Source organism: Eublepharis macularius, chromosome 15, assembly GCF_028583425.1.
Source record: "Eublepharis macularius isolate TG4126 chromosome 15, MPM_Emac_v1.0, whole genome shotgun sequence".
NCBI classification, from domain to species: Eukaryota; Metazoa; Chordata; class Lepidosauria; order Squamata; family Eublepharidae; genus Eublepharis; species Eublepharis macularius.
In genome coordinates this window covers 23,931,842-23,992,789 of record NC_072804.1, presented here as the reverse complement: position 1 = coordinate 23,992,789, position 60,948 = coordinate 23,931,842, and the positions used below count along the sequence as shown (strand labels likewise).

At 46.3% G+C, this 60,948-nt stretch overlaps 1 protein-coding gene across 1 annotated transcript; it reads right to left on the bottom strand.

The window, feature by feature from the left end:
• Nucleotides 1–1,259: 1,259 nt before the first annotated feature.
• On the bottom strand, nt 1,260–49,825 carry FOXJ2 (forkhead box J2). The gene is made up of 11 exons (XM_054999279.1): nt 48,662–49,825; nt 19,918–20,266; nt 18,340–18,414; nt 17,595–17,663; nt 15,919–16,059; nt 13,987–14,182; nt 11,876–12,184; nt 10,619–10,720; nt 9,793–9,993; nt 8,193–8,291; nt 1,260–3,546 (listed from the first exon to the last, which is right to left on the bottom strand). The coding sequence occupies exons 2-11, from the start codon at nt 20,248–20,250 to the stop codon at nt 3,467–3,469; spliced, it is 1,605 nt and encodes a 534-aa protein (XP_054855254.1). The 5' UTR covers nt 20,251–20,266; nt 48,662–49,825; the 3' UTR covers nt 1,260–3,466.
• Nucleotides 49,826–60,948: the final 11,123 nt, after the last annotated feature.

Here is a 60,948-nt window from a genome sequence, read left to right as displayed (position 1 = left end):
GCTGTGTAAAAATAAGGCTTGCTGCTTCCTACTTAAGATGGAGTTTTGGAACATGATCTTTGCCTTAGAATCCCCCAGCTGAGGCCCATGGATCACAACCAGGGAATCACCCGTGACTAAAGGTTTGATTAGCATCGAACGTGGAAGATGCATGAGCAGAGAGAAGTATACCACAGAGGTTCCTGGTTTGAGTCTTGGATTCCTGAACTATGCTGGCTGCAACAATGAGACTTCTTCTACAACTCCTTTCCCCTCCACCAATTCTTCTCTTCATACTTAATGTGGTGGGTGTATAGTGTTGGAGGACCTGGAGACCTGGGCTCAAGTCTCCTACCAATCACACAGCTCAGGACACAAAGCTGACAAAAGTGGGCTGTGGTCCACAAAGCCTTCTTCTGGAATAAAATGCTGTTATGTCTTTAAAGATACCTTGTTGATTTCCACCTCACAAAGCTGCCATGAAAATGGGATAACCCTACCTGCCTATGGTTTCCCATTCTACATGCATGTCTCTGAGTGCACAAGAAGGGCAATGCACCACTGAGGAAAGAGGGATGGCCTAAGAATGATATGGATGCTTCTGAAAACACACGGAGGAGGAGAAACTTCTTCAGAGATGCTGCACATAGGCAAGTCCGTGGAGAGGCAAAATTTGGTATTCTAGAGAGGTGAATTCTGAAATGTACATATATTATGTACACTGCATAAAGGTTTGTTTTGCTCAGTTTGCACACTTTATTCCACAGCTTTTGTACTATTCTTCATAGTTTTATTCTGGTTTTTGCTAGTCATGAGAAAGTCAAGCCCTACTTACGAGAAACTCATCTTCAGTCTCTAGCAATAATTGCCTTTCCAGACACCTTTATCGGAACTGATATTTCAGCTGGCGTTTTAACTCATACTTCCCTTTGTATTTGTAAGCTCGGGGGGGGGGGAAAGAGATTCTCAAAAAGCTGAAGTGTGCACCCAACACCACCTCATTCTGCATTCCTGCAGAATCACGGTACGAACTCTGCCCTGTGCACATCCTTAGTTCAAAGCTACCATAATAATAAAATGCTCTGGGACTGTGGGACTGCAGCCCCGCATAAGCAGCTGGCCCCTCTCTTGCTGGAAATGCAGAAGTCTGAATGAATGCATTTCAAACTGCAGGCTTTGTTTCAGTAAGAACAGAAAACGTTTTCCAAGAGTCCAAGCCCAATCGTTTAAGTTTCACTCCACAGGCTACCACGAACAAACTAAACAGTGGTACTAAAAGATTAAACATTCACTTTTTTTTATTAAGAAAGCATGCACAAAAATAAATTTGTGAGGCCACATCTCTCTCCTATTTCCTGGACATAAAGCATTGTGGGTGGCACTGCAAGAGGTGGGCAGGCAAGGGATTCGTCTCATGGAGACAGGCCGGCACTGTGCGCTCATGCTTTGCGTTGGACAGGCTTTGCCGGCTGCTCACAGTGCTAAGTCCATGTCTATGTATGCAATCCAATGTTAACCTATGCCAGAACAATACAGTTCGTTCAGAGGCAAAGAGAGGGTCTGGCTAATTTGCACACTGACCTGCATATATGTACATATACAAACAAGGCGCAACTGACTATGCAAATGAGGAGCCTCTGAATACATAAAGGAGTGATCTTTTATTACACCACCACCCCCGGGGCATTCTCTGAAAGGCAAGCAATCCTTCTACGAGGTTTGTTCGTAAGTATCTTGTACAAAGCACTGATTGGTATCCAGAGAATTTCTCTCTGTCCGTTACATTTAACAAACCCTTACCAACAAGAACCTCCTCGACACACCATCTTCTTGACGGGGTAGTGCAGTCCACGATTAAAACTCCTCCACAGATTTGGCTCAGGAATTCTCTCAGAGCACACAACGATGACCCTTTCCCTCCCAAGACCAAAAATGCCCCTCCCCTTCAAAATCCAATGAGACAGCAAGTTAAAAGCAATGCTAAAGAACTTCCCCACCCCTGGCACAGCATTGTTCCCACAACGTTTTTGTTTCCAGCTTGGTTTCCCCCTCACACAAAACAGGCTTGCAGTTGGAAGATTATGAAGAGCATGAAGAAAAGTCTGGCAGGATGAAGGGAGGCATGCTCGAAACTGAACACAAAGTGGTGAGGTGGGACCACCGTGGCAGGACCAGCTCAAAAAAACCCAATGCTATCTTGACCTGGTTGCTACACAGGTGAACTTCTACCAGCCTCCAATCTCCCCTCCTTTAACTGTCCCTAGTGAGGTGCCACTTCTTCGTGGATGTTCCTTCAGACATCCCCCTGCCGTGTTACTTAGCATTACATTCCACTTTTCATCTCCGTAGGACATCACAAAAACAGGAAGTGAGAATTGTTTACCTATACAAAGGCAGGAAAGACTCCCTCGGTTTCCACCCTCACGTCAAAAACCACAACACTTTCCAGAGAATTGAGGGGACGCAAAATTCAGAACTTTAATTTAAAAAAAAAAAAAGCTTGCAGGTAAAAGGGGCACTTCTTGATTTGCATTTCTTATCTGCATATTCAAATAAGGAGCCTTGCTGCATTATTAGAGAAGGCAACAAAGAAAAAAGGCAAGCCCTGAGGAGTCTTGTTCCATCAAGGTGTCCCACCTGCATGACACGGATACAAGTGACACGAACAGCACTTTCCTCATCTGCCCAGGGCAGTGATTGAAAAGGGGCAGTGACTGGAAAAGGGCAGTGCACAAAACAGGGCAAGCTCCCCCTCCCCTTCTCAGGCGCTTAGCCTCTGTTGATGGCACGCTCCCCACCATAACATTGCAGCTAGAAAAGTCCTTGGTTGCCCCTCCTCCTGGCAAGCCTCCATTCCAGCGACTTCCTGCTCTCATGCCCCAGGTGTTCCCCTTCTGTTGCTACCTCTGCTGGTGTGAGAAAGTTCACAGGCTTTAGATCACCTTTCAGTACCCCTCCCTCCCCCTCCCCTCTCACTGTTACAACATTTAAGAAAGAACATAATTATTACAGACTTTCAAGATCCACAAGGCTCTCTCACTCTTGCAGCCAATACAACAGAGTTACTGACTGAACACCTGGGAAGGGAAAGAGGGATCGCTCAACACAAATGACGGAGGAAGAGAAAGATGCCCTCCAGGATTTCTGTCACGGCACCACAAAACAAGTCTTCTAGCCCTCCCTCACAAGATGCCAGGCAACGTGTCAAATCCGAGGCTAGTAGATGGAGCGGAGGGGCTGTGCACAATTATGGATAATGATAAGAATAAGAACAACAAACTAAAGAAGAAAAGAGGGCAAAACAGGGCGTTAGGAAGGATTATCTTCGGCAGCATCTTGCAGCAGCTTCTCTGGCGGAAGTAGAGAATATATACCTATATACAGGCAAGGCAAAGAGGCTGAGGGTACTGGCCCTGCGGCCAAGCCCTCCCCCAGGCTCCCCTTCCCGCACCCTATGCAAGGGACATGGGATCAAGTCTGTAACTTGCTAGGTGATCAAATCCCAGTTGAAATCATCAGGGATTTCCTCATTGGCGCCTGGAGGTGGCCGCGGAACCAGATGGTGACCTGAATACATTGAAAAAAGGAAGAAAACGGGAATTAAACTGTTGAAAACTTGTTAATAATTTAAACTGCTGTGTACCATACCTCTGCTCAGAGTGTGGGAGGACAGCACTCTACGACCCCCTCCAACCCCAAACTGTGTACCAAGAGAACAACAATCCTTCTCCGAAAATTGTATAAAGACTTCATTGCTTTCCATAATTTTCTATAGCTGTGCACATTTTGAAAATTCCTGGGCACTTTAAAAAACAGCTAAGTGAAGAGAATGTCTAAGTAATGGGAGAAGAGACGCCTGTGGCCCTCAGATGGCAGCGAGATGTCATACTTAGGGGCCCAAAGGGCAAAAGCAAAGCCAGCACCAGTCTACAGGGTGAGCTATCAGTACAGCTCTCGACTGTACATCCACCGCCCTGGGTGTGGTTCATCTCCCCGCTCCCGGCTTGACCCACAGTGTAGTTGCTCACGGGGGGGAAATGATCTGCATCGCTCCTGTTGTGATCTGGAGGCAAGGGGACTCGAAGAAAAAAATACATAGATATGCGAAAACAGCTATTAAACCCCTTTTATAGTGATCAGGTAGGAAACCTATACTTTTATTATGACAAATGAAAAGCAGGGACATCTGGACTCAATTTTAAGAAGGAGAAGACTGTAAGTTTTTCATATTTCTATCTGCAAGTACTAAAGAGCAGTGGGGCCAGGCATTTTTAGAAAGACAGCCCCAAAGCTGGGATTGGTTCCTTAAAGGAACACTCAGCTGGGAGGGGAAGAGCTAAAACTGCCTGCCTGATTTGAAAAAGTTTGAAGTGAGACCCAGGGAGGCATAGAGAGCATCCTCTGTCATATCTTCTGTCATTCTCCTGGGGCGGGCGGGGGAATGCTAAGACCTAGTTAACACTATGTCCAGTGTAGGGTGGCTAATATTTCGCCTTCTGGTTTCCTGGAAACTGTATTTTTGCAAGCTGTTATTTCCTACCTCATTTGTGTTGGTATTTTGCATAGAATGCACAGTAATTAAGACCCCTTTGTCTTTAAGGGGGTGTGTGGGACTGCACTGAATCTTACCCAATAGTTGAAAACTACTAAGAGTCTCAATGACTCAAGGCGCTAATGGGTTATCGAGTAGATTTATTGGAGTACCTTGAGACATGGCAGTTTTTACCTGAACCCACAAAGCCTGAACAAGGGGGGTGGGGGGGGGGAGAGAAAGGTGAATCCTAAATGGATTTGGGATTCTTTTGAACATACATCCGCAGGACAACCCAGCTTTCTTGGCTGCCTGCAAGTGACAGAGGTGGAGGGAGAGTGAGAAACTCCGGTGCAACTGTGACAGTTCCTAACTCCTGGCCTGAGTATCCCCGTCAGGCCCCCCTCATCTCTCTCCTTCCCTTCTCCTCTGATGGCCTGGCTTCCTCTCCTCCTCTGTCTGATGTCTGCTTGCCTTGTCAGCCTCCAACTCCTACCAGCTCTCTCCCCCCTCACCTCTTCTGCCAGGTTCTGCCCCTTGTCTTTCTTGATTTCCTTCCTCTCCTCGTCACACCCCCGATGAAGCCACATGGGAGTGGAGTCCTGGAGTGCCACTACTCTCAGACCCAGCCCTGCCCAGCGCTCATCCCCAAATCCAAACCGACTGGACAGATTCCCACTTCTTGTGGCAGTGGCCCCATCTCCAGGCCTGGTGTTGATCCTGCTGCTGTCACGCAGACTGCCGTGCTGCAGGGCCACCCCACCGGCAGGGAAGCTAGTCCAGCCTCCTGCTTTAGGCTGTCTGCTCGGGTGCTGGTCTCAGCGCTGTTTTACTGCTCTACTGGCTGAGGGCTCATGCTGCTCCCTCCAGGCAAGACAGGCTGCATCTGACACCTCTCTCTAAGACATTTGGCTGGATTCACTGTCAGTTTGGAATCTTGCAAGGCTCACAAAAAAGCTGCCAAATGTTGCAGGGGCTCAGCACTACAATATCATTGATGCAGGCTGCAGCAAAAGCCTTCAGACATGGTCCATCGGTGCTGGAATGTTCCAGCTGCCCCATGCAGCCCAAATAGCACGTGTACAAAGTGGTTCATACCTTGGAGAGCTGGAAAAGCCATCTTTCCCCTATCCTTTGGGTATTTGCCAGTATCCTTCAGTTAAATTAAAGGTGCACAAGACTTGTGCTCAGCCTAGGAATTCCAATAATGCGTCTACCCAAAGCACTGAGTATGCGTCATTTTTAAAGACAATATTAGAATCATAGAATCACTGAGCTGGAAAGGACCCCGAGGGTCATTCAGTCCAAACCCTGCACAACGCACAAGTCATAGAGACCCTACCACTCCCCCCAGTGACCCCCTGCTCAATGCCCAAAGGAAGGCAATAAACCCCCAGGATCTCTGGCCAACCTGACCTGCAGGAAATTTTCTTTCTGACCCAACTTGGCAATTGACATTACCGCAGGTACATAAGAAATGGCCACAAGAGCTGAGCACTGGCTCATCTCTTCCTGCCCTACCCCAACACGTTCTTTCTAAATTCATGAGTCAAGAATCAGCACTGCTGACAGATAGCCATCTAGTCTCTGCTTAAAAACCTCCAAAGAAGGAGAGCCCACCACCTCCCGAGGAAGCCTATACCACTGCGCAACTGCTCTAACCATCAGGAAGTTCTACCTAATGTTTAGCAGGAAACTCTTTTGGTCTAATTTTAACCTGTTGGTTCTGACATGACCTTTGGAGCGACAGAAAACAACTCCATCCCATCATTTATGTGACAGTCCTTCAAATATTTGGAGATGGCTATCATCCTCCTGAAATCGAGGCATATCCGTGCTGCCCCATCTGGCTGGGGGACTAAGACAAGGTGACTTGGCCACTGGCTCCAGGATTCTTCTGTTATGCCCAGCTGCTTCACTTCCCCAACTTCTTCCCTCAAGACATTTTCCACCTATTTAGAACATGGTCAAGAACCTCCCCAAACCACCACCCCACTCAGTGTATAGATATGGTGGGTTTACCATTCTGTCCAATAGAATGACAACACATCTATATATACTGTACTAGCTCCCTCACCTACTGTATCTGGGCCTCAGCCAAGGCTTCTTCTAGATGTAGCTGAGTGGCCACTGCTCCCAACCAAGCCTTTGGGCTAAGGCTGACCTCTTCTATTTCCTCCACATGAGCTGCCTCCCGTTCCCTCCATTCCTTTAATAGACTGAAGTCGAACATCAGCAGTGGTTGCTTCTGATCCAGGCATCAAACCTCATTATCTATGGGTCCTGCCAAATGGACCACCTCATAAGGCTCTTGCCATCAGGCAAACACCTTGGCCATCACCAAAGGCAACAATATCCAGAATCTTTTACCCCACCTGGAATTCATGGGGCCAGGCTCACCTATTAAAGAGATGCTTTGAGTAGCTCGGGCCCTTTCCAAATATTCCATAACCCAGGTGGTGCTGGCTAACCTATTTCACACATGCTGGAACGTGGTGCGAGGCAGTCCTGCTTGCCCTTCCTAGTGATCCTGCATCAAATCAAGGCTGCCTCAGGTGTGGCACCTGTATAACCATTTGCAAGAGGAAAACCCCCAGTGATGCCTGGGGAAGCTTTTGCACTGCAAATATTAAAGGAGCTAAATAGAGGGGCCATTGCTGGGGTTCTGTTGACACAAAGCAGTAGAACAAAGTTTGGTTGAAGCATTCTACAAGTCTGTTTGCCTGGTGGTGGTACATGGAGACCCACAACAGGTGGACCTTCAGGTCTTTTCACAATTGCTTTGTTTCCCCATAAAGTGAAGATCTCTGGTCAGTCAAGATGGTCTTGGGGAAGCCTGTGTGTAAAGTGCCATCAAGTAACAGCCAACTTATGGCAACCCATCCCCCTCAGGAGGTTTTCAAAGCAAGAGACAAACAGAGGTGACCTGTCTGTCTTTCCATAGCAACTCTAGGCTTCTGTCAGAAAAAAATGGGGGAAAGTTCTTGGGAAAATTGTTTTTTTCTGGATTCTTTCCCATCACCTCCCCATCCCCCCACCCCCCGGCCTTCACATCTCTAGGTTCCCTTCTGGCCATGTGACGTGTACAGATGCACCACACGATTGTTAAAGTAATGCTGCACATAGATATAAGGATAATTTGAGTTAAGATTTTATGGGAAGCATCGATTTTACAAGAGGAGCCATGGGATAGACCCATTATGACACTGAAGCATAGAACGAATTTTGCTAGGATTCTACCTCAAGAAAATCCACTCAGAATCGAGCAAATCCATTCAATGTTTGCCAGTCTGCCTCTCATATGCAACATCTTGGCGTCTCTTGCCCCTACTCCAACAAAGCCAAAAGAGCAGAGAGCAGACCACTGCAGAGGAATGAGGTAGTGCTCTGTTCTCCAGGCTCACCCCAAGATAGGTGAGCAGCTTGTGGGATGAGATGAAGAAAACTGTGTAAGGGTTCATCAATGTCACTGCAACTAGACATGGGGGGAACCTCCCTAAGCCCTCTCAGCCTTACTAGCAGCAATTTGACAAGTTCAAAAATATTAATCTTTGTGATTTTGAAATGACTCCCAAGTTTTCGTGAAATGAAGCCCAGAGTATGACAGCAGCTGTGACACAAGACAAGGAAGAAGTTTTTCAACATTAGCATTCAGAAAGCTCTTCAACGCCTGCCTCCTTACCTGGACGATTATACCCTGGAGAATCCTGGGTAGGAATCTGGTACATTGGAGATGGTCCAGAATAGAGATGCGGAGGCTGTGGCTGTCCATAGGAGCTCACTAGTAGGAAAAAAGGGGGAAACGATCGTCAACAGCCCCAGGGATTTGCTTGCAGCTAGGAAACAAGGGAACTTCTCAAGAGGGTTCAGTGGCTTCTATGTGCTCCCCAAGGCCTAGCTATAGTTTATACTATCATCTTCTTCAATTCATGGAACTGGGAATCACTTCATTTGGGTTAAAGAAATCTTTGGGCAGTTGCTCCTTCCCTAGGTACAGAGAAACCCACAACAGCAACTTTTTCTGATCAAGAAGAAAAAACCAGTAATATACTCAATACAGCTTAACTTTCTCATCACTAAATACTGGTCTCTTTGGGGCTGTATTAGATTTTTCTTTGGGGGTGAAGTCATTTCACTCGCTTGTCTATCGCTTTTCAAATTATGGTCACAAAATTGATATACATTATCAACTGTAGACCTTAACATACTCATTCTGCTTCTCTTACTGGCCTTTCAAAAGAGTACTAGTCCAACCTTGCATAGAAATCTGGAGAAACTATTAGCTTATAAACTTCTCAGTCCAATCACAAAGTCATTTTTGCCTAAGTTTATAATATATGCCCACGCCTGGTTACCTGGAAGCACTTGTTCACCACACAGGAACAAATTATTATTTGTATTAGTCAGATAATGCTTTCCCTACCTTAGACTAAGGCAAGTGGGATTTAGTTTGAAAGTTAAACTATCCAGATGTTTTTTGCAGTGCATTCTCATAGGACCAGCTGCCACACTATAGTCCCATATCCTGTATCTGACATGACTAACAATAAAAGACATTTCGAAAATGTTATAGTTATCCATCCCATGCAGTTCAGCCCCTTACAATAAAATATGAAGTTTTCTGATCCCTCGCATCATAAAAGTCAAAATAGCTCTGATGTCTCCCTGAGTTTCTTGGATGAATCATAAAGATGCTCTTTGCAGAGCAGAGTCTTTTGGCTATTTAAATCTGCTCCTTAGTGAAAAATGGTCACCAGCTCTGCCTGTCTCCTGATTTTTTCATACTGGACAGCATATTAGATAGTGTATGACAATCAATGTGTGCCTCGAACTCTGACCCTTGCAAAACAGACAGATTTTGAAATGTGGCTCAGTATGTGTACTAACCTTCTACAGACACCTAACTGTTGGACATGCTTCGCAACTCATCCTGCACAAACCTGAGCATATCCAAACAGCATTAATTGTCATCACGGCAGCACTTGCCACCACACTGTTCATGTAAGTGTGATCAACCTGGCCATGAAGCATGGTCAGCAATTGTGAAGATAGCAAAGCCCTTGGAAGCACTGACTACTCTCATCTGTTCACTGCCTCCTCTCCCCCAACTCACTCAAGGACCAGGAGCAGGCAAGAGGAACCAAGGTTATGTGACATCTCAGAGCCTGCCTGGAACTGAAAGGGATGAACGCAAAAGATTTGCCCCCTGAGCCATGACCTCCCAGGTCTCTCTCCAGTTCCAACTCCTCCCTTGTCCCCTCGCACAACACCCTTCTCGGTACCTTGGTTCATGGGCGGCTCTTGCTTGCCACTGTTCATGGCACAGGACTCAGAGATCCGGGGAGGCTGCTGTGGGCCTCCCAGGTGAGGGAGCTGGCCGGTCTGGGTCAGGAAGTGATTGAGGGAGTCACAGAGGTTGGCAATGTGATGCTGATCGAGGGTCCAGTTCTTGCGCTCAGCTTGGCGGAGACTCTCCATCAACTCTGCAGTGGGCCAGAGAAAGAGACAGTTCTCAACCCGTGCCCAAAAGCTCCTTTCCCTATACTTCTGTCTCCACCTCTGAATCTAGGGAGCACCTCCATTTCCCTCCTCTACTAAGGTGCAGAGCTTGAAAGGTGCAAGGAAGTCAGGGCTCATTTTGAGGGGGAACGCACAGGAACGCAGTTCTGGCAGTTCCCCAAAGAGGTCACGTGTCAAGTGGTCCTGCCCACCTGACTCGCAGCCATTTTGGGCCCGTTTTGGCCTGGATTGGGAATGAAATGGCCCAGATCGGGCCTCTGACAGGTGGCGGATCATTCTCCCACTCAGCAGCGGCCCAATCCTGACAATTTGGGGCCCCTTTTCGGCCATTTTCAGTCCCTTTTTTGCCATTTTGGGCCCGATTTTGGCCCTGAATGACCAGGATTGGGTCCTAAAGAGCCAGGGGAGGTGATGTAAGAGTGTGTGGCATATGCAAATCAGCTATGCCAATGACACAACGCTGGTGATGGCAAGGGGCGTGGCATATGCTAATAAGTTATACTAATGAGGTATGCTAATGAGTTCCTCTCGCTCTTTTTCTACGAAATGACCCCTGAAGAAAGTAATGTAACACAATCAGTCACATACCTGAGAATTGAGAGTGTTCAATGCTAGACCAGTTCAGCTGGTTCACCATCTTGAAACTTTCTTTCAAGGAATCAATGTTGGAGCACCAATCAGGGGGAAATGCTGAAGAACAGGGTGCATAAGTGAGTTAAAATGGCACCATACCTGTCTTCCCCTACTCTGGCACCAAAGGATATGAAATATATGGCACGCCGCTCACATTCTCAGCAAAATCGTGAATTCCCTCTGCAGAGCTTCCTTGCTCACTGTACCTAAACACTGCTTCTCTCTCTAGTTTAACTGACATCTACATGGGATCCCCAGATCTGATAGGGACAAAGATCTCTTTGCCCAGAAAGGAGAGCAGAAACCACACCATTTTCCCAAATTTTGCTTCCCCTGAAACAAAATCTTGGCTTTAAATTTCCAAGAACACAGAAGTTCAGTCCCACTGGGAGACTCTCATTGTCCTAGTCCTTCACCATCTTACTACTTTTACTGCACCTTAAGAGAGAACATTGTACAGAAAACAAGGGCAGGCTCCGAGCACAGCTGTCAATGCAGGTTCTCTAATGAGTGCATTCTATGATGCGGCCCATTTTTAAACACAGAAGTCTGTTGCATTCATACTTTACATCAGGGGTCTGCATTGTGGTGCCTGTGGGAGCTATGGTGCCCGCTGACACTTTTCTTGGCGCCCACCAAGGGTTTTTAGAAAGTGGGTGCTGCTGGGTGGGGGCTTTAGCCCACTGGGTCTTTGGATCAACCACTATGCAGTTTTTTTAAAAGTTTCTTTAGCAGCAGCTGCCACCACAGCATAACGATTTGTGTGACTGAAGATGTATGCAAGAGAATATTTTTTTAACAGTATGTTTATTTTAGAAGGCGTTCTGTTCAACAGAGCTTCCGACTGCAATGACGACAAGTTACTCTTCAAATTATGCATTACACCTATTACGGTTTTGTGGGCTCCAACCCCCTGTGGCAATCATTTTGTGGTTGGCTCTGCCTCTTGAGGCAGCCATTTTGTGGTTGCACCCACCATTGTGTCAGAATTCCAAAGGTACCCGCAGGATTAAATAATGTGGGGGGCCCTAGCTTTACTTTGGTGCACAACAAGAAATGAAATGTGTGGCGTCCTCATTTTATTTTGTCCAAGTCAAACAGAGGGATTCCTCTGACAGACAGGCAATTTAAAAAAACCAGGACTCTAAATCCCCGGGCACTCTGTAGCCCAATCCATTCATTCTTGCTTCTGTTTTCCGCTTAGTAACTCACCAAAGCTAGCACTATTGATGGAAGCCTGCGACTGCTGCTGCTGCTGCTGCTGCTGCTGCTGCGAGTGGGAGTGTGGATGATGGTGCTGCTGATGCTGGTGATATCCTCCATGCTGCATGGGAGAGGGGTGAAGGGACATCACAGGTGGGGGGCCATAGTTGTCACTTGTTTGCTGCTTGCCATCCTGGCAGCCTTCTGGGGTTGGTGTGTGGAGGGAAGGGGCAGCCCCCACCGAAGAGGGCATCTGCTGCTGGTACATATAGTAACCGTGATTCGAGGGTTGCATGTCACCCAGAAGAGAAGAGAAATCTGAAGGGCAGAGTTAAGAGGAAAACATTAAGGGAGGCCATTAACTGGAGCTCCCTAGCTACTCTTTGTGAAGCCGCCAGCATCCTCTGCAGCCCCAACCATCAGAAAGCCAGACGCACAAGCACCGTGGAAAACTTACTGCAATGTATAACAGTAATGAAACCGTGTATCAAATGTCTTAAATAAATATGCCAAATCAACAGGCGTGTAGTACAATCATTTACAAATCATATCAAAGTCTTGTGGCTGCGCAAAAACTCTGAGGCAATCTCTACAGGTACATCGTACAGGTCACATGACATTTAGAACCTTCTCGTGAATGAATAATACAAGTCAACATAGAGTTAAAAGTGACCAGTGCATTCAATATAAAGTGCCAAAGTCTCGAGTTGCAGGACACCCGTTTCAGTGAGGAAATGTCCAATTCATTCAAAGGATGAAACGTTCCACGGCAGAGGTGTAACTGCAACGGGGGGTACCAGTATTGCCTTCCCGTTTCCGTAGTCCTTCTTCCGGTAGTTATCACAAAAACCACTACTCAATTCCAAAAGAGAACATTTCCCAAACTTCTCCTGTGTCGATCACAGCAGCCGCTCCTGCTGTAGTAAGTGAAAAACTTACTACAATGTGTAACAGCGTATGTTATACATTGTAGTAAGTTTTTCATGGTGCTTGTGCCTCTTTCTGCCAACCATCAGAAAGCAAGACGCGTAACTTCTGCTAATCAAAGCAATTATCACATTTCTAGTAATAGTGCCATCATTTCCCTTCTTCAGTCTCAAGAAAAGTTTGTGTCCATAATTTCTTCCAGCCCTTTTCCACATTAAAATTAGGCAGCCCTCCACAAAAAGATGAAAACCAACCCTTGCCTGAGATGCTGTCCTCCAGCATTTCACAGAAACGAAAGGCCTCTGGATTTGGGGAAGAAGAGTGCTTGCAATCTTTGCCCTATCTAGTAATGGGCTTTCATTTTCCCTACTGGGTTGGTCTGGCTGTAATCCAGGGCAGGGGGGGGGAGGGCTCCTTTTCTTTTGTGAGCACATACAATCTTTGGTACATACAAACTTTATTTCACATTTCCTTACTAGCTCTGATAATCAGGAATAAAGAATTAAAAAACGATACAATCTATAAGAACAAGTTCAGTTTTCAGGAGGGCAGCAGCATACGCAAGGGAATTTGGCCTGTGGATGAGGTACAATTCCCTCATCCACAGGCCAGCTTCTTTAGGCTGCAGGTCTAAGCCTCACACTGATGAATGAGAGGTCAGTACCTTAAGCTGAAATATCTGGCAGAGTTACTCCACAAAGCCCATGACTAATCACAGAAGTCTCGTTCCCCAACCAGAAGGGTTCCTGCTGAGTAAGCCATAGCATGCAATCCACTATCAAGAGGATCCTTTAGCTTAGGCAGCACATATCAAACCATCCCACTTTATCTTCACAACAACCCTGGAAGGTAGGTCAGGCTGAAAGCAAGGGACTGGCCCAAGGTCACCCAGGGGACTTTGTGGAAGCTTGAACCCAGGTCTCCCAGTCCAAGTTTGACATTTTAACCAATACTCCATGCTGGCTGTCTTCGCCCAGCCCATTTCAAAGCAAAACAAAAAACAGAGGAACCTCACACTTCTATTGTGGTGCAGGGACGGGGCCCCATGCAGCCTAGCCCTAGGAAGTAACAGGTGAAGTAGTGGACTTCGGAAAAAAACAAAAGAGGAGGCAAGTAAAAAACAAGAAGTGACGCAAAGGCCTCCCTGACCCTCTTTCTCCGCCCCTCCCCTCCCCCACCCCCAGCACTCTTACCATGTTGGGAGGAAGAAGATTTTGCAAGCATTGATCTATACAGATTCCGAAAGGACCAACTCAGGTCCTGGAAGTTGATTTCAGAATAGGAGAATTTCAAGTCGTGGCTGGTACTGTAGTGAGGTGGTGGCACATCAGATCCTTCACGGCCCTGCCCTCCTGCCACGGTGGCGGCCACATCCACAGGCCCTGTGCTCTGCGGAGGACAAAGCGGGAGGGATGATCAAATATAGGGCTTCATATGCAGATCTTGTTCTCACAGCTATCGGCTCCAGCTAACTCAATACCCTTCTTTGTTCCAGTGCACTCAGAGGTGTACCAAGGCTGCCAGAGCTGAAGTGGCACCAAAAGGTACTCACAGCATGCCATGATGTTAAGCATCTGTAGGTCAGGCCTCCCACGGAGCTGGATCGGCTACAGCCAAGTGGCAGCCTTTGGCAGCACCACATGGCCCAAATGGGGAAAAGCAAGAAAATGGCTGGGTGAGTGGGGGAAGTTTCAAGGATCTTCTTCAGCGCAGCTAGGCAGTCCTTCCATCCCCGGACTCTATTCCCTTTCATCCCTCTTCTTTCCCCTGCGTGTGTGCATACTCATATGCTTGAAACCACAGCCACTCTGTAACTGTTTTTAGATGAAGCATGTTTTTCTTAACTTGTCATGGTCTATGACTAATGACAATAAATCTTCTACTACAACACAGCCACTTAACTGGTGCAGAAGAGGCAAAGAAAAATCACCTTGGGTGGCTGTGATTTTATACCTGTATGCACAGACACTTGTCAGATTCTCCAGACTTCTGCAGCTGGCATCTGTGTGCGCCAGTCTGTGGTGGCTGGAGATGGATTCTGCAACTGGCCGCTGCTTCCTCTGCCTGCCATGATGAGGCAGGGAAACTCTAGCGAAGAACTCACCCACGGGCTCCAGCACTGACCCCTTTATCTCTTTCACTGTCACTGACCCACTTGTTGTAGAAAGAGATAACACCTCTCCAAACCTCAGGTGGGAAAGGGTTGACCCATCTCTTGGGTGGTCCTAGCTGCTCTACAGCCAACTACTTGCAAGGGGGGGGAAAGTTTTTTCCCTTTGCAAGACAATCTCACAGCCTCTCTTTTTTAAAAAGAGGCAATTCCAGTCTGCATACTGTGTAAGCAGAGGCTGATCATCACCTTTGAAAGCTACCCGTCTGCCAGGACCCACATAAGGCAGCTTCTTTAGAAGTTTACATTTTACTTCTTGTTACTGTTAGATCCCATGGGAAGGAGGCTGGTGTACATGTGTAGCATGGATATCAATGTCTTCTCAACATATACATTATTTTTATTTTAAAAATTATATCCCACCTTCCCTTATGCTGGAACAATTTTTGTTAGTCTTTAATGTGCCCCTGGACTTTTATGCTTTATAGTGATAGTGATGGGGACTAATTAAGCGGGTAAAGCTTTTTTAGGCAGGGAAAAGCTTTTCCTGGGTAATTTTTTTCAAGACAGGCTGATGTTAACAGCATCAGAGCAGGGCCATTCAGGGGAAAGGGTTAGACAGCACCCAATCCAGCAACCTTCCTCAAGCTAAGCAGATATGGTCTGCCTTTATTTGTTTGTTGTAAAATGTATGACCCCCACCGCTTCCTCCAAGGACCTCAGGATTGCATATATAATTCTTTCCCTCGATTTTATCTTAACAATTCTGTGAGGCCGGTTATTCTGAGACAGAGTAGCTCTCCCATTCTAGACTTCTCACTTTCCGCTCTATTGAATGTGGGGGTGGCAAAGTCACAGTACACCTAGGATGCAAAAAACTCTTGGACTGGCCCTGAATGCCCTTTTAATTGCTCTTCACCTTCCATGGCCTTGTTAATTCTTCTCTCTTGCACCCCACTCCCTTCTAATTTTCTCCCCCTTCACAGCTCCTTTTATCCTTCTACCCACCACTCACCTGACTGTAGTTGCCAATAGGCGAGGTACTTTGCAATGCAAGCTGGGGGGTGGACTCGGGGGACAACGATGTGTCTGAGCTGACAGGGACAGCTCCTCGAGGGCTCTTGCTTGCCTCTTGTTCTGGGGAGTCCTGGGATAACTGCGGACAGATTTTTAAAAATGGATCAGCACCTTGTGTGTGTGCATGCACATACAAGACAAACACTCAGAGGGGCAGAAGAAGACAAGCATCGAGAACAAAATGTGCTGTGGCAAGGAAAAATCTGAATTGTAAGTAGGAAGGTCACGCATCACACTCACTTCCTTAAACACATGTAAATATTCCATCAAGGGCCACAGCCATGTGGGCTATGCTAAAAAAAATCATGCCAACTGATATACATTAGACACTGGAAAGCCTGATCACTTCCGTTAAATGGACAGCTAACTCTAGACGGTGCTTGACCAAACAAAGGTTCATAAACCCAACAGCTGGTTTAGGATCCTTAGTCAAAACATTACTACTCTGAGAACTCTGCAGCCCTGCCTAACAACGTCACATGAATGAACTCTGAATAGGGGATCGGTAGCATTTTAGTACCGTGACATGTCATTGAAACCTCTCCAGATTACGTTAATATTGCACCTTTTTTCGGAACAATTTATGCTGGTGTCCATGGGGATTTCCTAGTGTTCACTGATCCAGGTAGGGGCCAAAGCCAACACTGCAGTTTTGCAAACTGTCAGACAGTGCCCTGGGATACTGGCCTCTAAGACCACTTGCGGCAGACTGACTTAAATTGGATTGTGCTAATAATCCTATAACTTTTGTTGTAAAAAAAAAAATAAAAAAATGGAGGACCAGTGAAGAGAAAAAGCAAACGAGCCAGTTCCATAGTAGCTTTTAAGAATCATGGCTTCTTCTAAGAAATCCTGGGAACTGGAGTTTGGTGTGGATAGTGAGAATTTGCCACCATCTCCATCCCAAAAAAAATCTCCAAGGTTTCTTAGGAAGTATGACTGATTGTTAAAATCAGTACCCCTGCATCAGAGATGCTCAAGATAAAAAATGAAAAAACTTGAAAGGGAAACACATGTAAAATATTAAAACATGGATGTCATCTTGGAAATTGGGATTTTAAGTGGGCCCCAACTCTGAAAAGGTTTAAAACTACCATTTTAATAGATACTTTTCTGTTCTTCTAGGAGTTCTTGCTATTCTAAGCGCAAGAAAAGTTCTTCTCCATTATGTAAACAAATAAGGAAGTGTTTCTGGGAGTCTATAGGGTGAAGTTTAAGCAACGAAAAGGAAATTTTAAAAATCTTGCAAAGTAAGCACATCTACATTATTCACTGGGCATTTTTAAAACCACTTTCCCCAATTACTTGTGGTTTTGCTAATCACGAGGAAGGACAGAGGTAGCCTTGGAATCTTGCCTTTCCTGACTGTTGCACTATTCAGCTTCTCCTCTGTGTTGTAAAGTTTCAGCAACCAATGCCTTTGCACATTTTGCAGGTAGAAACTTTTCCTTATTTCAGAGATTCTCAGAAAGCCGCATGCTGCTCACAGTGCCACGTGCTATATTTTTCTCTGTGCCTGTGTGGAGCTGTGCCATAATCACAGTCCTAGCAATGCCTTTAGGGGGAAAGTCGGCCCATTCCTCCTGCCCTAACTGAGAGGGACGCCACACTCACATCATCATCTGGTGGGTGCCGCCTCTTCCGGGAGATGTCAGGACAGGTATCTATTGTCCAATAAGAACCCTAGAAAGAAGACAGTCCGTTGGTGAGAAGAAAATGAAACCAACTATTCACTTCAGTGTTAGCAATTACAGAAAAGAACATCCCAAGATGCTTGACAGAACAGTACTTGACAGAACGGAGACAGCCAAAGCTATCTTGAATATGTTGCATGCAAACAAGCTCCTCCCTCTTCATCACTTCAATGCATTCTTGCAAGGGCCTCTCTGACTGCAGAACAGGCTGGACAAGAACAGCAGTAATGATGTAAAAATGTGAAATGGAATGCCCCCCTGCAGAAACTCAACATAGTCTCAAAAAAGATGATTCATTCTCTATGGTTGAAGGACACCTTTGGGGCAACAAGCACATGATACAGCCTGGATCACCATGTCCCACTGCTTTCCCTATAGCTTTCCCAAATGATCACAAATACAAATGCAGAGGAGCAAAGCCACAGTGCTTTCTTTCCCCCTACCTGAGCAGTAAAGACCACCTTTTCCCTTTCTAGAAACCTGCATGCATTTGAAAAATGTGTTCCAATACAGGGCAGAAGGAGCATAGCAGCTTGCATTTATTTTACTGATCTGTCCGTTCATTCATTTTTGCTACATTTTGCCAAAAGTAGGACTGAGGGTTTGATGCACAATGCAACACTGGCCTCCTGTATAGATTGGTCCGCCCTAGCTAAATCTCTCACCTTTCCAGGGTCATCCCGCGGGCGAGGCACTTTCCGAAAGCATTTATTCAGAGACAGATTATGACGAATGGAGTTCTAAGGAGAAAGGAGAAAACATTATACCTATATCTATCTACATATAAATAACCAACAGGAGGTTTACATGTAAAGCAAGGGTCACCAACCATTGCTTTAATGAGAACTTCTTTGGAGTAAATATCCCAAATTTCTTCTCCCCCCTCCACCAGCATCTTACCACGTTTTGCTATGTCCTTGAAACAAAACACGGGCCAGGGAGAGCAAGTGGTATGATGCTATCAAACAAGCACCACAGGGGGAAATCCTATGTTTAAAAAAAGCCTAGAGCAGATCTTGTGATCTTTTTTGGTGGTCTTTTAGGGGATACATGAATACTGCAGCTGGTGTGCTACCAGAAACTCATGAACTACCCATTGGAGACTCCCAATGTAAGTATTGCAATGGCAAAAAGTCTAGGAACCTAGTAGTATTAATTTAAAAACCTATTTCCCAACAGCAGTGACATCATCAGTTTGTGTGAAGTATGTCTCTGGAGGGCTCAGCTACTGTTCCTCAAATCAAAGGGTCAGGGTGGGGGGAAGGAGTCAACTTCCATTTGCTGACTTTCCTTAGCCAGAGTTCTCATGTGTTTTTACCATGTCAAGTGTCTGTTACTCAATCTGAGTCTTTTAGATGAGTGGGCTATTAAATAATAATCATATCAATGCAGAGGGAGAAGCAAGTACACACTGGGGAAAAAATGCCCAGTTGTAAGTCAGTCTGGGAAAAAACAATCCTACACTTTTATCCTGAGGACAACTTGAGAAGGCTTTGGCTAAAACTTGAAGGTCCAGTGGCTCCTGACCTTTACCCTGTAGGAAGCACCAAAGCTGCAGTTAACACTAGTGGGTAATTGTAGTAGTGTTTATGGCACTGCTGGACAGCAGTTACAAAGCCACATATTGAAGTTCTTTCTGCCTTTCACATGGCGTGGCACACAGTGCAATCCTAAGAAGAGTTGCTCAGGTCTAAGGCTCATTCAAACCAATAAGCTTAGACTGGAGTAACTCTTCTTAGGATTTTACTGATAATCCTGGCCTATGGCAGACTTGCACAGAAGCATTTGGACCTGTAACTGGGCATACAAGTTTGTAGCTCATTTCAATACAGAAGGTATTCCAAGCATATAAAGCCTGAGCACCTCTGAAGGTTTAAATTTGGGCACTGTCAAAAATTAAATTCTTTGGCACAGGAGGTAGTGTGTTTCTTGGTAAAGCATCACGGAGATGGGGTGGCATCATCATCATGCTGAACAAGTAAATTCCTCTGCCTAATGTTATACTTGAAGAGGTTCTTGGAGAGCAGAATGCAACTGTCCAGACATGAACAAGGTTCAAGTCTAGTAGCACTTTAAAGACCAACAATGAGTTTCCAGGATATAAGCTTTCTTGAATCTCAAAAGTTTATTCCCTGGAAATTCTTTGTTGGCTTTTAAGTTGCTACTGGACTTGGACATTGCTCCGCTACTGCAGACCAATATGGCCACCCACCTGAAACTGTCCAGACATGGGGCATTCTCACCTTCCAGCCAATTCCAGCATTCTTGTAGTAGGGAAAGTTGTCACAAATCCAGCGGTAGATCTCACTGAGGGTCATCTTCTTGGCAGGCGATGAATTGATAGCATAAGTGATCAGAGTGGCGTAGCTGTAGCGTGGTTTCCCATCCTGATGGATTGCAGCATCATCCTTGCTCAAGGTGGCATTTGGGTCAGTGGGTGAGCCGGGAGGGCATTTCCGGGCAGCCCCAGGGGGGCCCGATTGCGAAGCACCCCCTAATTTCTCAATCGTGGCTCGAAGGGTAAGCTGTGGGAGCCAATCGATAGACGTGAGGCTGCTTTCCAAGTCAGAGGCCATGATCCTGGAGGCGATGCTGGAGAAAAAGAAACAGACACAGGCAATGAAAATATGAGCAGACCATGTGGTTCATTTCTTTCACATAATAGCCCTAGAGGTCTATAACGCAGAAGCCCCCATTTCAGGAACTCTTTTCAAAGCCAAGTGTATTGCAGGGCTTGCTTGGCTACGTCTGAGCCAGTCCTAGATGTCAGCATAGGCTTGGAAACAACCACTCATCTGACTACCTCTAAAGAGTTAAGAATTCCCTCTAGCCAATATGAAAGGGAACTTTTCAAAATGTTTGCTCCCTTTTCTGTCCTTTTAGGTTGTGAATATATTTATGGAATATCTGTCAACCCATCTTCTCCAAGGGCATGACTACAGAATAATAATATTAACAACAACAACTTTCGATTTATATACCATTCTTCAGGACAACTTAATGCCCACTCAGAGTGGTTTACAAAGTATCTTATTATTATCCTCACAACAATCACCCTGTGAAGTGGGCGGGCCTGAGAGAGCTGTGACTGACCCAAAGTCACCCAGCTGGCTTCAAGCATAAGAGAGAGGAATCAAACCCCGTTCTCCAGATTAGAGTCCCACTGCTCTTAACCACTACACCAAATGATAAGGAGGCTGAGAGAAGGTTTTGTAGGCAACCTTGGTGTACTTGTTTAATGAGGTCAAGTTCACATTTCAGGCACAAGGGTAGAGTTTCCAGGCAGAAGGCCACCCTTGTCAGGTGGAGCTCCTGCAGTCTTCAAGTTACCTATGAAGAATTAGAAAGACTGTCCTTCTGTGGGATTTAAAACAAAACTAAGCTCACTGGCTGCATTTAAGCCAAGGGCACAGATTCTTAAGGGGGAGAAGGTCAACAAACTCTAGCAGCTTTCAGAAGTTGGGAGAAGGGCGACTGAAGAGCATCTGGGATTTCAGGCAGCTTGTAATGCCTTCTGACAGCCAACCAGAAGAGAGCTGTTTTATACTGATTATCCCACTGTGAGGTTCCTCACTCTCCCACAGCCCTTAATAAAGTGGCAAACAACAAAGAGGAATCAAAACTGACATTAAGGAAATTGCATCTGAGATCTACATATATCATGGTATGCATATATCATAAATATGCCTATATAAAGAAAATATGCCTATATAAAGAAAGCTCCCTTGTCTGGAGTGCTGACTTTATGTCCTCATTTTAATGTTTACTTATTAAGCCCCCAGCTGCCTCCTCAGATCCTGCCAGGGTCCCCCATAGGTGACCCCTCCCTCCCTAATAATTTTATTTACGTATTTAGAAAATGTATATGCCATCTCTTCAGATAATTACTTGACGCGGTTTACAGCTATGATAATAATACAAAACCATTAAAACACCTCCATTAAAAATAAAGCCATTAACCCTTTCCAATAAGGTTGCCCGCTATCCCCATTGTTGTTTATTTTGGTTCTTGAAATTTTGATGATGCAGATTCGAGAAGACAATGCAATCCGTGGTATAAAGATAAAAGGCTTTTCCTATAAGGTCAGAGCGTTTGCAGATGATATAATGTTAATTGTGGAAGATCCAATTGAAAACATGCCTAAGGTAATAGAAAAAATTAAAGAGTTTGGAGACTTGGCAGGTTTCTATGTAAACAAAAAGAAATCGAAGATTTTATGTAAGAATATGACCAAACAAAAACAACAGTTATTAACGGAAATAACAGATTGTGAGGTAACAAGTAAGGTGAAGTACTTGGGAATTGAATTGACTGCAAAAAATATAGATCTATTCAAGAATAATTATGAGAAATTATGGACTCAAATAGAGCATGATTTGATTAAATGGAATAGACTGAACTTGTCATGGCTGGGAAGAATTGCAGTAATTAAGATGAACGTGTTACCAAGAGTTATGTTTCTGTTACAGACGATACCAATCATTAGGGACTCCAAGCAATTTGATAAATGGCAGAGGAAAATATCAGAGTTTGTGTGGGCAGGCAGGAAGCCTCGAGTGAAAATGAAAGTGTTACAGGATGCAAAAGAAAGAGGGGGAATGCAACTGCCCAACTTGAGACTTTATTATGATGCAATCTGTCTGGTATGGTTGAAGGATTGGACCATGTTGAAAAATCGCAAACTGCTGGCCTTAGAGGGATACAAAAAATTATTTGGATGGCATGCATACCTATGGTATGACAAAGTAAAAGCAGATTCTATGTTTCTGCATCACTACATTCGGAGAAGCCTCTTTACAATTTGGAAGAAGTATAAAGAATACCTACAAGAAGGAATTCCCTCCTGGGTGGTTCCATATGAAGTAATAGATCCAAGAACGGTCGACAATGAACAACAGTGTTTAACGTACAAGGAGATAACTCAAATAGAATCCTTTAAAATAAGAATAAGAACACAACAAGAGATGTCTCCAAACTACGACTGGTTTCAATATAGACAAGTTAGAGATCTTTATTACTCAGACTGTGCGAAGGGAGGGATAAGGATGGAGGACTCAGAATTAGAGAAAGTAATTTTACAAGAAGACCAAAAGGAAATTTCCAAGGTTTACAAAGTGTTGTTAAAATGGCATACTGAAGATGAGATAGTCAAAGTGCAAATGGTGAAGTGGGCTATAAACTTTAACAAAGAAATAACAATGGAGGCGTGGGAATACTTGTGGAAACATACATTGAAAATCACGACATTTACCAATATTAAAGAGAATATTTACAAAATGATCTACCGTTGGTATCTGACGCCAAAGAAGATTGCGCTAGGGAACTCGAATATGTCTAATAAATGCTGGAAATGTAAAAAACATGAGGGATCAATGTATCACATGTGGTGGACTTGCGAGGTAGCTAGGCAGTACTGGGGGGAAATAATAAGAGTAATGAGTGAGATTTTACAATTTCAAGTTAATAAGAACCCAGAACTCCTGCTACTGAACTTGGGAATGTAAGACATTCCAGCACAACATAGGACATTGATATTTTATAAGACGGCAGCAGCCAGACTTTTGTATGCGCAGAAGTGGAAAGTACAAGAAGTGCCAACTATTGAGGACTGGATTTACAAATTGCTGTACATGGCGGAGATGGACAAAATGACAAGAAAACTGAGAGACCTTGATCCAGGGCAGTTTAACACAGACTGGGGAAAGCTGAAACAATATCTGGTGAAAAAATGGGAGGTGGGAGGAGAACTGTGGCAGTTTGAAAACTATTGAGGTACATAGGAGGAGAGAAGTGACTATACCGAGGGGGTGGAGAGTTAATGGAAAAATTCTACGCAACTTTATATGATTTTTAAGTATTATATTAAGTAGTGTTGATACTATGAGAATTATTGGGATAGAAATTAACTAATCTATATTTTTTGGAAAGATAACCGTATAACATAGAGTGAATATATACATACATACGTAAATTTAAAGATAGGTCTAATTGTTAGACTTATGGTATATGTATAGATAAAGAACAATATATAGAATAGAAGCCTAAGCAAATGACAATAAGTGTGTATAATAAGTATGTGTATAGCAGTATTGGAATTGATGTATAAAGGGGGGCAAATTGTTTGTCCCATATCGAAGAGAATAGAAGGAGTAAGATAAAACACAGGTTATCAAAATGAATATTATTAGTAGTTTTAATGAAGAAGATAGATTAAGAGGTTTTTATTTATATGACAACTTATATGACAATCTATATGTGAAAGGAAGTGGAAATAGTGCTTAGAAGAATCTGAAAGTATATTATAATAAATAAATAAAATAGGTATGAAGGGATTAGAGGGAAAGTGGATAGGGGGTTGGAAAACTGTTGGAAGTCAACAAATAGGGGGGGGAAAGGGAGGGGGTTAGAATTAGAAGAAATTAAAGAATGTGATTATAATTGTTATTATATGTTTCTAATCCAATAAAAATTAAAAAAAAAAAAATAAAGCCATTAACACACAATTATAAGAAATGGACCAAAACCATTCAAACATAACCATTAAATAACAAGCCAACTCCATTAAAAGAAGCCAGCGCATGATAAATAATGATAAATACATTAATAACCATGAATGCGAATGTGCTTGACAGGTCAATAGGCTTCCTATTTGACCTTGTAAGCCACTGCCCTAAAGGCAGGGCTTTTTTCTGGGGAAAGAGGTGGTGGAACTCAGTGGGTTGCCCTCAGAGAAAATGGTCACATGGCTGGTGGCCCCGCCCCCTGATCTCCAGACAGAGGGGAGTTTAGATTGCCCTCCACGCCACGGTGCAGAGGGCAATCTAAACTCCCCTCTGACTGGAGATCAGGGGGCGGGGCCACCAGCCATGTGACCATTTTCAAGAGGTTCCGGAACTCCGTTCTACTGTGTTCCAGCTGAAAAAAAAGCCATGCCTAAAGGTCAGAGGTGAACGGTCAGACAGGTGCTATCTTGTTTGTCCATGTACCTTAGGTAATATGAACTGATATGCTGGAAGCCCCTAGCCATATGGGACAATATCCAATACCATTCCTGCTTCCCAGACATGATTCCTGATGCTGAGATTACTATTCCTGATGCTGAGATGACCACTCCCAATACTATCAGAATCAGGAATCCTGTAAGGAAGGGGAAGACAGAGTTCCACCTGGCAGGTCATCGGCACAACTGTCCTTTATAATCTCAAAGGGGAGGCCAAGCCTAACCTCAACAAAACTTTACCCTTTAAAGGGCAGAGGACAGGTCTACCAAAGATTATTTCCACCAGGAGGGCCAGAAAGGTGGGCTTTTACCCAACAGATAAGTCCGGGACCAATTCTAGACATTTTCCAGTGGGTGGGAGACTGAAGTCTGCAGGTCTACTGGCCATTTTTTCCAGCATAACAACTGATCGGTGACAGACTAGGCCTTTACGTTTTAAAGAGACGTTCTATTGCATGGGGTATGTCTGCTCTCCAGAGTTCAGGATCCTGATCTTCCCTATAAGAACTAGCCAATGTGCTGCTAATCAGCTGGGGCCGTTCCTTATTCTACCCCCACCTCATTTAATTCCATACAGGAGAGTTAGGAATTATCAGTTTTAACACAGTATCAGGCAATGTTCCCTCTAAGCTTTGCAATGTTGTGAGCTAAAAATCTACTTTGTGAGCCGAAACAACAACTTTCATTAAAGTTTTGAGTGCACCTCCTTTAAAAAAAAATTACAATCAAATTGTTTTGATTACAATCAAAACAATTTAACAATAAAAGCCATTAGGTGAAAGGGCCACAAAAATCAGAGTATACTTCTGTATAAAAATGGATATGTCCATGCTGATTACAAAGGGGTAGTTGTATTAGTCTGTTGCTACAAAATAAAGCAGACATGCAATGGCACCTTAAAGACTAGCACATTTATTTCAAGATGAGCTTTTGTAACTCAGTGCTTACTTCTTCAGCCAACTTCTGCACCAAGGCCAAGTTAAATGATGCCTTCACCATGGTGGCCGCTGAGGCACTACCTCCTCTCCTCTGCTCTCTGGGGCTGAAAGGATCCTAGCGATTTCAGGCTGCAAGGGTCAGACCAGACCCGATCACTCTGCTCTGTTCCCCAGCTAGAGAGCCAGCAGTGGCTGGAGACGCTCTCTGGCAACACCCTGGGGGCCAAAACAGCCACAGCCAGGAAGGGAGGAGAGAAGTGGGATGAGGCTCCATCCCTGCTCCATCCCTATAGGGCCCACCTGCAGATGCTGGCTGACTTGGAGGGCGGGGCCGCCTGAGGGTTAGTATCTGTGAGCTACATCTGAGAAGCTGTGAGCAGAGGAGTCAGAATCTGTGAGCGATTGCTCATGTGCTCACATTAGCGGGAACACTGGTATCAGGAGTGATCTGACATTCCCAGAATGACTTTCCAGAACGGTAACAATACTCTCAGTATTTCATTGAAAGGGTGCTCATGCCCTTCCTGATTTTCCAGTACGGAAGTAAAACAATATTTTTTTCACATGCACACCCCCTAGTTGCAATTCACATGTAAGAGGTTCAAGCAACCCACAGGAGGTCCAAGACTGAGACTACCATCCAAAGCAGAGTTAGCCCACAAAAGTGTAATTTTCATGTTTTTAGCTTCCAATGAGATAAAAGACTATAACTTACTACTAAGATTCTCACACTAATGCTCCACAAGAGGGGTCAAAGTGGACCTTGAAAAATATGCAAGCATCCCTCTTTGTATTTGTTTCCTTTACTTATTCCCTGCATTTCTCCCTAACGAGGAGGACCAGAAGCGGCTTATTATGCATTCTCATCTCCTCCTTTTTATTTTATATGTGCAGTGGCAGTATTGTAGCCAGTGAAGTTAATCTGTGTTTTCAAGGTACTATTTTAGTTGTAAGCCACCTCAAGCAGATCTCTGGAGCAGCAGCATAGACATTTAGTAAACAAACATATCTAAGGTATACCAAGTACTGTTGAAATGGTATACTGAGGATGAGATAGTTAAAACACAAATGGTGAAATGGGCTATAAATTTCAATAAAGAAATAACAATGGAGGCATGGGAATACCTGTGGAAGACTACAATGAAGACAACGACATGTACTAGCATTAAAGAGAACATTTACAAAATGATCTATCGTTGGTACATGACACCAAAGAAGATTGCGCTAGGGAATTTGAACACTTCTAATAAATGCTGGAAATGCAGGAAGCATGAGGGCTCCCTCTATCATATGTGGTGGTCGTGTGAGGTAGCTAGGCAGTACTGGGGGGAAATAATAAGAGAAATGAGTGAAATTTTGCAATTTCAAGTAAATAAGAACCCAGAACTCCTGCTACTAAACTTGGGAATGGAGGGAATTCCAGCCCATCATAGGACGTTGATATTTTACATGACGGCAGCAGCTAGAATTTTGTATGCGCAAAAATGGAAAGTACAAGAAGTGCCAACTATTGAAGATTGGATCTACAAATTGCTGTATATGGCAGAAATGGACAAGATGACAAGAAAACTGAGAAATCTGGACTCAGGGCAGTTTAACACAGACTGGGAGAAGCTGAAACAATATTTGGAGAAGAAATGGGAGGTGGGAGGAGAACTGTGGCAGTTTAAGAACTATTGAAGTACAATAAAATGTAGAGGGGGGTGACTTTACCGGGGGGGAGAAGAGGTAAACGTGAATCTCTAAGCAGTTAGGTTAATAGATTGATATATATAGAATAACAAATAGAATATTGATAGAAAATAACTAACCATAAGGGCTAACTATAAGGACTGATTAACTAATAATATTTTCTTTCTGGTAAGATTTGTATAATGTACCAAACTGAATATGTTTATTTGAAGATATATATGAGTCAAATTGATTGATTATATGATGATAGTTATATAGATTTACTATTGAAGGGGAATAGAAATATTAATGTAATTAAATATAACTAAAATAGAAAGAAGAAGATAGAATGAGTAACATATAGAGTATAAGTCAAATTGTTTGATTTATATGAATGTATGATTTATATGGTTTATGATCTATAGAAATATTTGAAATTAGAATTATGAAAAATGGGATAAATTGTCTATCCAATATGGAAATAAGGACTCATAGTTTGGGTACAGAGTATTAAAAATAGTTAAAGAAGTATTGCTTAGAATAAAGGGAGAATATACATTTGTTAGATAGAGGAATTTAAAAGGAGTAAGGGAAAAGGGACGAAGGGTTGGAAAACTGTTGGAAGTCAACAAAAAGGGGGGGAAAGGGAGGGGGTTAGAAATTGGAAAATGGGAGAATTGATTGTAATGTGAAAATAATTGATCCTAACCCAATAAAAATTTTTCAAAAAAAAAAAAATACAGAAGCCATAACGAATGAAGAGGACTAATCAATCCAAAAAGACCATGCAATATACTTCACCACATAAATTCTTATTATCAATCAATGTACAATCAAAGAATCTAGTACATCAAACAGTGACTACGGCACCTATGGTCACAGTGTTTTCCCATTACTTTTCAGTATTTGCAGGCACAAAACCTTCATAGCCACGAGACCATTCATATGCGGCAATGCTGTTTTAAACACCGTGTCGCCCCCAGAGGAGCTCCCGGCGGGAGAATGGCAACGGGTATGCCGGCTTCAATGGTTCCCCGTTTTGCCGTACCCTGCTTCTTCATCAGCCTCTATAATGTGCAGTATTATGGTCCATTTCACAATTCTGTAGTAAAGATGTCTTGCTTAGCTTATTTCGCTGTTTCAACAGGGAACCATCGAAGCCGGCACACTCATTGCCATTCTCCCGCCGGGAGCTCCTTCAGGGGCGACACGGCGTTTAAAACAGCATTGCCGTGTATGAATGGTCTCATGGCTATGGAGGTTTTGTGCCTGCAAATATTGAAAAGTAATCGGAAAACACTGTGACCGTAGGTGCCGTAGTCACTGTTTGACGTACTAGATTCTTTGATTGTACATTGATTGATAATAAGAATTTATGTGATGAAGTATACTGCATAGTCTTTTTGGATTGATTGATCCTCTTTTTCCATGATCGTCTCATGAAGACCATTCCCTCATTGTATTGCTGAATACAGAAGTCATGCCATCTCAAGGGAGGGGCCAGGATGCCCAGGGCTCCTCCACTGCAAAGATCACTGCACAGAAAGTACAGGCTTGTCCCCAAGCTATCACTATTGAGGCAGAGAGGCAGCAGTCAGATGACAGGGGGCTATGTCACATGGGCTCTCTTGTAGCTGGCAAGCAGGGAGATATGTATCCATGGCTTGGGGAGCTAAGGAACCACCATATATAGTTTTGAGGATGAGCAAAATGTCTGCCCAATTTTAATTAAAAAAAACTGTTCAGTGTTTGGGAAACAAATTCGATTATAATATAATGTTGATGATCAATACCGAGAATGCCATCATAAAACTAATTAGTAGTCCATGCAGATCAACTATCAAAAATTGCTACCCAATCCACAGCAATCTCTCTCTCTCTTTCAGGATCAAAGGGGGGAAGCCTGCTCACAATTTTTCATGGGGTTACACTTACGTAAATCTATTTTACTGGCATATGCCCGTAACCACCAGCCACCTAACAAACTAAGCAAATACCGCTACTCCAACAATGGATGCAGAAGGACCAACACGTTTCCCATTCCAGTTCACTGCTCACACAAGCAGGCCAGCTGAAGAAAGAGGGTAACAACAACATATCCTTTCTCAAAACAAGACGTTTCAGTCTAGCAGGGCACACTGCCCCCAAAGCAGTCCCACCACTATCTCATAAACCTCTTGGCACCCTTTCCTGCTTTCATAATACAAAACCATTCAATGTATATTTTGTATATTTTGTGTTTGGTTCACACGAGTCCAGTCCTAGCGAGTATGTTCATTCTCAAACAGACATCTTATATACTTATCATTGTAACCACCTTCACACAAACTAGCTTAAGCAGACACCAGCCATACCACTGTAATATATCACATATACATAGCACTCATCATATATTCAGTATCCTTACACCTCTATAATGTAGTCCGGTAGCCCCCGTTGCACTCACAGGTGTGTTTCCCAGCTCCCACCTGCATCTATTCTCCAAAGTCAACAGCCAGTCCTGGTTTTCCTCCATTGGAGCAAGAGGTGCTTCAGAAGAAACCAGGAAAATTTTGTGTCTACAGGGAGCACCCATTTGGAAACAGCTGTCTCCGCTGTAGGATGCTTGGCTTGTAAACTCCCAACATTTTGTGACTGACCTCAGAATCCCTGGCAGCTATTTTGTGTTGGAGCCCATTCCCTGTTCTCAAAATTCCAAAGTATGCCCAGTCTCAACAAGATTGGGGATCCATGATATAGGTCAGCAGCACCCCTCTAAAGCATATGCAGTAAAAATGCTGATCAGTAGTCAGCTACATAACATAGTAGAGCATGGAATATTGTTGTATTTATGAAGCTCTGCTGTGTTATAATGCTTATGGTGTCAAGTTCAAAAGTGAGGCTAGGGACTCAGCCCCTGATCCTCCCCAAGAAACCTATATATAGGCTATATGAGGTTCATGATAATTTAGCTGGTAAGAATTACAGAGGTGCTAAGCTTTAAAATGTTCCTGGGGGACAACTCCCATCTCCTCACGCAGGCCAGTTACCCCTGTCTACGAGCTGTAGGCAAGAAAGGGAGGATAATAAATGAATCATATAAATGTACTGAGTTTGGCAAAGCAACCTACTGGTAACAGAAATGTTCATTTTTCTTCTTAGACAGGTAAGGGGAGTTATTCTTGGAGGATAAGAAGATAAAAATAAGAGAATCTGATTCTCTGTCCTTTGCAGCCAAAGGGTGTACTAGATTGCCTACTGTAACATTAGAGCAGGCAAGCTGGGTCCCACAAATGAATTTCATGCTGAACCAGTTAAAGATGTATGTAAAGGAAGAATTAGGGAAGTGCTCTACCTTTCTCTGCCAAAGCTAAAGAAAATGAAACCATTGAGAACTGAAAAGCTTTCCCAAGGCTACAAACTTTCCACCAATGTGTCAGCTTCAAAATTTTTATTACTAACAACAGTTTCAATGCTGAGTGTGTGTGTTTGTTATGTGCCGTCAAGTTGCTTTCAACTTATAGCAATTCTATGAATTAACAACCTCCAAACTGTCCTATCATTAATTGTGTTTCTCAGACCTTGCAAATTGGAGGCTGTAGCTTCCTTTATTGAGTCATGCCATGTCATTTTGGGTCTTCCTCTTTTCTTATTGCTTTCCACCCTTCCTAGCATTATTGTCTTTTCCAGCGAGTCTTGTCTTCTCGTGATGTGACCAACGATAGCCTCAGTTTCATCATTTCAGCTTTTAGAGAGAATTCAAGCTTGACTTGTGCTAGAACCCATTTATTTGTCTTTTTGGCCATTCATGGTATCCATAAAACTCTCCTCCAGCACCACATCTCAAATGAATCAACTCTTCCTCCTGTCGGCTTTCTTCACTGTCCAACTTTCACATCCAAACATAGTAACGAGGAATACCACAGTATGAATGATCTTGGTCTCCAGTGAAAACATCCTTGTCTTTAAGGATCTTTTTTAGTTCCTTCATGGCTGGCTTTCTGAGGTGCACAAGTTCCCAAGTTCAGAGAGAATGAGCATTTCATACTGTCTCCCAATTCAAACATTTCAGTCCAAGAAATATTTCCTAATGTAACTCAGTCGGGACAGCATAAATGGAGTGAGCGAGAGATCCTCACTGTTGCTATTTCTGAGGCCGAGGCCAAGAAACACCTGAGCCTGGCCCATTTGTGGGAAGCGGCTTCTCAAGTAAGCACATCCAACAAAGTGCTATAAAAACAAAACTGCCATGAGAATTACTGTACAAAAAAGATTAACATCCCGTGTGGAAAATTACCGAAAATATATAAACAGTGTAAATAATACTTCTGTATGAAAAATAACAGTATTTTTAAAAACGGGTAGGTTAGATGTTTAAAAGTAAGGCAATTTTACTTCTTTGAAGAAAGTAAAGTTCTAGAGGATGAAGGCTTCTAAGTAGCCTGCCAAGCAATACAGCTTCTACCAAGTGCAGGCTGACAAGGATTTTCTCTCCCACCACCATCCCTTGGACAGAAACTCTCTCAGAGTATCACAATAGGTAGAATTGCCAACATCTCTGGATAGTAAGCTCAGCTCTGAAAATACTGAACTCTTTGATAATGCTGTGGTAGTGGAAAGTGACATCCAGTCAGAGCTGACTTAGGGTGACCCCTGTTGCTAGGCAAGAGACTAACAGAAGTAGTTTGCCATTGCCTGCCTCTGCATAGCAATCCTGGTCTTCCATGGAGGTCTCCTATCCAATTACTAACCAAGACCAACCCTGCTTAGCTTCTGAGAGCAGGACTATTATCTACATTATCAAATACATTATCATTAAACACATTGTAGCATATTAATTGTTGCCTAAAATTACATTTGAATGAAAAAAACTTTGAAAATGTTATATACATGTATAGTAGAAGAGGTTCCCCCCACCCCCCAGTGTTCCCCAAACTTGAAATTGCACAGACATTTTCATGATGTATTCTAATGTTTTGCTATATAAATAGTTTGTGTTTTGTTTCTGCTGGTTAACGTGCAGTTAAGAACATAAGAACATAAGAGAAGCCATGTTGGACCAGGCCAATAGCCCATCTAGTCCAACACTCTGTGTCACACAGTGGCCAAAAACCAGGTGTCCTCAGGTCTGCCAGTGGGGAAGGGGCACTAGAAGCCCTCCCACTGATTGCCCCCCCACCCACAAACACGAAGAATACAGAGCATCACTGTCCTAGACAGAGAGTTCCATCTAGACCTTGTGGCTAATAGCCACTGATGGTCCTCTGCTCCATATGTTTATCCAATCCCCCCCTTGAAGCTGTCTATGCTTGAAGCTGCCACCACCTCCTGAGGCAGTGAATTCCAATCACCCTTTGGGTGAATAAGTATTTCCTTTTATCCGTTCTAACCCGACTGCTCAGCAATTTCATTGAGTGCCCACAAGTTCTTGTATTGTGAGAAAAGGAGAAAAATACTGTTTGAATTTATGTTTACTGGGGTTAGAAGTGCATGCCTCTGATGGGGGGGGCTGGATGGGTGAGTGAGGCATGCTGTGATTAGACAGAAGCTGTACCGTAGGGGCGGAATAAGCTGAGAGTTTTAGTCTGATTTTGAGGGAAAGTATTCATTCTGCCCACGTCAGGCAACATGTGTAGAAGTTTGGGTTAGTTTTCGTGTATCTCAGGGAGATACACAGGGAGGTATTCTGTTGAATTCAGTGATTCTGTCTAGGTCAGGCAATCTGTGTGGAGCCTATGAGTCTGTGACTGTGTGGATGAGAGAATTATATTGTGAGTGAAGATCTGTGTGGAAAATTTGTCTTTGTGACTAAGTTCTATGAATACACATTTAAGAATATGTAACTATTTTTGAAAACCACCAAGCCTTATGAACCTATTCTGAAACCAATACACTTATCAATACTTTGCAACCATCATGCTTATGTACTTATAAATAAATTCTACTTCTGATTAAGCAAAACACCTGTTTCATCTGGAATATACAGTCCATTTTTTCCTCACAGCCATCTGGTGGCAGCGAAAACTATACAGGCTATTTTAGTGCCATGATAGGAGCTATAATATACAGGACACAAAAAGGAGGCAAAATGCCACGTGTATATTTGCAATGAATTAAATACTTTGTAAGACAAGGTTTTTCTCACTCAAAAATTATTTTATAGGTTATCTTCATTGGTCCCCCAAATTTTCCAGCTTTTTAGCTAGAAAAATTGGGAGGGGGCATCCTCAGAGGGGAAAATAGAAAATAACCATTTTGTTTTTGAATTTTTGGGGACCTTCACATCTCTACCTTCAACACATTAGAGAGGCGAAGAAATTAACTTCGGCCCATATCCATGAGGATTAATTCTTTAATCTCTCATTTTCAAGAAGAGTTTACAGTTCTTAGAAAAACATTTGTGCATAAAATAGCAGGGGAGACTTACATTATGCACCATGATAAACAGTAAACATATTCCAGTGCCTCACATTTTGAGCTTACATACATTGTTTTTTTTAATTTTCAAAATCGTATTTACTTTAAATTGACATTACCACTTTAGAACAATATAAAACAAATCAACAACAAACATAATAAATGTATCTCATAAGCATTAGAACAATATCTTAACATTAGCTTAGGGCAACCCAAAAAAGGATAAATGTTTAGGAGGATGTATATCATTGACAATTAAAAATTCAAAAAATGGAAACCATTTAGTTACAAAGTTAGTTTCTTTTGAACAAAGTTGTGATTGACTAATGAGTTCCGCGATTTTTTCTTGGATATAGAAATCCCATAGCTTAACTAACCAATTTTCAATAGAGGAGATTTTAGATGAATTCCAGTTGGACGCTAATACTGACTTAGCGGCCATCAAAAAGTTGCAGATTAATTCTTTCCTTATCTCAGGAACATCTACAGACTCCCATTGGTTTAAAAAGATTAGTTTTGGATCAAAGGGGATAAAATATCCAGTGATATCTTGTATATTTGTTAAAATTTCTTTCCAATATTTCTCAATGTATGGGCAAGCCCACTAGCAATGTGCAAACGTACCTACTCCACCACACCCTTTCCAGCAAAGTGGAGAACGCTTTGGATAAATCAGAGAGAGTTTTTGGGGGGTTAGGTAGCATCAATGTAGAATTTTGTAAGATTGGACTTTAGCAGAAATATTAGATTGTAGTAGATTGGAAGTCCAAATCGCTTTCCATTGTGCTACAGAGATAACTGAGTTACAATCGAGCTGCCAATTTTGTTGGCACTTTAGAGGTTTGGATTTGAGCGTGCTTAAGAGCAAATTATAAAATTTAGATATTAGTCCCTTTTGAGTCATGATCTTTTGATTTAAAATAATCTCCGAGTCTGTCAGAGGGGTGTTAATGATTCGTGCTATCTTGATGTGGTTCATCATGTGGGCTAATTGGAAATATGTAAACCACTGTAATTTGTGTTGTAGTTTTTCCTCTATTTCTAACTTGTTTAATATGCCTTTGGATGAGGAGATATCGATTAGCCAGGTTAAGTTGTTTTGTTGCCAAGTTTTTGCAAAGACTATAGAGTGACCAGGGAGAAACCAGTTTTGGCCCAAAAAAGATGAGTATCTTGATATGGTAGGTAAAATCTTTTTCCTGTGTTGGTTCCGATTTGTCAGCATATCCTTAAAGAATGGGTTATTAATCCTTCCTGTCAATTGATTTTCTTTACCATTCCAAATTAAGCTTTGAAGAGCTTACATACATCTTGACCTCTTTGCACTCACTAACTGGAATGCACCGTCCTATACAGAGTTGCTTCAAATTAACTTCAATGGACTTAGGAGGTTGTAACTCCGCTGATCAGGCTAGCCTGATCTCATCAGACCTCAAAAACTAAGCAGGGTCAGTCCTGCTTGGATAGGAGACCACCAAGGAAGTCCAGGGTTGCTACACGGACACAGGCGATGGCAAACTAAACAGGGTTAACATACCTGTAACTTATGTTCATCGAGTTCTTCTGTGCTGACACACATGGGACTGCGCAGGCGCAGGCCAGCCGCCGGAGAATTTTCTAGAGCTTCCATGGCTCCGAAGGGGCCGTTTGTCGCGCGCCTCAGCGACCGTTTTCCCGCCCAAACGGTCACGTGATCCTCCAGCGACCAACGGCCCCTTCCCTCAGTTCTCCCTTGCCGCCGCTTGACCAACACACTTCAGCCGTAACACCTTAAAAACACCAATATCCGTTACAGCCATCACAGTATTGTGCATTGGAGTTCACAGCGGGGTAGGAGGGAGGGTTGTGTGTCAGCACAGAAGAACTCGATGAACATAAGTTACAGGTATGTTAACCCTGTTTTCATCTTCGTTCTTCTGTGCCTCCACACATGGGAGTGTACCAAGCTTCACACAATAAGGAAGGCGGGGGTGAAGTCCAACACAATTTTATTAAGCAAACAAGATCAACAATAAATAGATATGCATATATACATCTATGTAAAAACACTGTGTAAGGACACATAAATATTCAATATTTACATATATACACACCCCCAGGTACATATATACACACTTTCACTCAAGGGTACCCAACAGGTACGCCAAGAAAGCCATTCCAAAACTCCCTCAGGAAAAAAGGGAGTGTAAGACAGCCTTGGCCACAGATACATCCTGCTCCGCATTGACATCAACGGCGTAATGCCTGACAAAGGTGTCTGCAGAGGACCATGTGGCTGCTTTACAAATGTTAACCAGGGGCACCCCCCTGAGGAGTGCCGAAGAGGATGCTTGGGACCGCGTGGAGTGGGCTCTGACATGAAGCGGGCAAGCCACCCCTGCCAGGGAATAGGCCTTGCTAATGGCCGACACAATCCACCTAGACAGGGTCTGCGAGGAAGCCCTGTTACCCCTGTCCTTGGCCCCAAAACATACAAACAGGTGAGGACTGGAGCGGAATCCCTTCGTCCTATCCAGGTAATAGGCTAGGGCCCTCTTCAAGTCTAGGGTATGGAGGGCCTTTTCCCCCTTAGAGGAGGGTTGAGGAAAGAAAGCAGGCAGTGAGATATCCTGCGAGAGGTGGAAGGCGGACACCACCTTGGGCAGGAACTCAAGGCAGGGACGCAGGACCACCTTGTTGGGATGAAACACAAGAAAGGGAGGGTCAGACCGCAGTGCAGACAGTTCACTGACCCTTCTGGCCGATGTGACGGCCACCAAGAATGCTACCTTGTAGGATAGCATATCCAAGGGGCATGTAGCCATCGGTTCAAATGGAGGCAACATGAGACGTGAGAGCACCAAGGACAGCGACCACTGAGGCACTGGCGCTGACACAGGTGGGTAAAGATTGTACATGCCCTTAAGGAATTGGCGGGATTGTGGGTGAGAAAACACTGTAGCACCCTCAACTCGGGTGTGAGCAGCTGATATCGCTGCCAGGTGGACCTTGAGGGAGGAAGCCTTCAAGCCCAGGCCACGCAAGTGGCACAAATACTCGAACACAACCCCCAAGGGACTGTTGTCAGGCACCACCCCTCTGGCAAGTGCCCAGAGCTCAAACCTGCGCCACTTGGCCGCATAAGCGCGCCTAGTGGATGGCCGACGAGCATTCAGGAGGACCCTCTGCACCTCGTCAGTAAAGCCTATCGGGGAGGAACGATCCGCCAAGCCGTTAGATGCAGCTTCCTGGGATCGTGGTGGACTAGGCTCCCGTTCAGGAGAAGGTCTTGCCGAGGGGGCAGACTCACATACGTCCGTTGGGACATCCGCAGGAGCTTCGGGAACCAAACCTGCCGTGGCCAGAAGGGGGCCACTAGGATGCAGTCCGTCCCGTCCTCCTCTATCTTGCACAGGACCCTGGGAATCAAGGGGAACGGAGGAAACATGTAGTGCAAGCCCTGCGTCCACGTAAACTGGAAGGCATCCCCAATAGAGAGGGGGTCGCTCCCTGCCCTGGAACAGAACGTGTGGGCCTTGGTGGTCGCCGCAGTGGCGAACACATCTATCACTGGATGACCCCACATCTGGAAGATCGGCCCAACGCACTCTACGTTCAGTTCCCACTCGTGTTCCAGTAAAGGGACCCTGCTGAGGGCATCTGCCCGGGCATTGTCCGACCCAGCCACGTGTATAGCACGGAGCGACACGCCGTTCTTGATAGCCCACTGCCAAATGAGTGTGGCTTCCCGGCACAGGGCCATGGACACTGTGCCCCCCTGCTGATTCACGTAGTACATGGCAGTCGTGTTGTCCGTCTGCACCAAGACCCGACGATTTCTCAGCAGTGCTGTAAGAGACACAAGTGCGAAACGAATGGCCCTTAGTTCAAGCACATTGATATGGAGGGTCTTTTCCCTGTCAGACCAGACATCTTGCACCGACACATCACCACAGTAAGCCCCCCATCCCAACAGAGAGGCATCAGTGGTAACCGTGATGTCATGGTGTTGATACCCGAAAGGGGTCCCTCTAAACAAGTTGTCGTCAGACAGCCACCAGTCCAAGGAGGAGAGGATGACCCTCGGGATAGAGAATTTGAGGGACGGAGGGTGCAGTAGAGCATCATACCTCCGCACAAACCAGTTCTGTAGAGGGCGCATACGCAGCCTAGCGAAAGGCACCACAGAGGTGGCCGCTGCCATATGCCCTAGTAAGCACTGGATAGTGCGCACAGACTGGAACCGGTTCCTTTTAAACACGCCCACTAGACCCTTTAGGGACCGAGCCCTCTCCAAGGGGAGCAGGGCCCTACCCTCCACAGAGTCTAACAGTGCACCAATGTAGGACACCTTGCAGTTGGGCACCAGTTTGGATTTCTCCAAGTTCACCAGGAGCCCCAGGCGTTGGCAAGTGCTAAGTACCAAGCCAATGTCCTGCACCAGCCTAGACTCTGATTCAGCCACGATGAGCCAGTCATCGAGGTACGGAAAGATGGTACAGCCTTCTTCCCGTAGGAAGGAAACCACAGGGGCTACACATTTAGTGAACACTCGTGGGGCAGTGGACAGGCCAAAGGGGAGCACCTTATACCGGAAAACCCTTTGCCGGTAAACAAAGCTCAGGTACTTCCTGTGCTCCTTCCGTATGCCCACGTGAAAGTATGCGTCTTTTAAGTCAAGAACCGCAAACCAATCCCCCTGTTTCAGCAAGGCGATCACAGCCGCCAACGTTACCATTTTGAATTTGGTCACCTTGAGGAAGGCATTAAGGCCCCTCAGATCCAAGATGGGACGTAAGCCCCCATCCTTCTTAGGGACCAGGAAGAACCTAGAGAAGAATCCCTTTACAGAGTCCTCATAGGGCAATTCTTCCACAGCACCTTTGGCCAAGAGCGACACGATCTCCGCATCCAGCTCGGCCATAGTGTTATTGACAGCTGTCAGGGGTGAACTGCATCTAGGCAGCTCAACGAACTCCAGCCCGTATCCCAGTTCAACAATAGTTAAGACCCATGAGTCAGATGTTATTGACTCCCACTCAGAGAGGAGTGGACTAAGTCTGTCCGAAAAGTTCGGGGATACGGCTGGCGTGACCCGTCAGTACTGCCTCCCGGTGCCCTGCTGATCCTTCTGCTGGGCCGGTTGTTGTGCCGGACGAGGCTTGAAGGGCCGACGCCTCCTCTGCTGTTGTGCGGGAGGGTAGGGCCGCTGTTGGTAGGCAGGATACTGCTGGTAGCCTGGCCGCTGTTGATGGTATCTGCCCTGGTAATGGTAAGGACCAGATCGGGGAGCGTACCGTGACCTGGAGGAGGGCTTATCCGCTGGAGCCAGGCCCAAAGACCGCGCCGTCTGCCGGTCCTCTTTCTTTTTCTTCAGGGTCTCGTCGGTCGCTTTGGAAAAGAGCGAGTCCCCCTCAAATGGCATGCTCTCCACTCTGGAACGCACCTCTTGGGACAGGGCCGTAGACCGCAACCAGGAGTGGCGCCTGAGGACCACCGCCGAAGCCATTCCTCTAGCAGCAGTGTCAGCAGCGTGGCTTCCAGCGTTCATCTGCTGCTTAGACAGCCTCACAGCCTCTGTCTGCAGAAGGGACACCACAGCCTTCTGCTCAGGAGGGAGGTCTCGCGTATAGGATGCCAACTTCTCCCAGAGGTACAGCTGGTACCCTGCCATGATGGTCTGATAGTTGGCAATCCTCAGACCTAGGGAAGAGACGATGTATTGGCGCCTGCCCATGGCATCCAGTTTCTTGCCCTCCTTATCAGCAGGTACCGAGGAGTGACCCGATCGCCTGGGGTTGAACTCCTCTGTGACCAAGGAGGAAGGTGGAGGGTGTTTCACCAGTGCCGGCCAGGTACCCTGCTTGATCTTGTAGAGCTGCTCAATCCTCTTGGATGTTGGAGGTTGATCGCAGGGCACCTGCCACACCTTCTCCACGATTTCCTCAAGACCCTCGAGCATGGGGAAGCCAACATATGCCGGGTTGTCTCCATAAATGCGCTTGAGGAGCTTGTCCTTGGTCTGGGGAACCGCCGAGGAGATGTCCATCTCGAGAGCCTTGGCCATCCTCGCCATCTGGTCGGCGTAGATGCGGAGGTCCTCGAATGGCGAGTCCGCAGATGGTACAAGCTCTTCAGCCGGCGATGGTTCGGACCAGGACTCCGACTGGTAGCCGCCAAAGCTCTCCACATCCTCCTCATCGGAACCGAGCTGGGATTCCGGAACCTGGTGCGGAGGGGGAGCCCACGTCGACCTCGATGTCGAAGGCCTCGGTTCCGACACGGAGAAGCCCGCAGGTGCCCCCTCCCATTGGCAACGGTATGGCGAGGGGAGGTAGGAAGCCTGCCGATGTCGGGACGCAGTGGACCGGACCGATCGGACACTGTCCCCAGACCGACGTCGCTCACGACCGGCAGCTGGTGGAGACGGACGGGCAGGCGACGGACGGCTCCGACGAGGAGACGGGCTCGGTTCCAGCCTCGGCGACCGAAGAGCAGGCGATGCTCGGATCCGACGGCGCGGGCTCGGCTCCGGTCCCGAAGAGAATTCTGCGGGCACCGTCTCGAAGGCCATCGGATCCGGCACCGGCACGGAGATGTCCTCTGGCTCCGGGGAATCCAGATGAGGGGAAGGCGTGTGAGGAAGCACGATGACCTCTTCCTGGGGAGCGGGATGCGGCGACCGGTGATGTTTGGTCTTCTTCTTCTTCTTCGCCGGTTCCGAAGAAGACCTCGGAACCGACGCGCTCCTCGCCTTCGAAGGGGACCTCGGCCTCGATCTCTTAGATTTTACCGGAATCGACCCGGTCGTCGGTTCCGATCGGGGACTCGGTGGACGGATCCTCAGTTCCGATGTCGGTCTCGGATCCGACCTGGTGGAAGATGCGCTACGGGGCGGCCGCACCGGTCCCTGCGCTGGAGAGGCCGCTCTCGACGCCGAGGCACTCGGGGGACGCGATTTCGACCCCGACCTCGCGGAGGCCACTGAGCCAGCTCCGGAATGCCGTTCGGCAGAGGGGCTAGGGCCGGCCTTGGAGGAGGGCAACGGGGCGCCTCCGGACATGACCTTCTGCCACAGGGAGGAGTTAAGACGGGCCTTGCGCTCCTGTCGGGCCTTGCTGGTGAAGCCCTGGCAAATCTTACAGGCCGTTACATTATGGGTCTCCCCCAAACAGAACAGGCACAGTTCATGGCCATCGGTCTTGGCCATTTTAGTGTGGCATTGGAGGCAATGCTTGAAGAGAGCCTTTGAGGCCATCTTCAGGGGCACGCAAAAGGAAGGTCAACAAACAGTCCGAGTCAAATTACCGAGTCCACAACAAGGTCCAAACGAGATCCGAAGAATAGTCGAGGTCACGAAGTCCGAAGTCAAAAGCCAAGCAATCAGTCAGAATAAAGCACGAAGCACAAAAGCACAGAGCAACGAAGCTCACGTTCTCTCCAAGCGGCGGCAAGAAGAGAACTGAGGGAAGGGGCCGTTGGTCGCTGGAGGATCACGTGACCGTTTGGGCGGGAAAACGGTCGCTGAGGCGCGCGACAAACGGCCCCTTCGGAGCCATGGAAGCTCTAGAAAATTCTCCGGCGGCTGGCCTGCGCCTGCGCAGTCCCATGTGTGGAGGCACAGAAGAACGAAGATGAACCTCCGTTCTTCTCTTGCCCTGGAAACCCTACGGAGCTGTGACTTCACAGCACCTTACACACAATTCTGCTTAGGGTACCACTGTTTCTTTGTAGTATGGAAGAACCAGGGTTATTTTCCTATGGAAAAGGGGATACTCCTGTACCTTCCAAGAAAGTTTCTAACACATATTTCATACTGGACATTTGTTAGCTCTGTAGGGCTAGAAGTAAAACAAGGCAAAATAAATCCCCCCAAGTGCAGTAGAAACTCAATCAGAACATATCCTATGAAGGGATACAAGGAAGAGTCTATAGATCAGTAACACTCACTAAATGGCTCAAAAGTGGCTCTATGACATGCCACCTGCAGCTCTTCTGAGCACCATTTACCAACTCGGCACCTGCCCTATGTTCCAAGAAAGTGGGGAGGATTGTGGTTGGCAGGTGGTTCTCACTTCATACAGAGAGAGGTTTTAACCATCCCATCTCTTGCGACACAAGAGCTGAACTTGCAGGATACTTTTAACACAGGGAGATAATAAAGAGTTATGGAGAACCTGAAAACTTGCACAATGTTTTGTGTCACAAATCTGACTTCCCTCTCACTCAAGATACACAGATCGCCTTGTGTATCTGGAGTGTAAGTTTCAACAGTGGTGTGGAGAGACAACCCTATAGCAAGAGCTAGCATGGTATAGGGTGCTGGACTAGGATCTGGGATACCCAAGTATGAATCGCTACTCTGCCATGGAAACTTGCCAGGTAACCTTGGGCCAGCCATACACACTCAGCCTATCTACCTCAAAGAACTGCTGTGAGGATAAAACAGAGGAGAGGAGAATGATGTAAGCCACTCTGAGTCCCCACTGGAGAAGTATAAATGAAGCAAATAAATAAATAATACATGCTCAGATGTACTCTGGTAATTAAAAGAGTTATAGTTATATATTTAGTATTAACATGTCTGTGGGTGGTGCACATGACATACCACAGTAATCTGTCTTATCTGGTTGATGGTAATAGCCAACGTGGCTCTCTGTAAGCAAGCCATGGAGCGAGTGTCAGTGTTACAGACATTAAGAAAAAACGGGCAACAAGCAGGACCCGGAGGAGCATTAGTCAGCCAAGAGTCAGAAAAACTTCCAGAATGGAGAAGTATAGACCACAAGGAAGCACAAAGAAAAAGAACCCTGAGAAAGAAATACGTGCACAGCAGAGGAGAAATACCAGAATAGTTCTTACACAGGCAGAGATGAGAAAGCACAGATAAGGCATCTGGATTGCATGGGGCCAGGGGAGAGGTCTCCCACCTTTAGGCTGACTCACCAGCAGGAGAGGACAGAGTCTCTTTCCTTTCCAGTAACTTCACCACATGTCACAATTAGACAGGGCGTGAAAAATAAAATACCATATGCAGTTTGGTCTTGCAAATTCTACACAGAACTGGACTTATTACATGACACTGACATCTGGCAAAATTAGCCAGGGAATTAATTACAAAATATCCACATAGTAAGCTTTAAGTAAGAGATACTAAAATAGCCCATCTCCCCCCCCCCCCTTCATAATAAAGTCCTTTCATAGCAACTTCAAGCATAACAGGGTTTTTTTTGCAGGCACACTGCACAACCATCATAGAAAATTTCAGACTAAAACTGAAAACTGTGAACCAATCTAGATCTTACATGCTCCTGCATGCTAACTTTCCTCCCCTTTTAAAAATACATACAAAAGAACCAGAAGCAGCTACACAGGGCTGCAGTTTTTAAATCTGTCAGATCCCCCCTGCTCCAGGTCAGAGTCTGGGGCTGCGGCACTCTCCGGCACCCCCTTTTCTTAGTCCAGCACAGTGTATGCTTTAGAATCTGGAGAGAAGGGGGGGGCGGTACTGCAGCACCCTGATCTCCCTCTATTTCCTCTGCCAACTGCCTCTCCCAAAGCTCTTTGGCAGTAGTCTAGGCCTTCCTATCTGCCTCTCCCTGGGCTGGAGACTGTTGGAAGGGGCTGACCTCGGACCCTCTAATGGCCTGTCTTCAGGGGTGGGCCCAAGGTGAGTACAGGGAATATGAATCAATGGCCTCCCTGGCTGGACCTTTCTTTCTCCTGCCCCACTCTCCTCAGAGGTTTTAAGAGGCCCAGGAGGCCCCAGCTGTTGCTGGCCGCCTCCTCTGGTCTCTTCCCAGGTGCTGCCTGAGGCCTTCCCCTCTTCTGAGGTATATATTAAGCTTGCAAGGCTTTGAGGCTGCTGCTGGTGCACCTCTAGCCTGGCCTTGCCCTAGCTTGTTTCCTCACAGCCCATAGCTGAGCTGCCTGCCTCAGTGGTGCCTGGGTAAGGCAGTCCCCTGCCAGAGGCTCCTCTGGAGTAGGTGAGTGTAGGGATGGGGCCACACACACCCCCGACAGAAATATTCACCAGTGATGCTTTTCTATCCATGGGGAGGCCAAGCTAGGGAGAAAAACAGTTAGAGGAGAAGGAGTTAAGAAGCATCCCTTCCCCCATTTTGCCTCCACGGCTCAGTTTTCAAAGGTTTTTTCTTGCAATTTTTTTGTTTGTTTGCATCTGAGGTCATATCCTGTCCAGCTTCAGCCTATGAAGGCTGCAAGAAGAAATATCAAAGGCAACTAGCACCTGAAGTTTGCACTTGTAAAGATCCCACAGTAGCAATTCTATAAATAAACTCAGTTCTGAAAGTATTGATATTATTAACATTCACTCTAAAATGACTTGTTTAAACATAACGAGGAATGTCCCTCTCTCTTTAAAAATTATTGGTTCAGTGACAAACTCAAAACAGTATTTGGAAGTCATCTTCACAACTGTTACAGTAAAATGTTCAATGAACACCATAACTCTGTAGCAGGGCTTTTTTTCTGGGAAAAGAGGTGGTGGAACTCAGGACCGCACAATGACATCACTTTGGGTCAGCTGGAACAAGGGGGGAGTTTTTTAAAGTTTAAATCGCCCTTGGCAAAAATGGTCACATGGCTGGTGGCCCCGCCCCCTGATCTCCAGACAGAGGGGAGTTCAGATTGCCCTCCGTGCTAAACTCCCCTCTGTCTGGAGATCAGGGGGTGTGGCCACCGGCCATGTGACCATTTTCAAGAGGTGCTGGAACCCCATTCCACCGCGTTCCCATTGAAAAAAAGCCCTGACTCTATGGCAGGGACTGTCTCATCATAGGGTTTTCAAGGTATGAGATGATCAAAAATGGTCTACCACTGCCTTCTTCTGTGCAGTACTAACTAGGGTTAGCCGAAGTATCAAGCCTGAATTGTCCCTAGAAGTTAAAATGACGAAACTGATGTGACCAAAGCAACATCATGAGAAGACAAGACTCACTGGTAAAGACAATAATGCTAGTAAAAGTTGAAGGCAGTGGGAAAAGAGGAAAACCCAACATGATACAGATTGATTCAATAAAGGAAGCCACAGTCTTCAGTTTGCAAGATCTGAAAAAGGCTGTTTACGACAGGACATTTTGGAGGTCATTAATTCATATGGTTGCCATTAGTCAGAAGCAACCTGATGGCACAAAACATATACATATAGGCAGCAACGGCACACCAGTCCCTTTTGCTTGGCACCCAGGGCCAGATCTCCACCCAGGCAACTGAGGCACTGGCAGCATTCCTGGGGCCAGAGGAGCAGGAGAAGTTAACAGGTTTGGCTTATGCTCGTCAGAGCCTCCCAGACCTGCATAGCCCCTGGCCAAGTCCAAGGTGAATCCCCAAGACGCTGGCAGTGCTACTGGGGCTTGGCTTGCTCCAAACGCGTCTAGCCAAGTGCAGACCTCATCCTTCCCACCATTTTGTTAGCCAGAATGTCAACATCTTCACAGGTAGATGCTGCACTTTTTTCAGGACTTTGGACAAAAATGTTGCCTACCCCTGCTCTAGACAAGTCAGATTTTTTAACCAGAGTAAATATAAACAGGGCTCTGTCTAAATGTGTGTGTGGGGGACTATATTTTTATTATAAAATGATATGCTGTACCCAAGCCAACCAGCGAATTCTAAAGAGCCAAGGAATAGTCACATGTTTTGTTTGGAAAGCACTACTACCATCTGAAAACCCAAGGAAAAAGAACTTTTAATAGCAAAAAGAATTAAACATTTATTCACTTCTTTACAGATTATATTACAAATTACAGTCAACCAAGCTTTTAGCATAAACTGACATTCCTGTCGAGTCCCTCAAATGAAGGGCCAGCTACTATAGCAGAGAGCAGCACAAAGCACTTCTTACCCCTCTTCATTCTCCAGCAGCAATTCCCAGGATTGGGATACTCCTAGAGGATGAAAAGCGTCTTCCGGGTGGGCGGGCAGGATGCAGTCATGTTCAGACCGTAGCTAATACTGAATTGTTGTACACGTGAGAGGTCTGCATGAAGCCAGTATGAATGGTATGACACTCTACATATCACATGTATATGTTAAAACTTGCTAAAACATCTCAAGGTACAGATGATAGTACAGTGCAATGACCATCATCTGTACCTTGAGATGTTTTAGTAAGTTTTAGCATATACATGTAGCCTGCCATTCAGGCCTTATGTTTTAAACTTGTTTTTAATCTACATTTGTGCACATTTATAATAAATATTTTCTAATATAATTTTAGGTTGTTACTTAACCCCTCTATTTTGTTCCCCTGCTTGTTTCGGTTGAGTTTGTGGGGACTTTCCTCCACACCCCCTTTTTCTTCCTTGTTGTTACTCTACATACCACCACATGTTCCAACACCTGCTAACCCTCAAGTGGACTCAGACCTGTACTGCCATTTCTCCCACTGCTTGAAGGGGTGGGGGGTACACCCAGGCCTGCACTACTGTCTGCAAGGCCAGACTCCTCCTCAAATCTTGGGGTGTAAGACTGATACCCAACTGAGTCTATGGTTTGATTTGACATCATGTACAAACCAAAGAATACTTAATAAATATGATATGCAGAATCTTGGAACAAATGGAATAAGGAGTTGGATCATCCAGTTTTTCCAAAGCACTGGGATAAGGTCTTAAATGCTATACCAGTTACTTCTATGGATCTTAAGATGCAACTTATTCAGCACAAAAATTATGCATAGGGTTTATTGTACCCCACAGCAACTTTATAGTTAAGGACTTAGTACAGTGATTAATTGCTGGTGCTGTAGTTTACAGGGCATCTCTCTTAAGTGTACGCTCTGGCTATGAAGAGTCATTTGACCTTTTGGGGATGAAATTATTATTACTCCTGTTAATTTTGTATTAGAATACCCATTGATCTTTAAGGATACTATAGCTAACTAACTTCTATTACAACATTGGAGAGATATATGCCCACCTCCCATAATTCAATGGATGGAGAACCTTACAACTTTATCTATATTCAAACATAAGGCACAGAGACAATAATTGCATATAGACTTATTTTTTAGATATTTAGAAACCTTTTATGGATGCTTATGTATATGTTTCTCACTATTGTCATATTTTGTCTATTATGTATGAGGCTTTAGTTTTCAGCTCAAACTTTTACATCTGTAGCTTGGCCCAATGTAACACACTTTCTTTTCCCTTGATCTCAACATCCCCAGTTTGTGTGGAACTCTCCTAGCCTGAAAATTTCAAAATCCCAAGAATGCCTGAATGCTGGAATTTTACCTCATACATTTTATTTTACTTCACTTATTATCCACCTTTCTCATGGAGACACAACAAATAAGAGCCAACTAGCTCTACCACATTACATAGCTATAAATCTTGCAAGTATGTCATGACACACTAAACTAACTTCACTCAATCCTTGAGGGGTGGAAGAATAACCTAAATATTTTACACACACCAATCAGTCCTCCTCCACCAAAAGTGCATGTAATACATTTTCTGTGTTAGTATGAAAGTGGTCCAGTATCATTCGGTTAATGCCAGATAGCCACTGGAAAGAAAGTAGGAAAACCACTAGGAAAAGGTCGCACTGTTATTGACATGGGAGCATAAGAGGGCAAAGGAAGGAAACAGCCAAACCCTGCATAAGCCCAATTTGACAAAGGACAAATGCTTATTTAACTCCTTTTCAGAGATGAACAGAATGAGTGCACTAACTAAGATAAATGGGGAAGTACACCCTCTAGAACCCTTGGCCAAGTTCGTTCCGTGGTTTTCTGGAGAACACCATCTTGCTCCCAATACCAAGGAACACAGGAAAAGATTTTAACGAAATGCAATGCCCAGTGCCAGGTGTGGCCATTTGAAGTGATCGGTCAATTTTGAATTTGGATCAGTTATATGCAAGTCACCCTACTTGATAATCTGTATTTGTCACTGGCACGTTTTCCTAGGGTAACTTGATTTCCTGGCAATGGTCTTTATCCCAAGGTGTACTTTACTCTGATCACACCGATATACCTCTAGGCAGGCTTTCCATACTTAGTTCTTTGCAGTTATCATTGTCAATGGAATCTATAGGAACAGAGTCATCTGTTTTCTACCAGAAGCAGCTGCAGTATGTCTCTGACATGCACTTTGACATAAGGATTCCATGGCCTAAGATTTAGTTCTTCTAATATCATATCTCAGTACACTCATGCCAAAATTTGTTTGGAATCCTAGAGTATAGCAGGAAAACAAATCAAAAGCACCACTTGCAGGGTATGTCTTGGCTTCTTGATTCACTAGATGTCACACACTCTCTTTGGGTTACTTAATCCAGTGCCTCATACACACTACCACTCCTCCTTCATTCAAGAACAACTGTCCATCTTCAAATACTGTAAAATCAATTAGTTACCAAATGCAAGATGATTCTGAGACCAGAGACCTAACATGAAAGTTCTTCCACTGTGTATTTATTTGGAAGTTCAAGCACCGGAGTTCAGCAAGAGGAGGATTGCGTTGACAGTGAACGCACTTGAGTGTGATGACATCTTTGTCTCCAACATGAAACCTGAATGTCACAACTGCATTTCCTCACCACAGGCTTCACCACATCACGGGATTTAGATTTTCAGCTTCATGGACCCAGTGGGATGATACGTCCCAAGAAACTAACCACACACCCCACCCATCAGTTTTTCAGTCATCACTTTGATCTTTCACATTGTCTGGGATGCTAGAATATTTTGTCTTCCTCTGTGTAATACAGTCAAGATCAAGCCTACAGTAAATATATGACTGAAAAACAATGCAAGGGTTGAAGGAATTTCTTTGGGTACCAGATCTCGCACTGGAAACTCAAAAACATGCCAACGTTTCCGAAATGGCAACAACAACAAAATTCAGAAACAGACGGCAAAAACACATGCAAAGAAAAGGGATGGACAGGACACAGATGTAGACCAAAAGGAAAAATGAGAGAAAAGATGTAGGTGAAAAAGGGGAAAGATGTGATGCAATCTCACTCACCTAAGGTATTCTGTAGTGGACTTCTTTTTTATAGAGATGTCCTTCCTCAAGCTCTGCACACAGGTCCCATGCTCAAAGTGTTGCTGTTGTGGGTTTTTCTCAGTTATTACGGTGGACAGCAAGAGATGGAAAGATCAGCGATGGCTTGCCAGATCCTTAAACTAGTAATTCCTCTCTTTCCTCTGATAAAGGAGCTACTTAGAAGATATCACTCCAGGTTTCCCCACCTGTTGCCTTCTCCTCTTCTTCTGTACCTAGAGGTTATTCTCTTATGTGCTGGGCACCACCGCTTTCAACGGGAAATTTGGGGGAGCAACCTGTCTTTTTCACGTTCACAAAGGGGTATTATTTCCTGCTGTGGGCTTCTCCTGGAGGTTTTCTTCTTCCTTCTTTTGGGCCCCCTGGGCAATGAATTCTCCCCCTTGATACCAGAAAACTAAGTGGGGAGTTCCTCTAGAGGGAGAAATTTACCTGACTGGGATTTGAAGGTATTTATAGTCTCCCCGGTACTAGCAAGTCCACCGGCAATCCACTACTCTCCTTGCAGGCTACCGGGTTGGTGCCAAGTAGTTAGGAGAGTGGTTTTCCCCTCCCAACTGATGGCGAGGGATGGGTAGGTGCTTCTCGCCTCCGAAGTGGCCGCTGGAACCTCCCTTTGCTCCAAGGTTCCTAGCCCATTCTCCGGAGGGGCCTTCAATTCGAGACCAAACGGGTGACGGGGCTGTCGGGCCAGCCACGCCGGCTACGCGGGGCCTAGCGGGGCAGCCGTGCCCTTGGCCCTGCCTCGCAGCCTCGGCCGAGACGGGAGGGCCACAGGCCCCCCACCCGCCGCGTGAGAGGAGGGCGGATCCGGCCCGGCGGGGGCAGCGCACTGCGGACCTTCCTTCCCGGGGGTGGGCGCGGAGCTCGCCTGCCTGCTTCCCCCTCAGGCCCGTCCTGCTCCTGCTCCTCCCGGGCAGCTGCCACTAGAGGCCGCGGCGCTTCCTGGGCCTGGGCCCTCTCCCGAGCCGCGCCGCCGGCCAGCCGCTGCCCCCCGCTCCCGGCCCTCGGCTCCTGCCCAGAGAGGCCGACGAACTCCTGCGAGGCGGCGGGCGGGGGTATCGCCCGGCGGAGGGCACTCGACAGGCCCCGCCGCTGCTCCTGCTGCTCCTGCGGGCGCTCCAGGCTGCGGCTCCACTGCAGGCCGCGGCTCCTCCCCGGCCTCCGCTCCGCCTCTCCCGGCACCCTCCCCGCCGCACCGCCCCCGCATTAAGGTGGCTCCCAAGCCCAGGAAGCGCCCTCCGCCCCGGCCTCGGGGCAGGCAGGAGAGGGGCCGGGCTCGCCCCTCTCCCGCGGCGCTTGGCTCCGCCGCCCGAGCAGCAGCTCCGCGTTTGTGCCCCGCATTGGGGCGCCTTGGTTTTTGCGGGGAAGGGAGCGAGGCCTCACGGAGCCTACGGGCCGGCCTTCACCGCCCGCCCCGAGTAAGCGGCAGGGCTGGCCGGAACTCTCTTCCAGGCTAGACGGCACCTCCACCCCACCCCTCCGTGGCGGGGAAAAGCATTGTTGTCAGTAATTGAACATAGAGCCAGAGGAGTTAGCCGTGTTGCAAAAGAGTAAAAAGTCCAGTAGCACCTTTAAGACTAGCCCACTTTATTGTAGCATAGGCTTTCGAGAGCCACAGCTCTGTGGTTCTCGAAAGTTTATGCTACAGTAAAGTGGGTTAGTCTTAAAGGTGCTACTGGACTTTTTTAGTAATTGAACAGACTTGAGTATTGATGCAAGGCCTAAACCTGCAAGATCACATGTACTTGTTTCATATAATAAGGAAGGGCATTAACTTCACTGGGGCTACTGTCAATGTGTAAAGTATGCACATACATTTTGCAGGTTGAAGCAATTTAGTTGAGTTCATTTATCAGTTTAGCATAAGCTTTCGAGAACCACAGAGAGCCAGTTTGGTGTAGTGGTTAATTGGAGAGCCGGGTTTGATTCCCCACTCCTCCACTTGAAGCCAGTTGGGTGAACTTGGGCTAGTCACAGCTCTCTCAGAGCTCTCTCAGGCCCACCCGCCTCACAGGGTGTTTGTTGTGGGGATAATGGCATACTTTGTAAACTGCTATGAGTGGGCATTAAGTTGTCCTGCAGGGCAGTATATAAATTGAATGTTATTATTGTTATTAATTAAATAACAACAGTGGCAGCATGGCAAACACAACTCTGCCGCTTGTAAGAGAGGAGCTTCCTCAGGTAGGACTGTACTGGTTGCCATCAAGATTCTTGGGACCAAGAGCACCTTAAAGACCAACTAGACTTCGAATGGGCGTAAGTCTGACATCAGACATCATAACATTCAAAAACCAGTGGGGGGACATTTTAACCTTCCAGGACATTCAGTTGCTGACCTAAAAGTAGCAGTTATCCCACAGAAGAATTTCCAAGGGAGATTAGAAAGACTGAATTGCAACTGATAACGAAACTGAAGCCAATGCATCCACCAGGACTAAATTGAGACATTGTCTTCCTGTCTTATTACTAATGCTAATTTCTCCGCACCCACTTACTACTCTGCATACCCCACCCTATTCAATCATGCCAGCCATTGTCATTCACCAGCTATTATCATTCATTCGGCTTCTGCAATCACTCCACTCTCCAAGATACAAGGACAGATGGACTCACATTCCAGCTGTATCTGAAGAAGTGGGCTGTGGCTCACAAAAAGCTCCTACCCTACCACAAATTTTGTTAGTCTCATAGGTGCTACTGGACTCTTGCTCTTTTCTACTGCTACAGACAGACTAACATGGCTACCCATCTGATTTCTAATGCATGGGAGTTCTGACTCAAAAGCTCACACCTTGGGAATCTAGTTGGTCTTTAAGGTGCTATTGGACTTGAATCTTGCTCATCAACTGCAGACCCACATGGCTATCCACACTAAAAGTGTGATGGCCGCACTGCCTTGGAAAACCTAAACGCCAGCAGTGTGGTGTAGCCTTACTGCTGTGGTTTGTCGTCATAGCCCTGAAACCAGCTTCTCTATTGTTCCAATAAACAGCAAACACTGCTGCCATTTGGAACCCATGCTCTTCTAGCTTGCCATCTATAAAAAATAGCAAATGTTCAGGAACTGCAAAACTCTGTTCTTTACAGGATCTGAATTTAAGTTTTCCATTCTGAGACTGGCAAATACAACTGTAGGATGCCTTCTAACAACATCATTCACTAGTACACCTTGTTATCTAATACAGCATCATCAATTGTTAACATTTGCTTGGTCTATATGCCACTTGAAGGGCTGCAGCTCAGTGACAGAGCATCTGGGCCCCAGGTTTAACCCCCCCCCTCCCCGGCACCTGCAGCTTTAAAAAAGAAGACTGGACAGTAGGTATGCAAAAAACCTCCATCTGCAACCTTGGAGAGCCGCTTCCCGTCTGAGTAAGGAATATTGACCTTGACGGACAAGGGTCTGATTCAGTAGATGGCAGCTTCATGTGAGACTGGTTTCTTTGCAGTGTTAGGCTTTCACATCTAATTGTGTACAGTCAGCTTCAAAAGAAGGTTAGATTCATGGAGGAGAGGTCCACCAACGGCCATGGTGACTAAAGAGAACCTCCATGTGCAGAGGTAATGCTAGAAGGCAACAGGAGGCAAAGACCTCAGCTTCTGTGCTCTGTTTGCTAGCCCTCCCAAGCAACTGATTGGCCACCATGGGAAACAGGATGCTGGAAACAAAAGACAGCCAGTGAAAACAGAGTGGAGGCAAAGTTGTCAATGAATGTAGAGACTGTACAAGGAGAGAGAGGGTTAGGGGAAATCAGGCATCCAATCTTAGACAAGCTGGTATTCACTGGAGAAAGCTCAGAGGAGAAGACCTGGGTGCCAAGCACTGTTAATCTAGATAGCATCATCATCATTCATTCTGTTTATACGGCCATAGGTTTTAAGCATAATTTAATACAGTTAAAATCAAGTACAAATATGGAATTACTAAATAACAATAGCTGAAAAGTACAAGATCTATAAAGCACTGTATACAAGAGGGCCAAGGATAGATCCCTGCGGGGGGGGGGCGGGGGGAAGGAGTGAGAAAAAGCAGAGGAAGCTTTGAATGCGGCAAGGAAAGAACCAGTCGAGATGGCGTCCCAGAACCTGTAGGACCCAAACAGAAGGCAGTGACCTGCTGGGCTAAAGTCAAGAAGGCAGAGAGGGCCAAGCAGAGCCCTTGGAGCTTGGCAGTGAGAAGAAAAGCCGAGTAGGGGCGAGAGAGAGAGCAGAGATGGGGAATCAGCTGCAGGCCGCAAGCAAAAGGAAGAAGAAAGGTGGCCCTTGGAGGAGGGCACCGTTGGATGGATGGATGCAGCAGAGAGGCCGGCGAAGGCGGAGAGGTCACTGGGATCAAGGGCTGGGAGGAGGGCACAGGGGTAGCCAGCTTCGCGAGGGGAAAGGATAGCTGAGGTCGAGAGGAGTCCCGGCGCCGGGGGAGGTCGGGGAGGGGGACACATGGTTTAGCCGGCTGGCAGGCAGTCAAAACAAGATAAAGCCCGGCGGGCCAAACGAGCGGTGCTCTCGCCACCCCACGGCGTCTTCTCCAGCTCCACAGCCAGTACATTGCTCTGCTGGGCTCTCTCCGGATCCGGGGTCTCGTTCCGGCAGCGCGGGGGCCGGCTCGGGGTCTCTGCCAGCCTCGCCAAGGCGGCCCGGCTCGTTTCCACCTTAAGAGGCGAAGGAAGCCCAAGAGGCAGTGCGCAGGCGGCTCCGCCCAGCCCCGTGTCGAAGGCCGGCGGGGAACGTGTGGGCCGGCGGGGAGGCGCGCAGGGCTGCGCCGAGCGCTGCCGGGTCAACTCCGGGGCCCTTCTCGCAGGGCGGCGCGCCGGAGGAGCTCTCGGCGCAGCCGGAGGGCCAGCCCGCGCGCCCCGCGCCCGTCCCCACCCCGGCATGTGTCGTTCCCCTCGGGATGCAGCGCACGGGTTGCACCCCTCTCCGGGCGGGCTTGTCTGCCTGGCTGCCTCTCGGGCGCGCCCGGAACGCCGAAGAAGCTCCCGCTGCCGAAGGCGACGCGCCTGCCGCACCGCCTGGCCAAACGCCGGTGCGCGTCCCCTCCGCGCTGGAGCGTGGCCTTGCGCGCGAGCTGCAGCCGGGCCCTGGCGCCTGCGGGCCGGCAAACGGGGCGTTCCGTGCCGATGCCGCCGAGCAAAACGCGCGCCTGAGCTCGCCGCCGAGCGATCCCCTCGCGCTGGTTTTCTGGGGCTTGCTTGGGTGCAGCGGGGCTTGCTCTTCGTTTCCAGACAGCCCCCCGTTCGTTGCCCAAGGACAGGTCCCTGGTCTAACCCCTGATCTGCGGAGACGCGCTTTAGTTATGCAGTCTGCAACCTGCCTGGAGATGCTTTGATTTGCTTTCCCCCCTTCATCGTCACACTTTGCATATTGTGTGTTAAGACTTTTCAGAACCAATGCTTTCTTTCAGTATCCTTACAACAAGCCTATTGAACTAGGTCACTCACTATTACTGTCCCCACATTGCAGGTTGGGGAGGGGTGGGAGGGGTTGCTCCAGAAGCAGAATTTCACTTTGGGGTTTCCTTCTTCACAGTTCATTCTCTTAGCCATTATGAAAAATTCGGGTGTTCAGTCCTGCGACTGAAACACATGCACATTTATTGATTTATTCATTTCCATTCACCTTTCTTGTTCAGTTTTAAACTCTAGAACCTCTCTACAGGAAAAAAAAATCACCATAGAGAACTGAAAGGGTATTAATCCAGGCAGCCTTAAATCCAGCCACATCTCACTGCAGAAGAGCAAGATCTTTAGGTAGATCTAAATAAATGGGAGCCAAGAATAATCCCTTCTCTGAAAGCCAAATGCAAACATTCTGCACGTATAGAGTTTTTTTAATTCTGGTAACAGTAACCACACACACATCTACCTATGTCATATTAGGGATAATGATTTGGTTACAGGAAATGATTTGCAGGCAGGTGGAACTTGGGCATTCCTGTTTTAGTAGTTGCACTACCTGGACGGCCTTGGTTAGCCTTATCTCATATGATCTTGAAACCTATATAAGGTTGGCACCAGTTAGTATTTGAATGGGAGACCACCAAGGAAGACCAAGGTTGCTATGTAGAGGCAGGCAATGGCAAACCATCTCTGTTAGTCTCTTACCTTGAAAAACCCAGCAGGGGTCATCTTAAGCCAGCTATGACTTGATGGTACTTTATACACACATTTTAGTAATTAAGGCACAGATTACTTACTAATTCCCCACCCTTTTTTGAATCCTAAATCTACAGTCTTATGCACTATAAATCTCTTGATAGAAGATTTTAAGCACATTATTTAAATCAATAAAGGACTCCTAGTATGCTCAAAAGCAAATAACTTTTCATGGGGTAGCTGATGGTGCGCCATAGTACAGCTGTATGGCTTCTACCATGATTTCTTTTTTCATGTTTTTACTAAATAGCAATAATCCATTTTACAAATTGATTACATATCATCAGGCATAGCATACCAAAGAATACATATAGGCAGATTCTGTCTTGGAATTTGGAGTTCCAATACATTAACAAGGTAGACCGCCATTCATAGAATTTGTTCTCTCAAAATATTTTCTTTCAGCACGTCCATATGTTAACATAATTAAATTTATTTTCTAAATCTTATTAAACCATTGTGATCTTGTTTGCACTTTTTCATTTTCCAATTTATTGCAATACAAAATTTTGCTGCAGTCAGCTCTGAAAAGAAAAGGAAGAGGCAGAAGTCTTCCGCTGTTCCCTCTTGACAGTGGTATTCAGAGGCTTACTGCCTCTTAAGGTGGAGTTTCCTTTTAGCTCCCATGCCTAGTAGCCACCTATCCTCCGTTGCTCCATCAAACCCCTTTTTACAGCTGTCCAGGGCTTTTTTTCAGCCGGAACGCAGTGGAACAGAGTTCTGGCACCTCTTGAACATGGTCACACGGCCGGTGGCCCTGCCCCCTGATCTCCAGACAGGGGAGTTTAGATTGCCCTCCGCGCCACTGGCGCTGGTGTGGAGGGCAATCTAAACTCCTCTCTGTCTGGAGAGCAGGGGGCGGGGCCACCAGCCATGTGACCATTTTTGCCGAGGGCGATTTAAACTTTAAAAAACTCCCCCCTTGTTCCAGCTGACCCAAAGTGACGTCACTGTGTGGTCCTGAGTTCCACCACTTTTCCCAGAAAAAAATACCTGCAGCCGTCTATGCCTGTATTCAGGCATAGACCAGGGCCAGGGCATTTTCAGCCCGGGCCCCAACCTGGTGGAACTCTCTGTCGGAGGACATCCAGGCCCGGCAAGATCTTATATCCTTTTGATGGGCCTGTAAGATAGAGATGTTCCACCAGGCGTATGGTTGAGACCATTCTTTGATCATCTTAGGAGCCTCCCTACTGGTCTCCTGCTCCCTATAAATGCAGTCACCAGATTATTATAAACCATGGCCCCACCCAGGGCCGGATCGAGAGGGGGCAGGGGGGGTAGTCTGCCCCCAGCGCCACCAGGGAGGGGGCGCCGGGAGCAGCTGCCAACTGCCAGAGGGTGCAGGCAGCAGCGCGGGCAGCCTCGTGGCCCCCTGCGCTGCCTTTCGCCTGCCCCGCAGGACAGGGGCGGCCGGCTTGCCGCGCACCCCCTGTCCTGCAGGGCAGGCAAAAGGCAGAGTGGGGGGCTGTGGGGCTGCCCGTGCAATTCGCCTGCCCTGCAGGACAGGGGGTGTGGGGGCCCACGCCATTTGCCTGCCCCGCAGGACAGGGGCCTGCCACCCCCTGTCCTGCAGGGCACGGGTGGCCACGCTGCCTTTTGCCTGCCCTGCAGCCCCCTGCGCTGCTTTTGCCTGCCCTGCAGGGCAGGGGGTGCGCGGCAAGCTGGCTGCCCCCTGTCCTGCGGGGCAGGCGAAAGCAGTGCAGGGGGCTGTGAGGCCACCTGCATCATTCGCACTGGCGGCTTCCCAGCCCCGCACGTTGCCTCCGTTCCGCCCCGCGTGATGACGTCACCGAAGTGACGTCATCATGCAGCGCGGGAAGCGCGCGAGGTGGCCGGCCGAGGGTTGCCCCGGGTGTGGGCAACCCTAAATCCGGCGCTTGCCCCACCCCACCCCTTCTGCTTTATTCTGTTCTGTTTGTTTACCTAATGATTAGGGAATTGGAGGGGAGCCGCTGTCCGAAATGCTGTTTTGCATGTATTTATGGTTGTTTTTTGGTTTTTAACTGTATTTACATGTTTTAATGCCTTGAGCATTTTACTGTAACCCGCCCTGAGCCTGTTTGTGGGGAGGGAGGGCTATAAATCGAATAAATAAATAAATACATTCTCATCTTAACTGTTCATTGGGTAAAGCAGTATTTCCTTATGTCTTCCCTGACTCTGTTGCACATTAGCTTCATTAAATGCCCTCGAGTTCCAGTATTATGGAAGGGCGAGGAAAGGTTCTCTCTCTCCACCTTCTCTCCCCCATGCATAATTTTATTAAACCTCTATCATGTCCCTCCTTAATCATCTCTTTCCTAAATTGAAAAGTCCCACATTCTTCAGCTTTTCCTCATAGGAAAGGTGTTCCTAAACACTCCCCCCAATCATCTTTGTTGCCCTCTTCTGTATTTTTTCCAGCTCTGCAATATCCTTTTTGAGATATGGTGAACAGAACGGCACACAGTATTCCAAATGAAGTCGCATCTCACAGCACTGTGGTCACTGTTCTCAAACTGGTACAATATTATCTACATCTCTTACTAAATCTTGATCTCTGCTTAGAACTAAGTCCAAGATCACTGCACCTCTGGGCCGATTCCAGATGGGCACAAATAGAGCGAGTGCTTTCGCTTTTTCAGCGACCTCACTCGTAAAAACCCACAATTTCCCATCCCGGCTTACCTGCGGTCCACGGCGCTCAGTTGCGCTCTATAAGCGGACGGTGTGAACGCGGTATTGCGGGTTTGCACACTTCTGGACGCTTCGTCGCCGCGGAGAGGCCCTCCCCTTTCCCTCCTTCCTTTGCCAGCCGGCCAGCAACAATATTCCCTTAATTTTTTTTTAAAAACCGGGCACCATTTGCGCAGTCGCACGTTTGCGCACATCAAACTGCGCAAATGCGCACAAATGCACAAACGCACAAAAGTGCACAAAAGTCAACGCTGCATATTCGCATACCTGCGCATTTGCGCAAAACACGTAAAAAAATTTTTTAAAAAAAGAAATGCGAACCAATGAAGGCCCCCGACGTCAACTGTGATGGGGAGGAAACAACCAATCCCGGGTACCTCAGTTGGCCGTGCGAACATCCAGAAGCGGGACGGCACGGCATGCTGCGAGACAAAGCGGATGGAGACAAAAGTGAACGCGTGGCCGGTAAGTGATTATTTCCGCAGAAAAACCGCAATTTCTGGCCATCTGGAATCGGCCCTGGTTGGCTCTGTGATCAGCTGTTCCGGGGCACAGTCATTTATGATGTCTACAAATCTCATGTCTACAGCATGTCTACAGCACATTTACCCAGTCAATGTGACAGTTGTTGAAGTCACCTGTTATCACACCATTATGTGCTTCAGTCACCTCCCTTATTTCCTTTTCCACTTCTAGATCAGCTTTAAGGCTTTGATTAGATTGACAATAGTACACCCCCACTTTTAAGTAACTCTTAGGGCCCAATATTGCCACGTCTGTTGCTTCAGTTGGGGAGTTCATTCCACTAAAGTTTTCTACCTCATTTGTTTCTATGCCATCTTTGATATACAATACAACACCTCCTCCAACACATCCCTTCCTGTACTGTCTAGGTAAGGGAAAGGTAGTCTCCTGTGCAAATAAACACCAAGTCATTACTGACCCATGGGGGATGTCACATCACAATGTTTTCTTGGCAGACTTTTTCTTGGCTGTTTATGAACTTTACCTTTGATAATAGGGATTATAGTGTGAATAGAGGTAATGATAAGAAATAAAGGGGTTCTAGTGCTGTTGGAAGTTAAAAGGGGAAAGGGGGGAGGGGGAAGGGATGGGGGGCATATATATCAACTTGAAGGGTAAATGAAATTGTATATATTAAAAGAATGTATGTTAACCCATTCAATAAAAATGATTTAAAAAACAACAACGTTTTCTTGGCAGACTTTTCACGGAGTGGTTTGCCATTGCCTTCCCCAGTCATCTACACTTTACCCCCAGGAAACTGGGTACTCATTTTACCAACCTCGGAAGGATGGAAGGCTGAGTCAACCTTGAGCCGGCTACCTGAACCCAGCTTCCGCCGGGATCGAACTCAGATTGTGAGCAGAGCTTAGACTGCAGTACTGCAGCTTACCACTCTGTGCCACGGGGCTTTACCTTTACCTTTACCTTTACCTTTACCTGTACCACCTATAGAGTTTCTATTCAGGGATGATCTTATCCCATGGATTTCCCCCCATTCCCCCATGTTTCTGAGATGCCCCTTCTATTTAAATTGCCATTTTCCACTAAGCACTTCATCTCCCTTATCATGACTTGGAGGCTTCAAGCACTAGCATACAGACACCTGTAGTGTATTTTCCTCCCCAAAAAACCTCTGCTCCCTTAATTCGTTTGCCCTCCTCCTCACACTCGCAAGTTCTATTGCATTCTGGACAATATTGCCCTGTTTACTCTAGTGTCCATTTGGACTGTTGTTACGCCAATAAAGGTTGTTGATGACGACGATGACGATGACGATGACGATGATTTGGACCAACTTGTCCTGAACCGGAGGCTCTCCAAGTCCTGTCCGTTTTCCCACTGGGATTAGTTTAAAAGCTGCTCTACCATCCCGTTGATATTGAGTGCCCGCAGAGTGGTCCCCCTGTGGTTCAACTGAAGCCCATCTCTTTTGTACAGCTTTGGCATGTCCCAGAAAGTTCCCCAGAGCTTAAGAAATCTAAACGCTTCCTCACAGTGCTACTTTCTCATCCACACATTGAGATCTCTAATCTGTGCCTGTCTAGCTGGCCCTGCATGTGGAACCACTAGCAAGTCTGAGAACGCTACTTTGAGGTCCTGACCTTTAACTTTCTGCTTAATAATCTACATTTTTCCTCCAGGACCACACACAACTCCATTTTCCAAAGTCAGTGGTGCCGACATGCACCGTGCCTGCTGACTCCTCCTTCCCAGCACTATCTACCAACCTGTCTAGACCAGCACATGATGTCTGCAAGGTGTGTACCAGCTAGGCAAGTCACCATGAGATCAAAATGTCTTTCACAGATTCCCCCCTCTCTATATTCCTAATAATCAAATCACTTGCTACCAAAAGCCCACTTCCCACCATCCCCAGAGGAACATCCTTGGGATGTGAGGATATTGGTCCAACAACCTAGGAAGGGGTCCTTTCTAAGGGATCATGCCCCTCCTCCTCAGCTTGATGCTCTGCAGCCTCGACTCACAAACTCCACGGCAGCAGAAGAGCTGTCAGCATAGGGGGGGGGGCTGTTCTGGTAGGCCCCAAAGGCCTCTCCTCCTTCAGCTTCTCCAGGCTGACAACCCTAGCCTCACAGGAACGAACCTGTTCCGTGGGAGCCAAGAGCTCCACGCATTGGACGCAGGCTCACCATTTCTGCCCAGTGGGCAGATAAATCTGGGCCCTCAAATAAAAAGCGCAAGCCAAGGTGCCTGCCTATGAGCCACAGACCTGGTCAGTCTCAATGCCAAGATTTGTCCAGTCTGACAGAGGTGGAAATGCTCCTTGAGAGACGGGATGCTGCTCCCAAGCAACTTGGGAGGTTTGCCAAGCTCCTCCCGAGGCTGCCACCACCAAGAGCCAGTTTGGTGTAGTGGTTAAGAGCGGCAGGACTCTAATCTGGAGAACCGGTTTTGATTCCCCACTCCTCCACTTGAAGCCAACTGGGTGACCTTGGGTCAGTCACAGCTCTCTCAGAGCTCTCTCAGCCCCACCCACCTCACACGGTGTTTGTTGTGGGGATAATAATAACATACTTTGTTAACCGCTCTGAGTGGGTGTTAAGTTGTCCTGAAGGGCGGTATATAAATTGAATGTTGTTGTTGTTGTTGTTGTTGTTACATGTGGCCCTCCTTGAAGAACATTGGATAGCCCCCGCTCCCCTGCTGACTTCCTACCTACATGCCTGGTTTGGTTGTTTAGAGAAGTTTTAGGGTAGAAAAAAGGTGCTTCCCTCAATCTGTGGAGATGTCTGTAGCAGGAGGAATACTGCAGCACGCCACCCTCCTGTAGATGTGGAGATTGTATGGCCTTTATCAGAGAGCTCAGACTAGAGGGGTTCTCTTGTGCTCCCCTGCAACTCCATCACTGAACCCTGCTGTAAG

Coding starts and splice junctions, on each gene's coding strand:
- FOXJ2 (XM_054999279.1), bottom strand. CDS start 20,250: ATGGCCTCTGACTTGGAAAGCAGCCTCACGTCTATCGATTGGCTCCCA. Junction 17,664..18,339: donor CGCGGGATGACCCTGGAAAG/GTGAGAGATTTA, acceptor TCTTCTTTCTAG/GGTTCTTATTGGACAATAGA. Junction 10,721..11,875: donor CATCAATAGTGCTAGCTTTG/GTGAGTTACTAA, acceptor CCTGTTCTTCAG/CATTTCCCCCTGATTGGTGC.